At 39.7% G+C, this 57274-nt stretch overlaps 3 protein-coding genes across 10 annotated transcripts; all 3 read left to right on the plus strand.

Moving 5' to 3' along the window:
* The first annotated feature begins 1235 nt into the window (after window positions 1-1235).
* On the plus strand, window positions 1236-17461 carry bcl3 (BCL3 transcription coactivator). Its single transcript, XM_084944619.1, has 9 exons — window positions 1236-2222; window positions 3004-3124; window positions 10234-10342; window positions 14241-14442; window positions 15130-15218; window positions 15335-15412; window positions 15748-15915; window positions 16384-16483; window positions 16572-17461. The coding sequence occupies exons 1-9, from the start codon at window positions 1751-1753 to the stop codon at window positions 16802-16804; spliced, it is 1572 nt and encodes a 523-aa protein (XP_084800745.1). The 5' UTR covers window positions 1236-1750; the 3' UTR covers window positions 16805-17461.
* A 1253-nt stretch (window positions 17462-18714) lies between these two features.
* Window positions 18715-29283, plus strand: ddx61 (DEAD (Asp-Glu-Ala-Asp) box helicase 61). Of its 6 annotated transcripts, none has more exons than XM_084943590.1 (13): window positions 18715-18857; window positions 19656-20455; window positions 21630-21693; window positions 21832-21936; window positions 22386-22515; window positions 23010-23156; window positions 23996-24090; window positions 24208-24330; window positions 24428-24556; window positions 27502-27682; window positions 27768-27869; window positions 27963-28178; window positions 28843-29283. In XM_084943590.1, exons 2-12 carry the CDS (start codon window positions 20280-20282, stop codon window positions 28145-28147), a joined length of 1437 nt encoding a protein of 478 aa, XP_084799716.1. In that variant the 5' UTR covers window positions 18715-18857; window positions 19656-20279; the 3' UTR covers window positions 28148-28178; window positions 28843-29283. The 6 variants fall into 6 exon arrangements, with proteins under 6 accessions (XP_084799716.1, XP_084799719.1, XP_084799717.1 ...); XM_084943593.1 differs by having other exon boundaries at window positions 19712-20455; XM_084943591.1 differs by lacking the exon at window positions 18715-18857 and adding an exon at window positions 18864-18977.
* Window positions 29284-31143: 1860 nt separating this feature from the next.
* On the plus strand, window positions 31144-39925 carry tomm40 (translocase of outer mitochondrial membrane 40 homolog (yeast)). 3 transcript variants are annotated; one of them, XM_084943597.1, is made up of 9 exons: window positions 31144-31269; window positions 31970-32205; window positions 32334-32494; window positions 36940-37041; window positions 37160-37265; window positions 38208-38330; window positions 38458-38534; window positions 39218-39320; window positions 39423-39925. In XM_084943597.1, the coding sequence occupies exons 2-9, from the start codon at window positions 31989-31991 to the stop codon at window positions 39560-39562; spliced, it is 1029 nt and encodes a 342-aa protein (XP_084799723.1). In that variant the 5' UTR covers window positions 31144-31269; window positions 31970-31988; the 3' UTR covers window positions 39563-39925. The 3 variants fall into 3 exon arrangements, with proteins under 3 accessions (XP_084799723.1, XP_084799724.1, XP_084799722.1); XM_084943598.1 differs by having other exon boundaries at window positions 31158-31277; XM_084943596.1 differs by having other exon boundaries at window positions 31164-31273.
* The last annotated feature ends 17349 nt before the right edge of the window (window positions 39926-57274 follow it).

Raw genomic sequence — 57274 nt, forward strand, 5'->3', positions numbered from 1 at the left:
GACATTGAACTATAAAGGTATGGCCAGCGCGTTTGTCAGGCAGGGCAGCACCACAGACAGCATACAAAACGATGTCACACATTAATTTGTGGTCTGCTTTATAACTGTCACAATGTTGTTTTATTAGATGACACAAAATTTAGAAGAGTCAAAAAGCTTGCAAGCTTGATTTTCAAACTATATAGATGCCTGGCGCAGACATAGAGACCTACTTATTAGTGCTAACAAGAGGATGGATGGATAGATGGATGGATAGGACTACCCAAATTACTAGTCAGATAATTGCATTAAAAACGCTCCAAAAGCTATAGTAGGACCACAATTATGGACTTTAATTAAAATAAATTGTGCTGTTAAACTGGTTACTTTAATACTGGAGTCCATGTGGACTGACTTTCTTTAGGAGTCAGCCTGAAGTGGTCATTTGAGGAACTGCAGTTCCAATATTGCTTAATTTTCTTTAGCCCTGAAAGGTCTCATTTGGCCACCACCACATGGCTGTGCAGAGCATGCCCAGAAGAGCCCATAACTCACAGCATCAAGTAATCATGGATAGGCCTTCCAAATACACAGGTAAGTAACAAAATCTTAGGGAAGTTCATGCTTCTTTTAGAAGTTTCTGCACGACTGGATGAACCTGCGTGAGCCTTCACCTGTTCTGTTCTCTGAGAGGTTGGTGTCTGACTGATTGCTATGGTTTAAGGCTCCTTGGGGCAGTATTTGTTGTGATTTGAGGATATATAGCTGAACCTGAATTGAATTATAAAACAAAAAACAAAAAAGACAGAAAGCAAAGCAATATTCATGTAGTTCCCAGTTAATAGTGTGGCTATTCGTTTATTTACTCATGACCAGTCACTAGCAAAATAAAATATTTTGCTCTAAACTCGGCTGAGACAGCCTTAAAAAATTATTACGTTTGAATCTAGCATCAAGTCATCTTTTCCTTGACTTCGTCTTTGTAACAGAAAGGGGTTGTTTTTTTTTTTTCATGTTTTGATAGTAGTTAGTAGTAGTAGTTTCTGCAAGGTAATTTAATGAATACTTTGATTACCTTGCTAAACTGAAAGTTGCTCACAAATCAAAATTTGTATTGAATCCAAATTTAATGTTGAAATGAACTATTTTAAAAGAAAAAAGTTGTCACCTATTGATCATGTGCTGGACAGTCGATCGACAGTCGACTAGTGCCTCCGTGTTTGTTCTGCACATTGCTATGCACAGAGTCTCCGAACAAGCAACGAGCCATGAACTTCTTGCGAAATTCGGTGTTAAATGTTTTTAACTTGCATGCAAAACAGACAGATGTCAGAAGTCGGAAATGCAAGAATGCTATGAATTCGTCGCTGTTTTCCTGCCTTTCTTAGTATAAAGTTAAGTGGTAGAATCGCTTTGTTTCGGTTTAAAGGGAAAGCACCGTGTCGCTCTGACACTTCATTAAAAGCAGATGAAAGTCGCGCAGCTGCACTCTACCTTGTCATAGGTGCACTAGGACACACATAAGTACCTTATCTCTTAGCGTTTCTTCACATGTAGACTATTTTATTTTTAATTTTTGTGTTTTTCCCCCCACAGGTCATTGAATTCGAACGCTTATCTAAACCCCACTAGTGACTCAAAAGGAAACAGGGTGATGGTCTGATCGCTGTCCAGTTGATTTCATGGATATGGGAATTGCGCACGGTCGGTTCACTTTGCTTTGACTGATTCCAATAAACTTCTTCAGATCTCGAAGAATCTCTCCCAGTTGATGCCAAGGATCATGACCATGAACGGTACCCACAAGTCGGTTGCCCCAGTGCCGCTGGATTTGCGCACCAATGTCCGAGTGCGTGGGAACGCCGGGGGGACTCCAGCCTGTGGCTCCAGGGACGCTCGGGTAACAGGCGGTTCACCTGCACCTCCGGCGTTCACAGGGGCGGACAGTTTAGATGAAAACTGCCCCACGGTCAGAGGCGTATCGGTCTCACCAACCAGTGCTTCTCGCAAGCGTCCAGCGGATAGATCTGCCTCACAGCTTCCTTTTAGGAAACGCCCGATTCCTGTCGAACCGGAGACCAAGAGACTGTCACCGTCTAAAGCAGAAAGAGAAGACCGACTTTCTCCTCCGGAAGATAAGACTTTAGCCGATCCCGTGGAAAGACTCGGCATAGCACCAGTGACTCCCAGGCAGCTGGAAGGACAGATTCCAAATGGATACCCCATATGCTTTTTCCCTTACGGTAAGCCCTGCTGGCCAACATTAAGTCTAATACTGCAGTATGTTGTGCAACAGCTTTATTATTTTGTTTTGTTTTTAAATATTGTAAGTGTTTAAACCCCAAAGTAAGAATTGGACCATGAGACTATGAGACCATGAGATGTCTGTAAAATTACCATCTGAAGTTTTGATTTCACTGTTCTCCAAAGAAAAACGCATTGAATATTTGTTTGGTTTAACCAATAATACGTGAAATAGCAGCCTGTGGGTAAAATGATCAGACTAGCTGACAAAATGTAGGTTTGGAGGACAGAGCAAGGCACTACATGTTGGGGCACATCATTTTTTGTGGTATTACAGGGCATTACCTGCTAATGCTGTTTTGATTTTTAAAACTGTGGCAACAGACAGCTCCTCCTCCCCTTTCTTTAGTGGTTTTCTCTGCCAGTGTGACATTGTGGCAGAAAAGACAGTGAAGTCAGAGACCATAGAGAAGCTACTGCTGCTGAAAATGCCCACTAAGCTATTTTAAACCTACTGTACCCCTCATTAGTGTGTTCACTGCATGAATAAAAGTAGCTCACTGGGTCAGTTTATAACTGAATACAGCACACTCATGTTTACAGTATATGACTTGTAACTTATCCACTTCCTTATTACAGAAATCACTTGCTTGCCAGGAGCTTTTATAATTATTCATTTATATCTTCATCATTTCTCTTTTCTTTCTCTCTCCCTGCTAACTTCTTTTTATTTCTCTTTCTCATCGTTTCTATTTCTCATTCTGTGTCATCCCTGCTTAGGTCATTACCCAGTGTTCTGCCTGCCTCATCTCTCAGAGCCAAATAATGTTGTGGCCCACCAAACTGAAAACGTCCTGGCTGGTATCGCTCAAGCAACAAGACAAGATGAAGATGGAGATACGTATGTTGATTATTTTCTTTTTCATTCTGATATTTGGGTGTCACTTTATGATATACAATCAATCCATCCATCCATCCAAGTAACTGGTGTATATAGTAAACTTAAAAGATGATTCATCCACCTTGTGCATGATTGTGTTATTTGTCATTTTGAAAGTCATAACTTGGCACATTTTATGGATTTGAAAATTCAGAACAATCATTTCACTTCAAGAAATTTTCATTAGAGGGACTTCTAAGAGGATGATGGTTTGAAAATTGAGGTCTACTGTACAGTATGAGTCTGAGATTCAAGTCAATCCCAACTTCTCAGAAGTGGTGACTCATCAATTGCCAGATATGAAAGTCGCACTCGGCTTAAACTTTGTCAAAAAAAGTTTATTGTTACAAAAAAATGTAAAGTTTAAATCTGACTCATATTGTCATTTTTAAATCGTATAACATGGCCAGTGACAGTAAATAGAAGGACATATGCAACAAGTTCAGACTCATCCTCAACACCATGAACATTAAAACCACAAACTGTATGTAAAAGATGGCCATGGTATAATGATTGCAACTTTAGCTTCATGATGGTGGTCTTTTGGGAGCAAAAAGTTTCTATAGATATAAAAAGGACATGGAGAGTTAACTTTACAGTGCCACTTGGCTAGCTTGGTTAGGAAAGCGTGTGGGTATATCACATACATATGGGAGTCAATATGAGTTGACTTAACTTAAAATAGCTAAGTCAACTAACATGCATGTACATGTTGGGTTCATTTTTCAGCTCCTGACCACGCCTCTTGATTCAAACATGCAAATGATAGCAAGTGATTATGTTTAAGCTATAGGTTTCACACATATCCCATTATCTCAATGTGATTTCCAGTGTATATAGGTGTATGAGTATGCATCCTAATCCAGTTTCACAACAGACGTTTTGATTTTCACCGTAGGAAAACCATATGCAGTTAATGATGCTTTTGTTTGATTCAACTTTCCCAGTCACCCTTCGTAATGCGACGATACCCCTGAAACTAAAGCAGCTGCATGGAATTGTGCAGTCATATTATTCCTACTGTATTATATATCAAAGTGTTTTTTATTAGAAAGCTTTCCAACATTAATCATGTATCACAACTTCTTACCAAAAATCGAAAGGCCCTTGTGATGAAAACGTGCAGTCTGATCATTACTATTGCTTTCACATTTTTAAGTCTAAACTAAGTTCTCAAGGAAAACTGTTCACTTCAATAAGATGTCAGTGCAAGTGATTTACGAGGAACAACCCAAACAACATTAATGTCAATGTCCTGCTGTCGAAGACAAAACTTCTGCTGTTGCACAATCTGGACATGAGATATCAGTAGCATTCTTTGTTTATTTGATCTCCATGACTCACCTGACTGTGCATACTGAGTAGGTACAGTCAGTCAGTGTGCCCTCCCATTATTGACTGCATTTTCACTTCATGTAAGAAAAACTGGTTCACTGCTGATAAGGACTTATTGAGATTTAACATACCTAACATACTAACCTGGAAGCTATACTATAGATCTAGACTGAGAGTGATTTGTTGGTATTCACATGTTGAACAATCCAGAGTCAGCTGACTGGTCCCTCGAGGCGTGAGGTGGTGGTAGTGAGAATACACAGGGCACCAGAGGAGTTTTTGAGACCACATGAATGCAAATATTAAACTTTAACGCATGGTTACTTTACTTTGTCTAAAGCTACCACCCACACACTAATAAACTACAGAAATTCATACAAAGACACAAAGAATCATGTGACCGAAAGTAAAGCATGTCCAAGAATTTATTGGCACTTTGATCATGCAGTTTCAAAAAGTATCATCATCATTTGCATTCACTCAAAAAAAACCAAACCTCATGATGACCAATATTTAGCCGAGCCACAAGTTAAGTCCCGTGGTATCTTACAGCTGCTTATTATCTCATATTTGCTTTGTAACTGCAATGACATATCCATCTTTAACAGATGGTTCCACGGAAGTAGATGAATGCATGTCTCAGATCAAAAAAAGCTTTAAAAACAACAGTTTTTATTTTATATTCTATTAAAGTAAGTTTTGTTTTTTTTAAACCGCCTTTGACATCTTAGCTGTGCTCTGATTTTATTTTTTTTATCTCCACTTGTGCACCTCACAGTTGTACACTAAACTTGCTGTGTAGGCATAATGCAAATCAAAAGTCTGTCTCATTAGCAGAAACTCGGTGCAAGACAGATTAAGTGCAGAAACCTTACACAACACCTAGTCCCCTTGCTTTCGCAGGCATCGGTTACCTTCTTGTTGCTTTGTGGTTGTTTAAAATTTTGTGTGAATTCTTCAGAAAGAAACATTTACAGCACCCTCTCGTTTTTCACACTGTATGCATATGAGTGTGAGTGTGTGTTTGTGTGTGTGTGTATGTATGTGCGTGTATACATAATGTGTTTGATGGTGAGCATGCGCCTGCTTTTACGTCAATGGGATTTGTTCTCAGCGCCTCTGAGCCCCTTAGTTTCGGGAAAACCAGTGAGTGCTCAGTTTTAAAAAAACTGTTGTGGTTTTTCTCAGGTGTCTCTGTCTCTCTCTTTTCTTCTCTGTGTTTTTTAAATGAATGGGCTCAAAAAACCCAAACATCCGCTCTTGACTTCCTCATTTACCGCTTTCTTTCTATCAGGTTCATCTCTCTCTCTCTCTCTCTCTCTCTCTCTCTCTCTTTCTCACTCTCTCTCTCACTCCTCTTTTCTGTTCTGTTACCCTGTCATTTCAATGGAAGATGTGCAAAACTGTTGATTTACTTACAGCTCCTACATGCATACTTCCAGTCAGTCAGTTACATAGTTACATACCATGACATACATAGCTTAGCAATGCTCTTATTCAAACTGCATTTATTCAGCTTTATCAGCTTGCATCCATTCAGTGCATAGGTTTAAACTGACACATTTAAGTTTGATTAGATGAAAACTTGAAAATTATTAGGTTTGTCCTCTGGGAGCATGGATATTTGAGTTGTGTTTAGATGTAAGTTTATCAGTTGAAAAACTCTAAACTGGAATTTCTGTTTTCTTTCTCTTTTTTTGTAATGGTGAGATGGTCTTGAGAACACTAACTTGCACTTAATCTTGAAAGTCCACAAAAATGATAAGACTGAATCACTTATCACCTGCATGTGAAGGATCACTTTTGTTAATATAACCAGTCCATCCATCCAAGGCCTTTTCTGGTTGAGGACATATAGAAACATATAAAAACTTTGAAAGACCTTCAGAAAATCTGGAGAACTATTATTGAAGACTACTGTCTCTGGTGGCTCAAGACTTTTGGATAGTCCTGTAAAGCCATTTTACATTAGTTGGCACTGATGGTGCCTCCACATATATGAAAGTTCAAGATCTTATACAATTATGAGTGCTTTTGATTGAACTCTAACAGCTAGTATTTCTCCTCTTTAACTTGCATCCATCCACGATTAAAGGATTTAAAATGTGAGTCAGGCCAGAACTGCTTTTTCTTTGCATAGTAAAGTTTTTAACTTGCTCTAGTGGATGCAATGACAAACAGTATATTTTTAAATAATAAACTACTTGCTCATCAAAGTTCCCACGTAAATATATTTGCACCATCATAGACTGAAAGTAGTATAATTGTTAATGACGAGCACAGTAGGATGTGAAGTAAGTCGTCATTTCTTGTTAACTGGACTGTGGTGTGACTCTGCTTCTCTTTTGTTTACTACACGTTCAAACTGACACATCATCTCATTGCTCAGCTGGTCCACAGACCACAGGAAATGTTAGGCTTCAGTCTGATCATTCAGTCTGGCTGCACTCTCACCCTCCATACCAAACAGGATACCACATGCCTTCTCTCTCTCTCTCTCTCTCTCTCTCTCTCTCTCTCTCTCTCTCTCTCTCTCTCACATACACACAGTTACCATCTGTGTTAAGCTTGGGACTCCTGTGTGCGTCAGGGCTGCTGGGCCTGGGGTTATCTGGGGCTGTGGTCTGCCCCACTTCCAGGAACAAGAAACAGTGCAGTTTCATCTTAAGAGAAAAGAGACACATAGATGATGATATAAAAGGGCTGAGCAAGATAAACAGAATGATAATAGGCATACATGGAGGCAAAGGATCTGAATATTAAGTTTGTTAAGGGTTATTCATGAATGATCCAAAAATAAATCTAGTTTTCACACTTTTCTCAGGGCTCAGAATCACAAAACCCTGCTAAAGTCATATATGAATTGCCTGTCACTATGTTTGAGACCAGGTATACTGTGCCATGAATGATTATCTCCTTTACTGTAGTGTTTATTGTGGAGACACTGCAGGTGCTTTTTAAAGCTAGTTATGGGTAGCCAATAACATGTACAGTAAATATAACCAAACCTTTGTTGATGCAGATTTCTTCACTTTGCTGAGCTTAGTTACAGGAACAGGGATCTGCTGAGGGAAGAACCGCCCTGCACACTTGACATACAAAATTGTTTATTGCAGTCACACTTGAAAACTACTCTTGCACAGAGAACATTTGTTTTGTTTAACTTATGCTGTATAATCAAGAAGCCTTGCTTAAGCGTGGCTTTTAGAATTAAGCATGCATATACATATGCACAGATGGTTTATCTACTTTTTGCATTTATTTTGCATTCTTTTAGTGCACACACACACACACACACACACACACACACACACACACACAAATTTCCTGCAACTGCCAAGTGAATGTTGGTTACAGAACACACTTTGAAGGAATATTTATGACCCTTAAATGCCAGAACACAGATTTAAAAAATAATAATACTGGGGAAATCTTAATATGTAGTATGTAATGTAGAAAATTGTAATCAGTTTAAGCAGTTTTTTTCCAAGCGTGACTCTTCTTTAACTTAACTTTGTGTCACTGGGACACATCTCACGTAACTGAGAGTGTTGCAAAGTGTTGCAAGTGCTTTTGTCATTATATGAACTTATTTTTTTGACCTCATATTGCCTTCAAAGGTACTTTTGACTTATTCTAAAGAACTGTCTCTGTTTCCTGTTGCATAATTGCACTGTATGTCTGATTATGACTTATCTGTTGAAGCTGATTGAGCAAAACTAAAGAAAGCCCCTGTCAGAAACCATACGGCTTAATAACTAGATTTCAGTGCACATAGACCAAGATAGAGGAAAAAGAATGCTGTCTTTGTTAGTGACAACAGGAAGTGACATAAAACTTGTCTGGGTCTTACTGGAAGCTGCTTCTTCTGATAGAGCAAAAAAAGAAAAATGTGAAAACTGATAAACTGTTTTCTACAACATGCCTCTGCACCACCAATCAGTTTCCTGCCCTTCCCTGTCCCAAACCCTGCCCTGTGTTTGTTCGTTTGCTTCATGTATAGATCACAGACAGTGGTTTCTTGATAAGGTTGTGTGATAAAGGAACTGTGAGTCAGTGCTGTACATCTACTGAACTTGTCAGTGCAACTTTCAGTGTTATAACTTATATCAAGTGATCAAGCAGAATTGGCTGATTTTGATCAAAAAACAAACTTTAGTCCTCCACATGTTAAGTTTAAAGGCCACAAAATAATCGCCCCCTTCTTAGGTTATCGGAGGTTAGCTTAGTTTAGCATACATGCTAACGACAGGGAGAAAACAATTAAAAAGTACAATAATGAAGATGCTATGTCTCAGTCATTTAATCTATATGTAAATGTGCTGTACATGTTAAAATAAAACAAACAAAAAGTTTGTTGCCACAGTAAAGTTGCCGGGCAACCATCTAAGACGTTTTTCCAGGCACTGACTTAGTCTGGCACATCGCTTTAGCAAAACCACAGCTGTTGTTTTTCGTTTTTACATGCTACGTGTTAATTAAGGTGTTTTTACACTTGCACAGAAGTTATGAACTTTTACCTGAGGACGATGCATGGAGAATTCAGTTGTCATTTATAAGTGGATTGGACTTTAAAACTGCCAGCTTCCTGTCTAAAGTTCATGTGATATATATACTTGTGACAGTCTGACAATAGCACAAGTAATAGTCTGGTGACCTGGTTCTCCTACTTCTTCAATAGGCCATGTGTGAACAAAGCTTCATTGTGCTTTAGTGTGTAAGTTCTACTAGGTGGCTTCTAATAAAGACTCAGCCAGGCTCGCTATTGTTCCATTTCCACTTGTTGTTTTAAGTTGTTTATGATGGGGATGCATTAATTTTAAAGGTTAATTCTGTATATGATGTAAAGAACTGCCATTACTCATGCAAGCACATAATCACACAGTAGTTTTGCAGTTTAATCTTGTTAACCTATCCAAAAGGTATTGTTTTATATACTAGAGGACATACAGTGTTATAAACAAAGCAAGCATTCATGAACGTGGCTGAGCATTTTTGCTTTGGAGTCAATACTGAGAGCCCAGGTTTTACAGTAAGAAAATGAAATAAAAGAAAACAGTTCTGTCAGCTTGCAGAGCGAGACTAACTTGTCAGGCTTGGTAATTTGGAACAAGTCTTTGCTCATGTGTGTGTCTGTGTATCCCTATGCTCCATCTCTGGAAATGCTTCTGGAGTTGACTATAACTCATTACTTTACACATGTTGCATTATGCCCAACAGTATGTTTCCTAACAAGTAAATACCTTTGGTTTGACGAGAACTTTATCGTCTGCAACAACTTGTTATACGCTATCCAATACACTTCCTGCAATTTAAAAAAAATTAAATTATTTTCTTCTCCTGACTAATATTGTGGGTTGTGCGCATGTGCTGCCTTCTTTTATTTAGCACAATAATTTGTGAGTGAGTGAGTGAGTGAGTGAGACTCACAGATGCAGAGGGAGAGTGGTTGCAGGTTTCTGACAAGAGGTCAGGAATGAGGCACACACTAATTCCCATATATGTACATATATTGATTCATATTGGGGAAATAGTGAAGAGTTACATGTACCACTTTTTCAGCCATGAAGGGGTTTTGGGATTGGGATTTGGATTTGGTTGAAAAGAGATTAGCTTTTATGGGTTTGATCAATGATAATCAGGTTGAAAATGAGAAATAGGTTGTGTTAAATCCAATTTGAAAATGCAACACTTGTTGACTGTGTCAATTTTTTGTGTGCATGTGTCCTTCACAGAGCTCTCCACATAGCCGTGGTCCAGGGAGCATTGGCCATAGTCTACAATCTCATCCAGCTCTTGGTGTTGGGTCATAAAGACGTTGATATCTACAACAATCTCCGTCAGGTAAAACAGATGCATTGATAAAGCTACTGACAAATATACACATGCACACAGTTCTGACCATTAATTGCCAGGAGACAGAGCTTTTATAGTCATAGGGTTTTGCAAAGAAATTTAAATAGTTTAAAGCGAAGAATCTTTGCTGATTATGGAGCTGTTGGTATGTGTGGACATGTGCACACTTGCAGAAAAAGCTTAGCATGTAAAACAGCCTCAGCATGCACAATATATTTCCCCGTCTCACCCTTCTGATAACACTTACATGGAAAAGAAAGAAAGAGGAAGTGAACTGGTTTCCTCCTTGCCTTGCAGTGCATTATCACACACTTACGGTCATGGCAGCTGAGGGTTGTGCAGTGGAATTCACCCTTCCCGGTTTCTCCACCTGTACTTGCCACAAGCCAAAGCCATGCACATTCTGGGAAGGACTATGTGTGATTTCCAGTGTTCTGTATTTTGCACATGGTTTTCTAGTGGTCACTTTCTGTATATGTAGCAAGGGATTTTTCAGTGTTTACATATAGGATTTACCATGTTGTGAAATTCAGAAAGAAGAAAGCCAATATGATTAATTGGCACAAAAATGACTCACACTAACTCCCAGAAACCTTACACTGATACCTAGTGTGTTTACCTTAAGTAAAAAAAATGTTCATATGCAAAATTACACAGTAAAATTTTCAAAAGCGCCTTTTAAACTTGTATTTTGCACATGTTTTAATTTGTGCAGGGCAATTTTGGATTTTTAATGTGAAAAACTGACAAATAGATCCAATGCAGTTTCACTAGGGTGACTTTTCCCAAGAAAAATGATGGCGCAGTGCAACTCCCTACTTACTCTATCAACATGTTTTATTGGGATTGTGTATATGGAGTTGCTTTTAAGTGTTTCCCAATCCAGGGCTGTCCCAGGCACTGGTGCCAAGCCAACAGTTCAACATTCTTTTCTCCTTTGTTGTCTCCTGATTTCTGCTGGCTTTCTCTTTTCCATTCCTCAATAGAAAAGCAACCAAGCTTTTTCAGAGCTTCAGTTCTCAAGTCTGGAGTTTGTTCTCAAGTGTGGGGTTTCACACCACATAGAACGCCACAGGCAAGCTTACCAGAAATAATGCTTGTGCTATCATCAGTTGTTGTCTCTCCTCATCGCTGAGGCTTGACAGCATAGGTTTTATGATATCCTGTGTTTGCCCTATGTATGAAAATGCATGCACGCAATACACACACTCACACACACATACATGCACATACACACTCACATTTGAAGTCATACACAGTTATAACCAAAAAGGGAGATTTACAGGCATAGGTCCCGCCACAGTCATTTGCCTACCAGATTGTGTGGTTTTGACTGAAAACCAGGCACAATGAATAAACTTATCAACATGAAGGTAGGGAACTTTTTAAATTTTAAAAACACCGAGTTCACTTCGTAGTCCAGAAGACACAGGCCATTTTCTAATACAAAAAAAAAAACCAGGCACAATTAAAATACAACTTATCCAATGATGACAAATCCTGAGTTTCTGTGGTTTTGCATATGGAACATTTTGACAGAGTGTTACTATCAGTATTGTAACTGAAGAGCAGTGCAAGTGTCACGGCATGATTTGCCTTCCACTCCCAGAACTACAACAATAGTATAGAGACAGCTGTTTGATACTCCCACATGCTATCAGCTACACAAACACATACTACAATAGTAAACTTTTGCTTCTCTTATGACAGCGGATAATGTAGCGTGATGCTGACACTGTGGGGTTTGGGGACTAAATCCTTTGGGGCCACCCACACTAAAACGTGCACTGACTGACATGTGGATTAGAACAGAGACTAACATGTGGACGTGTTACCGTTACAGTGCAGTATGCAGTTGGCAGTTTAACAATTGAATAATTGTTTTCTTTTTGTTTATGGTACGTTGGTGGTATGCCATTTTATTTTTCAGTGTGAGCGTGTGTGCATGTGTGTGCACAAACAAGGCATCCGTGTGCGTTTGTGTGTACTTTAGTGTCCTCGTTCCGAGAAGTCACATGACCCCTCCCTCCCCCCCGCCTTGCTTTGGGCTGTTTCTCAACATACCTTGCAGTGAGGTTCAGAGGGTAGTTTACAGGGACTTTCCCTTCATGCGCGTGCCTCTCTCTCTCTGTCTCGCTTGTGTTGTTTCTCTATCTCCCTCAGTCTCTCGCTCTCTTTTTTTATATCTCTCACTGCATATATCTTTGGTTATAGAATTTGGTTTCTAACCATAGTTGATGAACTGACTGATCCTATCAGTGTAACTGTCAACAACACTGACGTAAGCATGTGATGTTTATTTGTGCAATAGGCCTGGCTTTACCCTCTTGTGCTCACAGCAGAAGACAAGTCTTTGGCGCTTTGTGCTGCCTTCCCCTTGTTTTGAACTGCCTGGGGTTGTTTTTCATGCCTCCAAACCTCTACTGCTGTCATCTTTTTACCTCATCCATGATGATCCACTCATCTTTCGGGAATGTAAGCCTATGAGGACAGACCCAAGGGAAAGAGAAGGGATTTTCCCTTGTTATCCTGTCTTTCCCCTGGACTCCCCTCTGCCACTTCCGTTTTTTTTTCCCTTGTTCTCTACCCCTTCATTCCCTTCCTACCTTTCCTCTTATCTTGGCTGAAATTTAGTTTAGTCACTGTGAAATCTATTACAGGAAGCCAAAGCCAGAGCCTGCCAGATCTAAGGGGGTCTATATTAAAGGCCATAAAAGGCCTTAGTGGTAAAGTAATATCGAAAGGGATTTAAGACATGTCCTTAATGGCGTTTGGGAAAAGTTAATAGTATGGTAGCATTTCATAATATTGTTCTATAGTAAATGTTTATAGCAGAAAGTTCAAATACTGGAAATCTTTCAGGGAACATGATTGTGTACATGACTGTGTACTTATGCATGTTTGTGAGTCATAGGATTCAGGGAAGTTGCATTGACACATTGGAGGAATTCCACAAAGATGTTCTCCCACTGCTACCCTACCTACTTTAATAGTCTTTACTGGAACGAACTCTCGGTGCACAGACACACACGCACACACACACACACGTTAGTAGTAACACAGCAAAAGTGAAACTTGGAGAAGCAGTCCGTTCCTACTTGCTGCATTTATTGTGTAACTAGAATAGCAGCTAAAAAAGTCCAGGTTTAAATACTTCCCTTTATGACTGAACTATAAACTAAGGATTGCTTAATGAACCCCAGGTTGCCTGCGCCCTCCCGAGCCGTAGTTGACATAATATAAACAGGATGATACATGGTGACCTCACCCACAGGAACATCCTAGATTGCTAAAAGGATTTTTGTCAGTGCTTACAATATTCATCCAGGCAAACACCTGGTGAACAGTGACTTTTGCTTTTCCCGGCATTGTCGACTGCGGTTCAGAACAGGTTCTTCCTCATTTTCTGTTAATCACAAAGTCTGATGCTTCTACTCTTGTTGACAGTGTTTGTTCTGTAAGATATATTAATTTAAGTGCTGAAAACTTTGCACTTTGTGTATTTAGTGAGTGTATTTGTGTAAATCTAGGAATACACAGCTCATGGCCATTGTGTGTTTCTTCTAGGTGTTGATGTGTTCTTGCAAGCACTGTTTCTTTTTTTTTTGTGTCTCTTTGACCTTTAACCTGTTGAACAGGTTATAAGTAAACAGAGGCCTTTACAAGAAAACACCGCATTCTTACTTAACTTCACTGACAATAATAGTTATCGTAAATTAGCCAAAGTAAACACTGTGCCTTTTTATGTCAAGTATGTATTTCCCTTGTTTGTGGGCTTTGTGAAAAAACCAAAAGCTTGAGAAACACTGCACTGCATCTTTATGGTTATCAGCCGTGATATATCTGGCTTGTTTAAACTATAATTTTTGTTGTTATTCCCCCTCAGACTCCCCTTCATCTGGCAGTGATAACTAAGCAGGCAAACATGGTGGAAGCTTTGTTGAAAGCAGGGGCTGACCCTGCAGCCTTGGACCGTAATGGGCAAACAGCGCTCCACCTCTGCTGTGAATATGACCAGCGGGATTGCCTGTCTGCAGTGCTTTCTATGCCATCATCTGCCACCTGCCTTGAGATCCGAAATTTTGATGGTGAGTTACTAAAGATACTTCTTGGCATGTATTACACTAAAAGGGTTGCTTACACCTCTTTAGCTCTCACTAAGTGTGATAAAGCCTGTAATTATTTGCAAGAATTTTTTATCTCAGATTATTATAATTTTTGATTTAGTTTAACTGATTCATAAAATATCAAATTAAACATGGTTGGCTAGCAATTAAATTATACTTCCTGATATATTTTCTGTTTATTTTTGTTGTTGTTGTTTTTGTCACATGCCCCCTGTATTTGTGACCCAGTTTACATTTACATCTATCAGTTGAAACATGTGCACAACCAGGTGAAGTGAATTAAAAACCGCTGACACAGTTTCCAGACTGAAAGCGCTATGAAAAGAAAATTGCATTACTACATTACTACAGTGAATACACCTATTCTTATAATCTCCTTAACTTCCTTAACAGTCTGTTGGTGGGTATGAAAAATGTAAAGCCACCCTCAGGTATGGGTTGGGTTGGTTGTTTTGGGTGTGTGGGTGGGAAGAGGACATTTCCTTCCTTTGTGGTCTGGTGTCAGTGTAGTGTCGCATTGCCAAATCTCCAAGCAGCTTTGAAGACATTTATTTGTACCTCTGTAACTGATATCTGTTTTTTCAATGTGTAAAAGATCTGAACATGAATATAAAATGCAGGCTTTTCCTTTTTTTAAATTATTCTTAGGTTTGAGCCCTCTCCATCTGGCTGTTCTGCAGGGCCGTAAGGATTTGGCAAGAATGTTACTGGATGCTGGAGCTGACATCAATGCTATGGTCAGTCCCTGTTGTACCGACTCAGCACTGTGGGTTTCACAGCATCATGGCTTTTTTACATTTCCGCTCTGCATTCTCTGACTTTTCCCATGGTGCTTTTTTTTCTCTCTAATCAGGACATCAAAAGTGGCCAGAGTCCTCTCATGCATGCTGTGGAGAGCAATAATGCAGACATGGTCCACTTCCTCATTGAGGTAATGAATTTGTGTGGGTAGAAGAGGGGAGAGAAGGGTTGTGACTCAGCAGAGTTAAATAATTCTGCATTTCTCTTTCCACCTCATTATCAGTGCATAGTTTTGTATTTCTTTTTCTTCTTAGGGTCCTTTTTAAAGTATTGTAATATAATTGTAGTTTTTCTTTTTTTTTTTAGAGTTTAGCAGCTATGCTGTATATGTGAATCTTTTCTCCTTTCTTCATCACAGACTGCACTCACCCTCTTTGGGACATTATCTCTTGTTTCATTTTCTAAGTTACCGACATCTACTCTGGCTTCCTTTATGAATCATTTTCTGGTGATTTTCTGTTGCAGAATAGATGTGATGTCAACAGCCAGTCATATAGTGGGAACACGGCCCTACACAGCGCTTGTGGCCGAGGTCAGGTGGAGACAGTGCGGCTGCTGCTGAAGAGTGGAGCTGACAGTAGCCTCAAGAACTACCACAATGACACCCCAGTGATGGTGGCCAAGAACAAAAAAGTGAGTGAGGCGATGACAAAGAGGAAAAACAATAAATATAATGGACATTGCTGAAATTCCATTGATACAGTGTTGTTCCTTTTATTCTGTTTTATGGTTGTATGTTCCTGCTTCTTGTGCAGGAAAACAATAAACCTCCTAAAGGTTACTGATCTAACAGTAAATCACTTCCTTATATTTGTACAAATTTTCAGTCTCTCTCTATGATTTTACTATGGGAATTCACAGCTATGTGCTACATAATTTATGTCAGAACAGATACAAACAGTTGCAAAACCTACTTGGCCTAGCTCTGGTTAGTGGGAAGAAAGAGTTGAAGCCAAAATGGGAAGTAAATGTGTGTATCGTTCCCTCTAGAGGCCAAACCTGAATAGTGCACCATTTCCCTCTAGTTATTTTAGTATATCACTATGAGACTTATTTTAAGTCACGTACAAAGTTTTTAATGAACTATAAATTGTTTTACAGATAGCAGATGTGTTACGAGGAAGAGGCTCCAGGCAAATAAGAGTCCAAGATCAGCACTGTATGTCAGTCTCACCAGTTGAGAGCAACCTAACAGAAAACGGTGAGGAGCATTCAAGCGTCTTTTTGTCTCACACACAGAAACAACAAAAGTTGCAGTATTTAATTTATACTCTGTGCTTCTCCTTTAGGGTCCCCATCTCCCAGCCATAGTCGTGGGTGCTCACCTTCAACTACGCCACACATTGTTCATCAGAACGCTTCCCACTCTCCAGAGACTTCCATTTTACGATCTCAGACTTATTGTCCAGTAAGACTTGCGTCTATGTCCACACAGTCGAGCATCAAGGAAGCAATCAGACGACATCATGCTGGAGAGGGCTTCACCCAATGGGATGGCGGGGCAGGAATGGACTGCACCTGAAATTAGGCCAAACCTCCCATTTTTCTTCCCTGGACAATCATAGTTTGTGTCCTTTCTCAGGCTTTCATGCCTTGACAGACTTGCCTGCAACCTCCCTGCTTAGCTTGCTGCTTCTAAGGAGACTCCGGTCCTGTACTGACTCTTTGAAAACTGGGGAGTGAAACACTGCTGGAAAACTATGCATCAGTAGAAATATTCCACTGCATGCATTCAAGACTGAACATAAAAAACATTTTTTAAAACTATGTACAGACATGAGTAAACGACTGCTACGGACCAAAGCTCGGTGAACTCAGAGTCCCATCTTAAAAGTATTTCTAGGCACTTTGTCTTAATTTCTGATTAGCAGATTAGAGGGGATGATGCTATGCAACAAATGTACCTGGCCTTACTTGAACTGTGGATATTGCATTAAGAGTGTCTTCATCATTATGCCACCAAGACTTCTTAAGTTTGCAGTCTCCTTGTAAGACTTATATATTGCACAGTCAAATACCTGGTTTCCTTTCTTTTGATAATCTGTGCACAGGCATTGTACCTCTTATGTCTGTTAGTGTGCGTGTTGATGTGTTTTTTAATGTTAAAAAAAGTAGATATTTTTATAAATAAAAACAATAAAACATAAAAATATAATAAAACAATATAATAAAAAATGTGATGTCTTGCTTTAGCTTTATTATTCACTTTAAACCTTTTTGTGATCAAGTATTTATGTAACACGAAGAAAAGATTAAAAAGGGGTATGATGACAGGCACACAGGTGACAGAACAGGATGTGAGACAAAACAGTTTCCATCCCCTCTTCACTTTCCTTTTTTTAACCAAGCCGCTCTACGCCCACCCACAAACCCCTAACACAATAAGCAAGGGTAGCACGAGGGAAATGAAACACCTCACTGCTGCCAAAGCATCATCTGAACATTACAGATAAATCACCAATGTTTAAACACAAAGCAAAATAGATGATTATACAAATCTCTTCAAAATAACTCAAGATAGCCAAGAACACAAAAAACAAAAAACAATTTGCCAACAGCATCTATAATAACACAGATTTTCTCTGTCAGCTTTGACAAAAACATAACACCTTTTTTGTTTGGACATAATATAACTGTGGTGCGGAAAGCTCCACCTGTGCAATATCCCAGTAATAATAGAGCCATTCCCATACTGACAGCATTTGTGAAACTCATAAGACCAGCTAACAACGGGTGCCTGTTATCTATAGTTAGCTCCAAAGAGGATGCGATATTGATTAATAGTAAAAATCATATTCTCTGTTTTAACAACCTCAATAAGAATTCACACTGGTATTTGTTATATGAGATATACGACTTGTGCATAAATTTAAGGCTATCAGATACTGGTTTGGATTTCTGGATGACATGAATATATTTGACCATATTAACGGGAAAAACTCATATTCTTCTTTACTTGGCTGCTCCCTTTAAAGGTTTCCACAGTGGCCACGTCCAGCTCTCATGTCTTTTTGTCAGAGCCAGTGTTTGCAAGGTGTTACTGTCGTCAGGCACACCTTCCCTGTCACTCTTGCTGCTATCCTTTTTTACACAAATCACCCCTGACACTCATTTCCACCCACTCTACCCTGCCAGCCCTCTCTTCTTCACCTCTCTGGTGCACTGTCATTACTTCACAGGGCTGACTGCATGTATTTAAGCTCACCCACCTTCACTACCTCAATAAGCAACATTTATATGAGATCATAATAATAAAAGTATTAAGGTTAATGTCAGCGTCATTATATTTACATATTGCCAGTATTTTGGGCTTCAGAGTCGGTGCCTCAGTGATGCCCTGAGCTGAGTAGCTAAAACTTTTGAGGCGTTTGAAAACAGGCCCGTGATTGGCCAATTGGCAGTTCCCTTGGTTCAAACAGCCAACCCCAAAACGAGCGCGGCCATGTTGAATTGTCAGTTCTCTCAAAGAAGAGACAAAAGGTTTAAAAAAAAAAAAACTTCTGTGCCTTTGTCAAAAGTAGTGCCTACCAAGCTTAAACGAAAAGCCGATATACAGTTGAATCACGACACAGGCGGTAAGTTTGTAAGGGAAAGGTAGCATCTTTCTCTGACTGGTAGAGTTAAGCGTCACCGTTAGCGTATACTGCCTAGGCTAGAATCAGCGTGCTCGGATGGTTGAATGAAAGTGCTGAAGGGTAAGACGTAAACGGATGCAGATGCGGTTTCTTTGTAAACGACAGATATTTTGAAACAGTTTCTCACAAACCGGAAAAAAAAGACGCAGTCTTAGCTTGTTAGCTCGATGGCAAAGCCCACGTAGCTGTACGTGAAGTTTTAACGGCGTGTACACTCGTGTAAGTTAAAGTATTCTAGCTAACTTTGTTATCGATAGCGGTAACTTTATGGATAAACTAAACACATGTCGGTCACTGTTGGCTTTACTTTGTTGTTTAACATGGCTAACAATTGCACTGGCTAGCTAAGTGACCATAACACTGGCTGCTAAAATTCAAAACTGCTTGCAGCTGTTATTAAGTTTACACTGGTTGTTAGCCTCGGCATCAAAACAAAGGCAAAGTTGTCCGAATTAAAATGTGAACTCCACGTTTTTCAACCTCCTCATTTTACTTATATTTCCATAAATACTTGATAGACTTTCTTGCCATCTACCACCAGTCTTGTGGTGGCAGCATTATTTGTCACAATATAGCAAAGGTGAGCTTTGCCTTTGGTACACATCTGAAATGTATTTCGTTGATGGTCAGGTGCCTTTGAGTAATACCACTTTGAAGCGCTCGTTATTTTTGTGCTCTTCTCTTTTGACTAGCCTGTTAATGCTTAAAAAAACAACCGCAATTGTTTATTTCTTGCAGGAAACCTGGACTACTTTTCTTGTGTATTGTTCATCATTTCCTTTAACATTTTGTAGGCTTCCATCTTGGCGTTTTGCTACAGGAGAATTGAAAACCGAAAAAATGACCCCCAAAATTTAATGTAGCCTGCCAGTGCTTTAAAAAAAATTGCAGGAATTGTAATTTTTTCAGACCACTATTAAGAACAATCCAGTATTAAACCCCAGCAGTACGCGTTATATACTTGAACATGAGAGCAGTTAGATATGTGATCAAGTTGTCCATATTTTAATACTGCCCATTTTCAGTCAATGTAACAGTCAAACTCATACTCACAAGTGCACACTAAAAACACACACAAGTTTATTCTTTGGTCATATTAGTCACGCTATTTATATTGATTTCTCCTTTTTGGAGAGTTGTATTGTAAATAGGCAGAATTTACACACAAACTTCTTTTTATGAAGAGGTCTGAATGTTAGATTGTGAACACATGGTTTAAAAAGGATAGACAGGAGAAAAGGGTTTTATTTTTCTCACGTTTTAGTTTTGTAATACATGTGCACATTAAAATAGAGCAGTGAAAAGGAACTAAGCTGAAATATTACAATACTGTGAGGAAAATCCAGTTAAGGTGTTGGACACATGGCGACAGCAAGAACCGCAAACCCAGCACCAATGGCTGGATTGAACAAACCAGCAAATGGGCAGCTCAGGGGACAGACCAAGACAGGTGGACAACAGTCTGAACTCCTGTCAAATGTCCAACATCCCAGTGCCCATAAAAGGACCAGCATACCTCAGAGCAGTGGAGGCATCAAGTAAGATACTGGTTTTCGTAATGTTTCTCTTCTACTTTGAAAACAGAAAAGTGTAGTTTTTTTTCCTCACATAATCATTTTTTACAGCTTGACAGCTTGTGCTTTAGAGAAAACCTGCATGAGAACCCCATGGGAAAGTTCAGGACTTCTCACCACATCTTCTAGCTGAACATTGCAAAATAAACAGTCAAAGCCTTTTTTTAATCCCCGCTATCAGCTTTATTTACCATTACACCTGTCCTGACATGACTTAATAATTTAAGGTTTAACAGTAAGATGTTTTTGCTGTTGTGAGCACTTAGTACTTTGTTTGGAAGTTCATGAATTACAGAATTGTTAATTTTGTGCAGATCATGTACTTCACATTTAGGTTGTGTGCATATGTGACAATTTTAGAACATCCTCAGCATTCACACCAGGGCTAGCTGGGTGTTAAAAGCAAGATCCAAAATAAATTAACAAAAAAAAGTAGATTTGCATTTAATGCTTATTTAGATGTTTGCCCACTTACCAAACAGTGACATGCGTACAGGTGGAGGGCAAGTATCTGCCTACCCAAAGGAATATAATTTGAAATTGTTTTTAGTTCTTCATAACCAGTGGGCATCAAAAATAACCCTGGTTTCCAGAGTGCAGTTTTAAAGGCGTCAGCATGCTCTCTGTGCTCTTCAATATTATGGCCAGCAGCAGAACTGCTTTAGAATACAATAGGTTATTGTCATTGTACATGTAAATAAAAATAAAAAATAAAAAAACTAGACTAGTAATACAGATATGGACAAGTAAAAGTTATTCTTTATATCTGGCTAATTTCTGCCATCTAGTTGAAACAATGAGTACTTCTAATAATTGGTTAGTCCATTGTGTGGGTCTTAGAAGTTATAATATTAGCCTTGCATACATTAGTTTTAGTATTGCTGTGCTGCTTTGAAGTTGTTTTCACCAATGCTCGCCATAGAAATTACTACATTAAGCTGTTGTGTATTTTTAGTATATTAGGTCTTCATCTTTCCAAGTTGAGCCAAATCACACTGCTTAAAGCCCTTTTCCCTCTCTGAAGATTATGAAATAAAGAACTAAATGTTGCAGTGCTTATTTTAACATTTTGTTTTCTTTTTTCACTTGATACGGTCTGGGTCTTCCCTACAAAAATTGTACTCCTGATTACGACTAGGTTTGGTGATGACTGGAAGAAATGCCTGGAGCTTCCTCCAAAAGATACCAGGGTGAAAACTTCGGTAGGTGACTGCCGTTAGACGCAAGTATAGTTATACATACTTACTTAGACTCAGTGCATGCTGCCATCTAGTGCTGTAATCCTCAACCTCTGGATCATTTTAAACAGTAAACTAAAATGATTGAGTTGTGTTCTCCAGGATGTGACATCCACCAAGGGAAATGAATTTGAAGACTACTGCTTAAAGCGAGAACTGCTTATGGGAATCTTTGAAATGGGATGGGAGAAACCTTCCCCTGTCCAGGTAAATAAAGTAGCCAGAACTCTGGTTCCTGTTTCTGGTGTTAATTTAGGTGTATAAATAGTTGCACCCTTTAACAGAATCCCGTTACCTCCACTTTGCCTTGATACAGCCCCATGCCTCAGCCATATGCTTTGCGGGGAAGTTGTCCACAAATGGAAAAAACAGCAGGAGAAACACTAATATGCATCTACCAAACAGAAGAGAAGCATTTTTGATTAATTTACTCTGGAACAAGTTTTAATTTCAGTGAGTAGGAGGCTAAATGAGTCCAATCTCTAGTCCTCCTGATTACATATAAGTATGAAGTGTTAAACATTGGTGTCACTTTGTGCGTTTTTGACTCTTAGAGGAAACAGTAGGGGTGATCCTTTAGTCCTGTCTATTTACATTGCTTCATGCCTAATGAACCATGCCCATTTTTCTGAATCGACTTGTCTGTCTGCCAACAGGAGGAGAGCATCCCTATTGCCTTATCAGGACGAGATATTTTGGCAAGGGCTAAAAATGGAACGGGAAAAAGTGGTGCCTACCTCATTCCTCTCCTGGAGAGGATAGACCTTAAGAAGGATCATATCCAGGGTGAGTTTCTTCTAGGGCTGGGCTGATGGCTTACAGTCATGACAGTGTTGAGACAACCAACTACAGTTTAAGATGATGCCTGGTGGCTAGACAACAGTGGAAGAAAGTAGCGACAGACTGTACATGATTAGTGGCTTCACAGCGTATGAGTAGTGCATGAAAGTACCGTGCAGAATCAGTGGTCTGCAGCACTACAGACTACTGAAAACTAAGTGAAGTGCAATAAAATAAACTGAGACATGAGCATGAATATATGACAACCATGACTGAAAAGTAGAGATAATTTCATGAACTGTAGGGATGTTGTGCTCAAGCTGCACACGTGCACACTTTGATCAGTGGTTCTTTTGTTGCTCTAAAACTAATGGAAAATATTGATAATATACTGATTATGATCGCTGCACTGCACTACTCCATCAATAGTTTTTCTGCTGCTGGAAACCTTAATTTTTTCTGCATTAATATCAGCCCTTATTGTATCCGTTTCCTTCCAGCCATGGTAATGGTGCCAACAAGAGAGCTGGCCCTGCAGATGAGCCAGATCAGCATTCAACTCAGCAAGCACCTGGGAGGAGTCAAGATCATGGCTACAACGGGTGGGACAAACTTGAGGGATGACATCATGCGTCTTGATGAGACTGGTATTTAACATTTTAAGACAATTTAAAAAAAGTTATTTTTATGGCTGCAACTGAATCTTTTTTTTTTTTTTTCTTTTTTTTTTTTAAATATTGTTAAAGATATTTACTATTTTTTTCCCCCCAACATATAGTTAAGTTTAAATTGCTTATCTGACTAATGGACTAGGTAGCAAATATGTTCATATTTGAGGTTCAAATTGTTCCTTTATCTTGACTCTTGTTTGTTGGCTCTTAAGTCTCCAATGAATGGGGCCAGGAAGAGAGAAAGTTTGTAAGCTGGACTTAAAGGGCAGAGAACACAATACAAATAACTTTGTTAGCTTTTACACTGAAATGTAGTCATATCTTAGACAAACTTATTTGGTGTGCACTTAATAATGGCTACTCTTCTCAGTATGTAAAACACAGGTGACATTCTTTCAAACTCACCTTTCTTTTATAAATGTGTATATTAGCATTTATATAGAATTGTAAATGTAGCTGAGTGACAGTAAATGGTAAAATGGCCATATAGCGCTTTACACTGAACCCATTGACACACACATTCAAACACTGGTGATGGTAAGCTACATTGTAGCCACAGCCACCCTGGGGCGCACTGACAGAGGCGAGGCTGCCGAACACTGGCGCCACTGGGCCCTCTGATCACCAGTAGGCAACGGGTGAAGTGTCTTGCCCAAGGACACAATAACCGAGACTGTCCAAGCCGGGGCTCAAACTGGCAACCTTCCGATTACAAGGCGAACTCCCAACTCTTGAGCCATGATGGCTCCCAGTAACCATGGCAGTAATACTTTTCTTGGTAAAAAAAATTTTTTTCATGCTTGCTTCTCCTGCAGTGCATGTAGTGATTGCCACACCAGGGAGGATACTGGACCTAATTAAGAAGGGTGTGGCAAAAGTGGACAAGACTCAAATGATGGTGATGGATGAAGTACGATTTGCTCTCTTTTTTTCTATATTGTTTATTGTTGACTTTTTTTTTTTTTTTTTTAAGTTTGTGGACATACTATTCCTTTTGATGTTTTACCTCCCCTCTCCCTTTATTCAGGCAGATAAGTTGCTCTCCCAGGACTTTGTGGTCCTGATCGAAAATATCATCAGTTTCATGCCAAAGGATCGTCAGATTTTGCTTTACTCTGCCACTTTTCCCATCAGTGTGCAAAAATTCATGGTAAGATGTCAAACATTAAATCTTCTGCATGAGTAAGAATTCACTTTGTTTGTACTCTCGTTTAACGGTTTAAGTTGTTGTAAACTGTTTTGTGTAGAGTAAGCACATGCAGAAGCCTTATGAGATCAACCTGATGGAGGAACTCACACTGAAGGGCATCACTCAGTACTATGCCTATGTGACTGAAAGACAGAAGGTACACTGTCTTAACACACTCTTCTCCAGGGTAAGTAATCAAAATTTCGATTAGTTTTGACTACGGGTGCAACAATATACAAAAATCACGGTTCAGTTCGGTACTTTGGTGTCATGGTTTGATATTTTTTCAATACAAAAAAAATGTTCATGCCTTTTTTAATCTGTAATGTATTAAAATTATAAATATTTCTTTTAATTCAAAAGTACAGTTTTCAAATTAGATGTTGCTGAAACAACAAAATAATAAAAGAAATCTATCTTATCAAGAAATCACTCATCTGTGGAAAAAAGTTTATTACAGAGAAATGTCTCTTTCCAAAATCAAAACTATAATATACCCTTCTTGTGGGCTATATTCTTACCCCCAGCCCAGCATTAACTATGTTCTTAGCATTGTCAGTAGTTACAGGTATTATAGCATTTGGTCGCACTAACTTCCAATCTTTCACAGCTTCTGACAGATCTTTGGCTAAGTCGTCAGTGGTGTGACTTTCGATGATGCGTGTCTGCAAAACACTGCTTTTCATCTGCCATTCCAGATCAATGTAATGTGCAATGACGGTCAAGTAGCTCTGTGTAGCTCTTGAAGTCCAGCCATCTGAGGTCAGAGCAACACCGGGTGTTGCTGACACTGCCGTCTCTAATTTGGCTTTTGTCTCCTTGCACAAAGCAGGAACTGCAGTATTGGTGAAATAGGTTCGTGAAGGAATATTGTAGCAGGGCTCAAGTACTCTCAGCATTTCCTGAAACCCGGTGTTTTTCTACAACAGAAAAGGGTCGCATGTCGACAGCATAAAAAAATAGCAATTGTTCTGTCTATTTCTTTTGCCCTCTTAGAATCATGTACTAACGGCTGTCTAAATGACTCGGGTAAAGTTTGTAGCATGTGTGCTTGTTGTTGTTTTTATCTGCTCCCACTTGTCTTTACACTAGGGTTCTGTCTCGCTAGCTTGAGTGAATGCATATGGGCGGCGTTCTGTGGATCTGCACTCGACAATGCATCCTAGGCAGAGTAGTCGAACGCAGATCCACTGAGCTCTCAACACAGACAGCATCATCAGAAGAAAAGTTGATAAAATAAATTAAAAAATGTTGTATTGTTCAATACATATGTGTACCGAACCGAAAGCACTGTATCGAATGGTTCAATACAAATACATGTATTGTTGCACCCCTAGTTTTGACCAACCATTTGTGCTATCCAGTCTTTAAGTCTGACGTCATTAACCATTTCTGGGTCCAAAGTCAAACAAACACTGGGGCGTCACTAAGAGTTACAAACTGTCTAAATTTCCTCTTTCATCTTTAATAAAATGATCAGTGTGGCTGCTCTAATAGGTGTAATAATTAAGTTTAACATCCAGGCATCCATAAAAACAGAATTTATGAAATGTAAGAGTTAGAAGTTGGCAGGGAGTTAGCTCACTAGTTTCCATCTAAACATGACATACCGTGTTCTGCATTAGGGATTTCTGAAAAAAACAAAACGTTTTTTCACTTCTGAGATAAATGAAGACAGGAAACTAAACAGCAGCAGTGACGTTTGCAGGGTTACTGAAGTTGGGCTAGCTGATATATAATGGTGTGCTACATGGTGGCTAGCTACGCAGCTATGGTTGGCATAATATAAACACAGTAAGCTGATGAACGCTAACTTTTTCCCTACTCGATAAAAGTTAATGCAAGGGTTCCCCATGGTTATGGACAAATTCAGTTCCATAGCAGGATCCTTTAAATGGACCATACTTCAGTCAGGAGAACAACTGAGACAATCCAGCCACAATACGAGGTTAGTCATTAATTTACCGCGTGGGCTGGGCTGTAGTTACATCATAAGGTTTTAAAAATTGAGCTTTAAAATGAATAGTTGTAATAAAAACCGAGAGGGGCTGACAGTGATCACTGCCTTTTTTTTTCCTTTTTTTTCTTTTTTTTTAGTGCTTGTTCAGATTAAATAGAACAAGATGCAAAGTATTAAAACATGTAAAAAAAAAACAAAAAAAAAAAACACAACAGCCTCAATAAATGAAGAGCAGTTTGGACCCAGAAGCACAGTTAATACATCATCACTTAAAGACTGGATTGCTGCACCATTAAGAAGAGAAACTCTGCCCCCTTGGGGTGATAGTGGGTTTTTTGTGTTGTATGACATGTGTTGTGGTCGAAGATATTAGTAGGAAAATATGCAAAAATAAATTGAAAAATCTAAGAAGACAGGTTTGGGCATCCCTTGTCAGAATACTGTGACCATCCAGGTGAGATGAAATTACAAATGAGGCATTTCATAAAAAATAAAAAGACACATTTTCATGTCTTTTATGAAAGTATTCATGAAATCAGTCTTTCACTGCCATCCAAAATATTGCTAGCTTGCCCAGTAACCAACATATTCATCATTCATATTCATTTTTTACACCTGGAGGCTGACTGAGAAGTCAGCAGTGGCATACAATGATTTAGCCTGTGGACCATTATGAGGTATAGAGTAAATATAATTGGCTCCTACATTGTGTTCACGCAGTACTGACCCTAGTAAAAAGACAATGGTTTGTTTGTTTGTTTGTTTTTTAGTTGAAGTTACACCAATGTTGCTTCACACATGATCATGTAATGCATTTACCTTTTGATTTTCTGTTGCTCTTCGTTTTCTCTGACCTGAGGACCACTGAACAAATCCTTCCTTTTTTTTGGGGGGGGGGGGGTCTGTCCTCCTTTCTTCCTTCCTTCCTTAACTATTCACAGTAATGGAAATTTTGACCCAGCCTTTGCGTGCCACTGTGCCTGTAACGTGTATTTGAATTCACATTTTTTTGTTAGATTAAGTAAAAAGGAAAATGTATTTATGATAAACATAAAATTTGCACTTAAAGCTAATAAAACAAAAATACAACACAATGTAAACACAGCTTCCAACAAAACAGTTTTGTTCATATTTTGTGAAATAACCCTTCATTCTGTATTTTTCTCTTCCAGCTCCAGATCAATCAGTCTATCATCTTCTGTAACTCCACTCAGAGAGTTGAACTTCTTGCAAAGAAAATCACTCAACTTGGTTATTCATGCTTCTACATTCATGCAAAGATGATGCAGGAGTACAGAAACCGTGTGTTCCATGACTTCAGAAATGGATTGTGCAGAAACCTAGTCTGCACAGGTAGGTGAAGAGTTTTTGCATTTGAAAAATGTGAAGTGGAAGAACGAATGTTCACTGGGTTGAGTAAGCACATGTTTTCTTGTAGACCTCTTCACTCGGGGAATTGACATCCAGGCTGTAAACGTGGTTATTAATTTTGACTTCCCCAAAAATGCAGAGACCTACCTCCACCGCATTGGCAGATCAGGTAACCTGTCGTGTTGTCAATAAGTTAGGTTTACAGCTACTGTTTGTAATACCACTACTAATACAAGCTTGACACCATGTTGTTTTTCCACAGGGCGTTTTGGTCACTTGGGTCTGGCTATCAACCTCATAACTTCAGATGATCGCTACAATTTGAAGAATATTGAGGACCAGCTGGTTACTGACATTAAGCCCATACCCAGCAGCATTGACAAGAGCCTGTATGTTGCAGAGTTTCACTCTGTTGACGCAGAAGATGGTGGTGAAGAGAAGGCATGAAACTATGAACTGGGAGCTGCACAAATCAATGGTCAGTTCTTTGAATGGCTCAAACTGAAGCATTACTGAAAAATAAATCTCTAAGAGTCAAAAGTTTGGTTTATAAATAAAACAAGATGGGCTGTTTGCTGCCCTTTGGTTGCTCAGGACTAGGTTGTTGCAACCGTGTAAACACAGATTTTAATTGCATTTGTCAGTTAATCTACATCAAAATGTTATTCGGGGTTCATGCTCGGCCTTGAACGCGGCTGCTAAAAAGCTGTTTGATCTGTGGCCAGTGAGTCTTCACTGCCCTATTCTGTGTTTCCAGTATTATGATTGTGAGGTGAATTCATCAGCAAGGAATAGCTTAAAAAGTATATCATGTACAGGTGAAACCAGAGAGAATATTCTTGCTCGCTGAGAAGAGTACATATATATAGGGGTATTTTAGGTTTAGAATGTAGTGCATCTGAACACTCTTCCTGAAGCAGCCTTTTTAATTGATTAGTTAATCTTCATGAAAGAGGATATAAAGCTTTACAAGATTTAAAGGTGAAGGGGTTACAGAGCAGTCAGCATAGATTTGGACAGAGCTGATCTGCACACAGGGCCAGCTATCTGATCTGTGGGTTTACTACAGTAGTGACACATTGACATGGTTGGAACTGGAGATTATAATTTTATTCCTGGCTTTTTTTTCTTTTGTTTTGCAGAACAAACATGGTGCCTGGCATTTGTCACACAATACTGGCTACACATCACACAAGATTCAAAGTGAAGATTTTCTTTCTGCTCCAAACTCCCTCAAAATAATATTTTTGTACATTTTTCATTTCCAGTTTGAGTTTACTTGTAAACTGTTGTCCCACAGAAAATTCCCAGTTGAGCTTGGACAGTGATTTCTATCAGTGTGGCAGACTACACTGCTAGAAATCACTGCCCATGTGATTTGAGCTAAGGTTGAAAGATCTCACCAAATTCAGCCACTATTGAAAGAAGATGGAAATGATCTGCTTTTGGTGCTTTGTTGTAAGAATAAAACCGTAACCAAAGGTGAACTCGGTGGATTGTGCCAACTGTGAACTACAATGTTTGTGTCCACATCCTGCTGAAATGCATTTGAGCCAGTGACATAAAGAAAAACTGCAACTTTGGTCACGTACGTTTGGTCATTTCTTATACTGTCTGTGATAATTATGACATGCTCAGTATTATGATGTATATTATCGGTTTAAAAAAAAAAGGGCTATTTGAAGATCACCAAACCCCAAATTAATTTGATGCATGGTCTGCAGTATTGAATTAAGTAATCTGGTATTTTATTACATTACTGCATTACTTTCACAGGCCTTGTGTGAAATCTGACCCTTCTTCTGTGGAGGTCTTTAAAATCTTAGCAGAAAGACTATTCAATATAAAATTTGCATATACTGCATTGGGTAAAGCCACAGTTTTGTCTGGACACATTTGCTACAACATTACACACATTAATTTTTTTTTTTCCTCTCCCCAACTTCCTTATTTCTGTCAGCTAGAACCGATGTGGGCATTCTTACTTGACCCTTCTCATTAGCACTTTTACCCTCACAAGCTGTCTCCCGGGGTTTATTTTTGTAACACTGTCTGAGACAAACTGTGTGGAAAATACAATGGAATCAGCACCAGTAATCCTTTCATTCTTGTCATCACCATTTCATTAACATTCAGATGATTGGGCAGAAAATCTGAATGGTGTGACCAGTTCTTGCCTTTACAGATGAAGTTTCTGCCCCTTGATTTACTAAAGATATTTACATTAATTGTGAGACGCACCTAATATTTTGGAATAGAGTACACAAAAAGACCAAAGAAGAGCACGAGTTGGAACAAACCTTCATAAACCAAAATGACTTCTTTCCTCTGACGAACCTTTAAAAAGGGCTGCTGTGCTGCTGCAGTGCACAAAACCTGACACCTGTTTCTTATGATAAACATTACACTTTTTTTTCACCAATAGTACAAACAGTTGTGAGTTCTAATAGCAAAGTTTCAATAAAGTTGCGCTTACTAATAAATGCTACATTTCTTGTAGCACATGTCACATATCAGTAGTCATAACTACATTAATGACTTTGAACTATTTGACATCAGGGATTGGTTTGTGTATATAGAACTTTTTTACTCTAGTGGCTCATTCAAAGTGTTTTAAACAGCATGCCTCATTCACCCATTCATACCGCAACTTTGTTTATATGTTTCTAAGTGCTTTGTAGCATTCACACACATTTACAGTCCAATAAATGTGTCATTGGGTCATCATCTATTTAAAATATGTATTTATGTTTGTTTCTCTGGCTGACTTTCACATTAGTGCTAAGCACCCAGGGAGGGGACTCATTTTTGTCATGCGCATCTATATTTTTCTTCCAGTGTGTCTGACCAATGTGGATTTGGTTACTGGATTAGAACAGCAATCCTTTGTTTTATTCTTAGAAGAAAATTATCTCTATGGCTTGATGAACCATGTTTTTCTTGACTATATTTATTTTTTAAAATCAGGTGTTGCAATGCTAATTCCAAGCAGATAAAAAGTTCAAGTGACTGCACTCCACAGCTGCACTTTCTATCTGTTTTTTTAAATTTCATGAATGATTGCATTTTGGTGTAAGTCTGATCCATGTAACCTAATATTTCTTGCTAAGACAGAATCCAAGTCAAACCATAAATCTGTCTTTTATTTGCCTAAAATGCAGTATAACATTTCATTATTCACATTTTAGTTAGGACCTGTTTGAATAACCCTGTCCACTGGGAGATGATCCCATTATTTTTGAAAAATACACAAAACCCGTGTTCTCATATTCGTATAATTAATATATTTTTGTTCCTCGCATATAATTGTGTAAACACTCCTGTTCGCTCCATACCCTTGGAATGTCTTTCAGTGAAAGGCCGAATTATGCGAATGTTCAGTAAATGAATCTAATGATACGTCACTACAAAAGGGTTGTCCTAGCTTCAGCCAATTGTTGCCGGCATGAGAGGCACATGAGCCAATGCACAGATGAGTCTGGTAATGGGCGGATCCTTGTCAACTACGGTCACTGACGTTGTCGTGAACTTTACCGGTGTTGAACTACCCCTGGACCCAAACCGTCACCGTAAGTAGGTAAACCGCAGAAAGGAAAGGGGGTGTTTTGTCGTTTGGGGGCAGGGGGGTATTTCATGGCGTTACTCTGTCTTGCGTCGTAAATCTAGTTACCGCTCTATTCACATATGGGCGAATAGATCTCGTGGTCAATTCCACATGGCTACCTAGCCAGCCAGTTAGCTAACCAACCTCTGCTAGCTCGCTTTAGCATTCATAGGTTAAATGCTGCTAGTGAATAGTTTTGTCAGCTGGTGGCTTAAATCCATATGTGGCTTAACTAACAAATAACCAACTGCAGTACAACATGTCTTACTATCAGGTTATACTGTTTTTATTGTATTTAACATCTAGAGAGTCTAACTAAATTGGGCCTTAGCTGAAACCAACATGCTGCACCAATGCTTCAGTGAGGGTAGCGGTGTTGATGGTCGCTGAAGTCTTGTGAGCAAATGCTTTAAGAGCTCCGTGTTACTAAAGGGCTTACAGATATACTGTATGAAGCATGAGTAACAGATCTCTGAGCAGAATATGCGCGTGTATGTATTTGTGTATTTACCTCACAGGATATGCAGGTCATATATGTTCAAATTTACTTTTTGACCATTTCTACAAGATCAGTTTAACAGTTAGTAATCTGAATGCAAATATGCAGCTTTTATTGCTGTTTTGAAACAATAATGTATTTATACACTGCCTGTCTCTCTCAATAGGCTGTTACCATCTAAAACTATGGGCAGTGTGTTGGCTGCCGCCTCCCCCAGTCCAGCCCCAGCTGTAGCTGGAAGTGGACAAGGGGTGCCAGGCTTGGTGTCGGTCCCTCCTGGGTTCACTATGCCCTCAGTGTCTTCCGTCCCTCCAGCAGCTGGATCTGACCAGCCGACGGCAGATGCACAAGCCTCTCTCCCAAATCCAGGATCATATGACGAATGCCACCGCAAATGTAAAGGTCTGGAAATGAGGCGCTCTCTCTGCATTTCTTCATTTGTTTTTCAACTTTTGCATCATAATTATGCTGTTGTATCATTGTATCAAGTGTCATTGTTAAGCCGTGTTGTTCTCCCTTCTTTGTTTCAGAGGTGTTTCCACTTCAGATGGAAGGGGTGCGGTTAGTGGTCAACAAAGGCTTGAGTAACCACTTCCAGGTCAGCCATACTGTTACCCTCAGCACCCTGGGTGATTCTGGTTATCGATTTGGTGCTACCTATGTAGGCAGTAAACAGACTGGGCCAGCAGAGGTAATGCTCTTTGTTTTCTTTTTTTGCCTTTGCCTTAACATACTACTGATGTGATTCTGACCATTGTGTGTAAATCTTTGTAATGTTCAGAGAATAGAATGTTAATTCCATAAATATATCAACATTTCATTTAAAATGCATGAATATTATTGAGGTCGCGGTTATTTGTCACGAATAATCATTAGAACAAAATTGTCTTTTTTTTTTTTTTGCACTGTCATGTAAATGTAGCATAGCTTTTATATTCATGTTGCCTTACATTCCTTATGTACAATGCTTTGCAAAAAATAAGTCACCTAGATTCAGTGCATCTTTTAGAAGAAAAATAGAAAACTTACCAAAGTGTAAGATAAAATCAAAACAAACAGGACACTCTTTGCATTTGTATATTGTGCTAAATTCCTGTTAATTAAATCTTTTTAAAGTGTTTATTCACCTCTTTGAGGTGAAATATATTGTCTTGTGTCATTCAAACATTTGAATTTGAACTAAATAAAGTTGTGTCCAAACTACAGGATAAAAAACAAAAACAAAAAAACAAACTAAAGTGGCCATCCCTGAGTGTAGCCAAATGAAAATAAAAGGTAGGATTATGCAGGAAACGACCTACTGTTTTATTATTATTTTAGTATTGCTTAATGCTTAAGGGTTAACACATTTTTGTCCAGTATTTTGACTATTTTCCTAAAGCCTTCATTAGTCACTGTGTTTACTGGATGAATATATCTTTGGTAAAACGTGTTGGCAATTTCACTATGTCTTCATGAGCTGGGTGGATAAACTGTACATGCTGGATTTTCTGGACACCTGACCTGCTATTGGATGATTTCAATAAGAAACAATTGCATTGTTTACGTTGCCTTTATGCAATCATCTTACTACAGTTAGCTGTGTTACTTTGCCACACAGACGTGAGTCTGCTATACTTTTTGCACATTGTTTGTTCTTGGTTAACGTCACTTGTTTTAAATGCACAGTATTTTATAAACCAACGGATGATGATCTGCTTTGAGAAACCAGTTCCACATCTTCTGTTGTACCAGATGTTTGACTTTTTAATGTAGTGATACTTGTCCAGATGACATCCAATACATTTTATGGTGCAGGTAACAGCTGTTATTTGGCATATGCAGGGACTTCATCAGGGGGTAATTTTAGAGAGCGATTTATTTGCTTTTGTTTTGTGTTTGATTGGCAGAACACATATTTTTAATATCACTTGATCATGTTCATTTTTTTGGTTGAAGTCAAACTCGTGATCACCATTAATGGTGTATCTCTACTTCAGTGTGAATCTTCACATAAATGTCTAATAAGCCATAATGGATGACTAGTGATATTTTGTATCCATCCATCCATCTTCTTCTGTTTATCCGGGGGCTGGTTTACGGGGACAGCAGCTCCCACAGGGAAGCCCAGAAATCAATCTCTCCAGCTACGTCGTCCTGCTTGTCCAGGGGAACACCAAGGCGTTCCCAGGCCAGCTGACAGATATAATCACTCCAGTGTGTCCTGGGTCTGCCCAGGGGCCTCCTCCCGGTGGGACATGCCCAGAACACCTTGCCCAGGAGGCATCCTTGTCAGATGCTTGAACCACCTCTACTGGCTCCTATCAATGCGGAGGAGTAGCGGCTCTACTCTGAGCCCCTCCTGGATGGCTGAGCTTCTCACCCTATCTGTAAGGGAGAGGCTAGCCACACTTAAGAGGAAGCTCATTTCTGCCACTTGTATCCGCGATCTTGCTCTTTCGGTCACTACCCAGAGCTTGTGACCATAGGTAAAGGTAGGGACGTAGATCGACTTCGCTTTTATCCTCGGCTCGCTCTTCACCACGTCTTACCGGTACAGTGTCCGCATCACTGCAGCCGTAGCACCAATCCGTCTGTCGATCTCCTGCTTTCTTCTCCTGTCACTCGTGAACAAGACCCTGAGATACTCAGGGTATCCCAGGGTCTTGTTCACGGTTCTCAGGTATACTCCTCCGCTTCGGGCAGGAACTTGTCCCTGACTCAGAGTGGTCACTCCATCCTTTTCCGGCTCAGGACCATTGCCTCAGATTTGGCAGTGCTGATTCTTATTCCCACCGCTTCACACTAGGCTGCAAACCGTTCCAGTGTGAGCTAGAGGCCATCACCCGATGAAGCATGATCCATGAAAAGCAGAGATAAGATTCTGACACCACCCAAGTGAAAGCCTTCTGCCACTTGGCTATGCCTAAAAATTCTATCCATAAAAATTACGAACAGAATCTGCAACAAAGGGCAGCCCTGGCGGAGCCTATCATCCAGCTGGAATGAGCCCGACTTATTGCCGGCTATGCGGACCAATCTCTTGCAACGCAACGCATGTATAAGGATCGAATGGCCTGTAGGAATGGGCCAGACACCCCATACACCCGAAACACCTCCAACAGGACATTCTGAGAGATATGGTTTAAATGCCTTCCCCAAGTCCACAAAACACATGTAGACTGGTTGGGCAAACTTCCATGCACGCTCAAGTATCCTTGAGCGGCTAAAGAGCTGGTCCTTTGTTCCACGATCAGGATGAAAACCGCATTGTTCCTCCTGTAGACTTTCTCAGGGAGGCTGACAAGTGTGATCCCCCTATGGATGGAACACACCCTCCCACCCCCCTTCTTAAAGATGGAAACCACCACCCCGGTTAGCCAGTCCAGAAGTACCACCCCTGACCCCTGCAGATGCGTGTCAACTAAGACAACCCTACAACTGAACCTTCGGCCCGCTGTCCCACCGTAACCCTATCCCAGGGTTAACTGTTCCCTTGATATTCTACTCATAGGGGTCTTGTGAATCGCTCTTTGTCCGGTGTCTCACCCAGGACTAATTTTCCATGGGAGACCCTACCAGGGGGTAAAAGCCCCTGGACAACACAGCTCCTGGGATCCCTGGGATTGCATTTTATATGCAAACAGTAAAAGATCTTGTCTGTCACTGTGACTTGAGTGATCTGTGCATAATAATTTTTTTTTATCAATTTATTTGAAAAAATTACAATACATGTTGAATGCATGTGGAAACTAACTGTAGAAGTTCATATACAGTAGAGCAATAGCAATATTATATGCATCAGAAATTCATCTAGAGCACCAAAATGTGGCCACCTAACCTGAAAACTAACTTGTTGATTTGGATTATTGAGCCAAAGTAGTGTCACCTTAAATGCCTGTCTCAAAAATTTAGGGGACCTCATGATAGTTCACTAATTTAGTGGGATGCTGAGATACGCTACAATGAGACTTACAGTGACATTCATAAATATCTTGAGTATGGTTGTGGATAATGACATCAAAAACAACCGGGTATAATACACTGAATGTTTCAAGACCATTAGGAAATGTTGGTCTGTGAACGTGATAGGTCTTTTTATGGAATTTAGGGTCCTGTGTAATTGTAAAGCATCAGCCACTTATGTGAAATCTGTGTTTTTGTCGTGCAAAACAATTGGACAAAACAAAAACTGAAAAACATAATTTTGGAGCATTATGGAAGCTGTTTAAACACCAGATGTATTCCAGACCATTAAAGTCTGACCTGTGGTGGACTAAAACAATTGAATATAGTGATGACAAAAATCATTATTGTGTGTGCTATATTATATTACTAATAACCAATGCCACTCCTGAAACATACAAAGTGTGCTTAACCCTGGAGAACCCATGGGGTCAAATTTGACCCCATGGTTTCCCTAGAAAACCAATGGGGTCGGTTCTGACCCCATGGGTTCTCCAAGGTTAAATCAAAGATAACTCAACTTTATTATGGTGTTAATTTTCCCTCATTTAGTGTTTGTCTCTAAAGCCCCTTTTCCATTAACTTCGACTAACTTCAACGTGGATCGACTGGGTTTTCATTACAATTCAGTACTACCTAACGCACATGGTTGTCGTCATAGCAACGCGTCCAAGCGTCCCGCAGAGTAATTAACGTGACACGAACACTACGAAAAAGGTGGGCGTTGTACCTTTTGCTCAGTCTGTGCCTTTTCTTCGGACTCAGGGATCACCGCATTGTCTTTTGTAGCCATTTTCCTCATTGGTGGGTTTCAAAAATGGTGTTAATGATATGCCTTCATGACTCATCGAGTGACGCTACTGACCAGCCAATCAGTGGCATGCAGTCTGACGACGTCACATTTTAGTACCTGATCGAAAAGTACCTGATACCAAGTACTTTTACTAAATGGAAAAACCGATTGAAGTTGATCCGAGTAGGTACTAATGGAAAAGGGGCTTGAATGACATATTATTAGTGTGTTTGACATTTAGTGTATTATTAGAGTTCAAAACTTCAAAAACACCTGGTTGGATTGTTTTTCTTCACATTTTCACAGCCCCAAATTCTGTATTATTGATGCTGACTGCCATTTTATACAGCCGTTGACATAGTTTTCAAAAGCTGACAGTGAAGTGGTATTCTCTCTAGTCATTCCCAGTGATGGTTGGAGATATGGACAACACCGGCAGTCTGAATGCGCAGGTCATCCACCATCTTACAACAGCTGTACGCTCCAAAATAGCCATACAGGTATGTAGACATGCGATAGCATTTAGATGTGATCCTTTAGAATTTTTATTAAGCATTTCAGTGAATGTTTTGTTGTCCTTTCAGTATTTTATATTTTCTGTTTATTATTTATTGGCAGACTCAGCAGCATAAGTTTGTGAACTGGCAGTGTGACATGGAGTATCGAGGAGAGGACTTCACATCTGCTGTGACGCTTGGAAATCCAGATGTACTTGTTGGATCTGGTATGATAAAGATTGGTTTGATCAGTTATCCTTTATTTATTGAAGAAAAAGTCACATTGAAATTAAAATCTCTTTTCCAAGAGAGACCTAGACAAAACTGTAGCAGAAGTTGCAAGAAAAACAAAGTAAAAAATGTGCTGCAAAATGAAATACAAAAATATTATTCTTAATAATGAATATGAAACCTGATGCATTTAGTTCAATAAACAAAGGTCCAAAAGGAAGATTATTATTATTTTTTATAGCAAAATAATAAATTGAGCGTCATTGGGCCTTTCATGCTTTCGTGTGTCAGTAAAACACTTTCCAGATGTTCTTTCAGAACCACAGCTGATGTGACTGAATTTCAACTTGCTGCTGAGTTGAATTGTGTGATGTCTGAGAAGCAAAGCATCAACCTAATAATCTAATAAACATTAATGGAAACCAGGGGGCGCCTGAGGTCCATGAATGAGTGCTGCCTCACCTACAGAAAGTAATACATTGGTAGTTCAGTCTGTGTGTCCAAACTGTGACTCCTGGAAGAAGTTCTCATTTCTTAGAATACTACTACTATACTCTGTCACGTATTCACAACCATCTGTAAACAGAAGTACTATGTTTAGTTCAAACGTTTTTTTTTATAGCTTACTATGAGAGGAATCAAAGGACTAAAATGCACACACGGATAGGTACTGGCAAAAAAACATGGGCACTGCTGCTTTTTTCTTTTTAGTACAATACTCGGTGCTACTTATACATTTTTACTTTTCTCAACAAAATAATTGTGGGAAATATTAGACAATGAATGCACTTCTTCTGACTTAAACATGAAAAAAGTAATATTAAAGTATACATTTGAATGAAAGAGGAATTAGAAAATATAAAAAAAGTGTACAATGGAAATGTGTCTCAAAAGAAAATATAATCTGTATTTGTAATAGATGCTTTTTACTGCTGCAGGCATTTTGGTGGCCCACTATCTTCAGTCTATTACTCCAGCACTGACTCTCGGTGGAGAGCTTGTGTATCACAGGAGACCAGGGGAGGAAGGAGCGGTCACCTCTCTCTTGGGCAGGTACACAGGTAAAATCGCTCTTTAAGATGCACTGCAAGACTACTTTGTGCTAAAATTTATATATTTTATCATAAAGCTTTAAGGGCATTGTAAAATGTGAGCTATCTAAGAGATGCATTTTTTAAAACTCCACAGGTGAAAACTATGTTGCTACGTTGACTTTGGGAGGAGCAGGAGCTCATGCTACATACTATCACAAAGCCAATGATCAGGTATCTAACTTCAGTTAAATTGTGTTGCTATACTACTTAGGTCACACTACACTTGCATAAAGCCTCACAGTGGATCTGAGGATTTCATCTTGGGCATGTGGAAGTTTGGCCTCCTGAGGCCATCACTGACACAATGCCAAACCTGTCATGATTTTGCGGGCAACATAACCACCTGTAACTGTCTTTAACAGTAATGGTTAAAATATTTTGTAGCTTAAACGAAAAAAACACAACAAAAAGATTCTCTTCTTTCATCCAATGCATAGCCAAAGTCTAGAGAATCATGAGGGACGTTTACAAGAAAATCCCTGTAACTTGCAAATGTACTTTAGATAAGCAATGGCTTCTTTCTCCTGAGCACATAATACATTTTTACAATAAAAACAATAAGTCAAAAACACATGCAGCCAGAGAGATTGAGCAATTCACAACCATATTTTAACATCAGAGACAATTTGCTTCTGATGGTCAAAGATTATGAATGTTGGTAAAATTTTGCAAAGAGTGTTGATGAGACTTGATTGTGGGTTTGACTGCTGCACATTGGAGTCTGGATAAAGGAACAAATAAACTGAGGGTTTGTTTGCAAAAATCACAGGTGAAGTAAATCCTGTGTTGTTCTGTGTTGTCCACAAAATGACACATTTGGTGTGAACAGTTTAGAGTGTTGGAATCTTTTACAGTTGCAGGTAGGAGTTGAATTTGAAGCCAACACGAGGATGCAAGACACAACAACATCCTTTGGTTACCAGTTGGACCTCCCCAAAGCAAACTTGCTTTTTAAAGGTAAATACCGTACACAAGTTGTAACTATCAGTAAGAAGATTACCAAAAAAAGGAAGCAAACATTTTCTTTTCAAAATTCTTCACTTCTATTCTCCTCTGCAGGAACAGTTGACAGTAATTGGGTGGTTGGAGCAACTCTTGAGAAAAAGCTCTTGCCGCTGCCTCTCACACTGGCCCTCGGGGCTTTCCTCAACCACCGTAAGAACAAATTCCAGTGTGGCTTTGGTGTCACTATTGGCTAGAGGTTCGGGGGCTGCTTGGAACCAGCCCACAGGCCACAGTTTGGACCGGCACAGAGACACACAGGAAACCTGGACTAAGTTTTAAAAATTGGATTGAGAGACTCTCTTATAACTGTGATTTCTGAGGCAGACAGAGAGACAAAAATGACTCAAGGAGCCAGGACTGGCCAAGCCATGCCTACATACTGTAGCACAAATGTCTTTCCTTTATGGTGTGTTGGATGTACCCAGAGTCTAGAGAGATGTATATCAGAGGGGATCATGTGACGCATGACAACATGTGATGTGAAAATCAAAGTAAGTGGTGAGACATAATATATGGTGGTTATGTATAAATTGAAATAAATGTGATTACTTTTTGTACATTTGCCTTTGTCATTGTTTATAAAATACAACATGTATACCTGGATTATGTGTATCACATGAGCTGCAATACATTCATGAAAGGGATTCTTTGAGTCTGTGAGTGATATGCTGGGTTTATGGTACTTTAGTGAGTTGTCTTCATCCAGCTTAAAATAAATTTAGCAAAGCTATGGTTACATTTTTAGGCTGAAATCATATTTTTCTTGCTTGCTTTAGACTTTAATTTTGGAATAATTTTTATGGAAATAAGAATATTCAGTGATGAAACTACAGAGGATCCTACAGTTTTGTGGGGAAAAAAATGTTACTATTTGTGTATATTGCTGTATGATAAAATAGGCAAGAATTTCTAGTAGACTCACCATAAGTTAAGCATATAACTGATTTTACATCATTGCTTTATGAAGTAAGGCATGTTTATTTTTTTTAATACTTGAAAAATACAGTCTTCAAATCTACAACTAATATAAGTTGTTTTCTAGAATTCTTCACTTATGCTAAAAAACAAAACAAAAAAACATTGGTATTACCTGCATTCTTTAGTCATAGTCTGCTCCTTTACCAGACTAAAACTTGACCTGGAACAACTTTAATGCCATTTAGTGGAATCTGGTTAAGCATGCAGTGGGATGTTCTTGTACCTGGAGAGAAAACTGTTAGATCATCGGTCCCCAACCTTTTTTGCGCCACGGACTGGTTTATGCCCGACATTATTTTCACGGACCGGCCTTTAAGGTGTCGCGGATAAATACAAGAAAATAAAACTAGTACCGGTACCAAAAAAAGATTTATTCATAACACACGTGAAAAGACCCAGGAAAACCGAGTTAACGATAAAAACGATAACAAAATAACGCTAAAAACCCTGAAAACCATACATTTCACACCTGAGCCTCAACTATCGCGGCCCGGTACCAAACGACTCACGGGTTGGGGGCCGCTGTGTTAGATGACTACATGTATGAGTTCATTAATAATAGGCACATTAAAAGAGAAAGTGTACTTTAAGTAATGGAAGTAAAATGTCAAACCTTAATAGTTCATGTTCCTTAATAAACTAATCAATTGAACTACAGTGGGTAAAATAAGTATTAAACACGTCGCCAATTTTCTAAGTAAATGTATTTCTATAAGTGGTATTGATATAAAAAATTTTCCAACAACAACCCATCCAATCCATACATGCAAAGAAATCAAGCCATGGATGCCCATATGTTATGTGTAATAATGTGAAATGTCACAGAGAAAAAGGATTGCACACATAAAGTCAAGTCAAGTGGCTTTATTGTCATTTCAACCATGTTCAGTGGTACAGTACACAGTGAAGCAAGACAACGTTCCTCCAAAACCAAGTGCAAGTGTGCAAAAAAATTACAAAAACAGTGGAACACCAGACAGAACAGAACCATCCAGACACAAGACCGTGCAGACACAAAAGTGCAACAATGACAGTGGGTTATGCAAAAAAACCTGAGCATTGTGCAAAAAGTAAGTTGATGTATGAAGGTATGGGTGTGTGTCAGTCCAGTCACTGAGTGTTCAGGAGTCTCACGGCTTGGGGGAAGAAAGTGTTTCGCAGTGATGGCTGGAATACCAGAAGGCAGCAGGGTGAAGAGTGTGTGAGGGGCAGTGTTAGTCAAGTTACTTGAAAAAAGTAATCTGTTACTAATTACTGATTACTTCCCCCAAAAAGTAATCCCGTTACTTTACTGATTACTTGTTTTCAAAAGTAATTAATTACTTAGTTACTTAGTTACTTTTTAAAAACACGATTTACAACCTGAATAGGTAATAAAGCAAAAGATCTTTCAGCCCAGTTCTACTTTTTCAGCATAATCCATCATACAAAATGTAATCAAATGGAAAAGTCTCTTTTTAAAACTTGTTTTATTAGTTTTAATCTTTTAACTTTATGCATCAAGCAAAAATTTAATTACATGCAACATTCACTGACTGGAAGAAATTAGTTTAACATTTAAACTTATTTTCTGCACATTCCAGCACATAAAACATATATTTTTTTGTGTTTACACTCAGTCTTTCAAATAGATGCAAGTAAAACAGAGCAGAAAATAAATAAAATCAAAGACTCAGCGGTCCTGTTGCTCTATTTTCACCTGTATAGCAGGAGTGGGGCAGGCGGAGGTTTGCCCTGGTGCAGGTGTGCCGCAGCGGTCAGTGGAAGAATCTGCGAGTTTGTGAATTTCCCATTCCATGGTAGCGCACTCGGTGCTTGCTCGGAAGTTAAGGGTTTTTTTCGCTGTAAAAATAAGTTTTCTTCCCACGCAGTGAACAGCGGATGCTAATGTTTTCGTCACTTTTTACGGAATCAATCTCAAAGTAAGGTCAGCACTTCCATGCTTTAAACGCTGTACCTCATACTCTCTCCCGCACTCGATATATTATGCATTGTTGATCTGCACACAGCTGTTGCCATGAACGTGGCACTCGGTTACATCACTGTCATGAGACACTCGCGCAAAATAATCACGGTTTTAGTAACGCAGTGTGCTTACGGGAAAGTAACAGTAATCTAATTACCTTTTTTGCAATAGTAATCCCTTACTTTACTCGTTACTTTAAAAAGTAATCAGATTACAGTAACGCGTTACTGCCCATCTCTGGTCATGATATCGTTTTGGATATGTGGTGAGAGGGAAACATGAAGATGAAACCAAGAGATGTCCTTACTGAATCATCAGAGCTGAACAGGTGATGGAGAAACAGGTTTACCTTTTAGGTGACATGAATGAGTTGAAGGGAAGTTATGAACTGTTTCTGAGAAATAACGACAGGATCCTTTTCTAAGTACCTGACAGCTGCTAACTGTGCAGGGGCGGGTCTAGCAAAGTTTTGCCAGGGGGCCAGGTAGGGCATTAACAGGGAGAGGGGGGGGGGGGGGGGATACTTTTCCGTCTTATTCTCATTAAAAATGTCTAGTTTTTAACAAATAATTATCTGAATCTTACAACCAAAGTTTTTATCTGACATAAAATGTATAGAAATCATACATATACAAACAAGACAGTGTACATCAGCGGTCCCCAACCCCCGGGCCTCGGACCGGTACCGGTCCGTGAGTCGTTTGGTACCGGGCCGCGAGAGTTGAGGCTCAGGTGTGAAATGTATGGGTTTCAGGGTTTTTATCGGTTTTCAGCGTTATTTTGTTATCGTTTTGATTGTTAACTCGGTTTTCCTGGGTCTTTTCAGGTGTGTTATGAATAAATCTTCTTTTTTTCGGTACCGGTACTAGTTTTATTTTGTTGTATAAATTGTATTTATCCGCGACACATTAAAGGCCGGTCCGTGAAAATATTGTCGGGCATAAACCGGTCCGTGGCGCAAAGAAGGTTGGAGACCGCTGGTGTACATCACTGTCACAACAGCATCTGTTTTCATTCAAAGGCTTTATGGCTTTTCCCATAATACCTGGTCTCTAGTCAAAATACCTGGGATGATTTTTTGTCCCAGTCCAGCGCTGTTCCATACTATCTTCCATCTTATACTTATGTGAAAAGAAAGTAATTTTTCTTCTAAGGTTTAATGTATAGAATAGAATAGAATAGAATAGAATAGAATTCAACTTTATTGTCATTGCACATGTCACAGGTACAAGGCAACAAAATGCAGTTTGCATCCATCCAGAAGTGCTTTAGTCATGATATAGATATATTACAATATATATTAGCAATAATATAGATATGTAAGTATATTACAGAAATGGGTCTATTATGGTATGTTATAATGTACACGGTATGAAGGTATGTTATGAATATGCTATAACTATAAGTATGTACAGGCTGTAGTGAGTACAAGCTATGTACAGGCTATGAACAGGATATAAATATGAAAAACTATACAGAAATATGAGATATACAGCTATACAGAAATGTGAACTATGCAAGTTATAAACAGCTGTAGAATTAAAAATTATCGTATTGTACAGAATGATTATTTACACAGAATTAAACAGTAGTGCAGTTAAGATAAGTGAGACGTGGATAATTTCTACAGAGGCTATATAAAGTTCTAGTGGTTGTGAGTGGTGGTTCAGTCCATGTTATTATTGTGTGTATGAGGGTACAGTTGTCCATTGTGTGTGTGTATGTGGTTGTGGGTGTGTGTATGTCCAGTCCATGTGTTTAACGTGGGTCAGATGTCAGGAGGCAGAGTTCAGGAGTCTGACAGCTGTGGGGAAGAAGCTGTTCCGGTACCTGGTGGTCTTAGTCTGGCGGCTCCTGTAACGCCTCCCAGAGGGCAGGAGGGTGAAGAGTCCATGTGATGGGTGGCTGGGGTCTTTGATGATTTTCCCAGCCCTTTTCAGACACCGCTTCCTGTAGATGTCCTTTATTAAGTGGTGCTCCGGCGATGTGCTGGGCAGTTTTCACAACCCTCTGCAACGCCTTCCGGTCCGAGGCAGAACAGTTCCCGTACAAGACTGTTATACAGTTGGTCAGGGTGCTCTCGATGGTACAGCGATAGAAGTTCACCAGGATGTCTGAGGACAGGTGGTTCTTCCTCAGAGTCCTCAAGAAGAAGAGGTGCTGGTGAGCCTTCTTGACCAGCTTGGAGCAGTTGGTCGTCCAGATGAGAGCCTCAGAGATGTGAACACACAGGAACTTGAAGCTGCTCACACGCTCCACAGCCGTCCCCTTAAAATAGTAAACTATTAAAAGAGCACAATCGGTAAGGGTATGTGATACTAGCTGGTACTGGAGGAGAACAGGAGCAAAGTAAGGAAAGCAAATCTATTTTGGTTAGCTTTGATAAAGTCAAAATTAAAAGAAGTACCATGACACTCAGAGGATCGATGTGAAATTAAAAAATATGCAAATTTTGTATGAAGCACATCAGTGATAACTGTTCTGTTTTAAGTTTTGTTTGTTATAGCACAGATTGGATCACAGAGGGGAAAATCTGAGTTTCAAATGTGAAGTTGATGTTAACATACAGGTTTGTTTCTAGGCAGTTCCGAGGATGCAGGCTCTGGGTGGAGCCAGGAGTTCAAAAGATTTAATATGATACTTAAACTGATTTTATTCCTTTAACACAGGTTTGCAGGCCCGGAGCAAATATACTCGAGAGGAGAATTGCTGAGGTGTTCTGAGAAATAATATGATTAACCTTTTTCTTCTCTTTTAATTTCCTAATTGTGGTTTTGTTTGACACATGGAAAAATTGTCAAAAAGGGTGAGTTTTAGGTCTAATGTGGAACAATGGATTATATGATCATTTTGTGACTTTTCGGGTGTTTGATAATTTAGGTACGGTAAATGATTTGTAGAATAAGCGTTTATAATCATTTTTCATACACACATTGCAATTGCACTGATAGGAGTTGCCACTCAGTCTTGTGAAGGTCATAAGCTTCGTTCAGCATGACTGTCTGGATTGAAATATATCGTAGGAAAAGGACTTAGAGTGCTTGGGGGTGAATGCAAACACGCTTACAGACATAAATACTAATTAGGCTAATCCTTTTGATTAGATAGCCCAGAACATGATAGTTTGAACTAACTTAGGATAATTTAGAGAACAATTGATGAACATATTAGAGTATTAAGGCATAGCAGAGAGAGGTGTTTTTGTTTTCTGTCCTTTACAGAAGAAGGAGCAGATTCCAAAACCACAGCAAAACTACGAAGGGGTTGGCGAGAATCCAGGAAGGATCAGACCGAATGGATCGGGCCAAGAGAGAGGGACACGGATGTGACCCAAAAGAAGCACAGGGCACAGAGAAACCTATCAGAGGAGTTGCTGTTTAGATTGCAGGAAACGGGTTAACTCTGTAGAGGCTGTTTCCAAAGAGTGACAAAAGTAATGTAGGACCTTTTACCAGAAAAGCTAATTATATCTGTTTTTAGTTCACAGTAGTTATTGAGGGAGTCAGTTAATTAGGTTAACTAATAAAATTAGTTAAAAAGGGTGTATGTTGCGAAATAAATATATATTCTTAGTGCTTATTTTCTGATTATATTGTTTTATGTATTTTAATAATAAAGGCTTGTAAAGCAAGGCCAGTTTTGACTCACAAACTAAGTGCTTAGCCAAAATGAAAAACAGGAAGTTCAGTGCAGAGACATATTAATAAATACAGGAAACCAGACAGAAAGAGGAACTAGTAACATATAAGAAGTTGTTTGTATCGAGGCTGTGTGTGAAATTTAAAGTACCAAAATAACACCTATATGAGACACATTTTTAGCTTGTTAGAGATTCTGCAACTGGCTTTGGGCTGTGCAGGGCTCTTTCTTCCGGAAGATGATTGAATAAAGAATTAAAAGGAAACTTTTGGGGAGAAAAAGCGCGACTTGTAAGTGAGCTTGACTTTCAAAATAAAAGTATCATAACTTTAACTACATAAAATAACATAACATAAATAATGTACAGCTTAAACAATTTACAACGATGACATGGACCTTGACAAAATAAATAAATCCAAATTATATAAACAATGTCATCCCAACAGCTACAAAAAGCAAAACACAAACTCAATGCATGACAGTCTGATTTGCAAAGTACATACCTTTATTTGTATAAAAACATTGGTAAGCATATGAGGGACTGGCAATGTGTGTCAAAGCAAAACTAAATATACTTCCTTTAGTTGTATGAAACCAGTCACGCCACTCTGGAAATGATCTATTCACTGACTGAGGAATGTGGGAATGTATGTGAATGTTTGCTCATACTGTTCTTATTAGCACGTTAAGTATTTTATTTATTGATTTTGTTAAAATTTACTGTTTTTTAAAAATATTTTTATGGATGATGCACTGACTGGAGACCACTTTTAATTTCGCTGAACCTGCGACAATGACAATAAAGACATCTTGATTCTGATTCTGTTCATGACTCCACCATAAGAAAGAGACTGGCCAAAAATAGCCTGCATGGCAGAGGTCCAAGACAAAAACTACTTCTGAGCCAAAGGAACATAAAGGCTCGTCACAGTTTTGCCAGAAAAAAATATTGATGATTCCAAATGCTTTTGAGCAAATATTACCTGAACTGATGAGACAAAAGCTGAACTTTGTGGAAGGTGTGTGTCCCATTAAATTTGGTGTAAAAGTTAAACAGCCTTTCAGAAAAGAAAGTCATACCAATACTAAATTATAGTGGTGTGATTGGGGGTTGTTTTGCTGGACCAAGAAGACTTGCTGTCATTTTTTCACACAGAGGCATATAGGTTTGGATGTTTTTTGTTTTTTTTACCTCAATAATGATATTGGAAAATAACAAATATTAGAACTTACCTAGTATTTCTGGTCCATTCTATAAAATATCAAGCAATATCAAAATAAATGGTCATTTAAGAAACTGTATGCAAAAACATGAATACCTTTATATGTGTTGGGTTTTTTTGTGTGTGTTTTTTCAGTTTAAAAAAATATACACACTATACTTTCTGGTCTTTTATGTTTTTTGTTTTTTTATGTTTCATGTTTATGTTTTTTAATCACTCTTGGCATACAGCTTGATGTCATCCATGCACAGGAGATGGCTGACAACTGCTCCATTCCATAGTCGGTATCCGTAACCAGTCTTGTCAATGATCTCGCTGAGGGGGTTCAGGCCTATGCAAAACAGCAGTGGGGACAGAGTATCTCCTTGGTAGATCCCGCACTTGATGGTGACTTGTGCTATGGGCTTGAAGTTGGCCTCTAGTGTTGTACGCCACATCCCCATGGAGTTCCTGATTAAGGCTCTTAAGGTCCTGTTGATCTTGTATAGTTCTAGGCATTCCAGGATCCAGGTGTGGGGCACTGAGTCATAGGCCTTCTTGTAATCAATCCAGGCAGTGCACAGGTTGGTTAGCCCAGTCTTGCAGTCTCTGGCGACTGCTTGTGTTGTTGTGCCTCTGGTATTCTTGCCTATCCCTTTCTGTGCCCCACTCATGTATTGAGCCATATGCCTGTTCTTCTTAGCCACCATAATGAGCTTCCATGTGGTGCTGAGGAAGGTTATTGGCCAATAGTTGGATGGGACAGCCCCCTTCTGGGGTTTCTTGGGGATCAGGACTGTCCGCCCTTCAGTTAACTATTCCGGGTGTCTCTCATCAACTAGTAGCTGGTTCATTTGTGCAGCCAGACGCTCATGGAGTGCAGTCAGCTTCTTCAGACAGTAGGCGTGAACCATGTCAGGGCCTGGTGCTGTCCATCTCTTCATACTGGGGACCCTTTCTTGGATATCTGCCACTGTGATGGTTACTGGATCCTGTTCAGGGAGGTAGCTGTGATCTGCTCTTAGCCACTGAGCATTGCTAGCCACTGAGCATTGCTGTTATGGGTTGTGTCCTTCTCCCATATGCTCTTCCAGTATTTCTCAGTTTCCAGCCTTAGTGGTACTGTTCCCCTGCCACTGACAGTAGACCTTGGCTGGTACCGTGGAGAACAGCTGGTTTATTTTTTTGCCTTCTATCTCTCTGGTGTACCTCTTCAAGCGGCTGGCCAAGGCTGTGAGTATTTGCTTGGCAGTTTCCAATGCCTCAGTACAGCTTGCTGTACTTCTTAGGTACCTTCTTTGTCACCCCTTTCTGCAATTCCATATAGTTGGCTTACCTCCATCCATGCTACTTTGATCTTGCCCTCTAGTCTCCTTCTCCATGGAGGGTATTGCTTCTTGTCACTGTTCAACTTGTAGCCAAGCATCTCACTGATCATTGCTGCCGTGGTGTTGATCGGCTTGTTAGTTTCATTTATGTATTGGTCACCTTGTTTATTAGTAATGCTTTTAGGTCACTGTTTTAGCATGTCTGACTCATACCCTATTCAAGCAATTAGACAGATGTTGGGGGTCTGGTAAGGAAATGAGGACATTCACAAAGGCAGCATGGCACCACAGGTAGTGGAGCCTTTTGTCTTTTCTCCACTGTAAGAGGTAGCAAGGGAGTGTGAACTTTTCTTTGGGGGAAGACCAAAGGTGTGAAACAGCTGTGTACTGGCTTTTGTTTGTTTCTGTAAGAGGTATTTAAAGCCAGGACTGTGCTGGGTTCAGCAGGCCAGTAGACACTCTTTCAATGAGGAGGGCGTACACATGCTGGACAGGGAGCAACATTGGTTTGAGCGGGGAGTCAAGGAGGCCATTCATGACAGTCTGATATGAAAAATACATACGTTTATTTGTATAAAAACATGGTAAACATTTGATAATAGGAACTGATAATGTGTGCCAAAGCAAAAGTATAATTCAAAGCACACGCAGACGCAAGTGGTTTTCAATCACTGGTTTATTTGAATACTTCTCTCCAAAGGCACTGTGAAAACTACACAGAATTAATAAAATAAAACTCGACATAAGACACAGCACCTAAAATAACACTGTACAACAAAACAAAGATAAATCAACAAATGCCTCAGTGGCTGCATGATTCAAAAAGGGAATTAGTTCTTCTGAGGTTTCCTTATAAATGTGCAGTTAAAGTTCATTCCACTTAACATGAACAAGAACATTATGGGCTCATTCTTGCTGCGTGCTTACAGTTGTTTTTCTCCTTTTTCTCCCCAAAAGGAAACTTTTGGGGAGAAAAAGCGCAACTTGTAAGTGAGCTTGACTTTCAAAAGAAAAGCACCATAACTTTAACTACATAAAATAACATAACATAAATAATGTACAGCTTAAACAATTTACAACGATGACATGGACCTTGACAAAAATAAAGACATCATCCAAATTATATAAACAATGTCATGCCAACAGCTACAAAAAGCAAAACACCAACTCAATGCATGACAGTCTGATTTGCAAAGTACATAACGTTTTGTATAAACACTTTGGTAAGCATATGAGGGACTGGCAATGTGTGTCAAAGCAAAACTAAAGATACTTCCTTTAGTTGTATGAAAACAGTTGCATCAGTTATGCAGATGAACTGTTTATGAGATTGGGGAAACCTGCAGTCAGATGAGACAGAAGAAGCCACTTGGATGAGTGACGAAACGTTTCTCCCACTGAAAACGCTACGTCCAGATGAACAGAATCAACTTTTGGAGACAGTTGCATCAATCCTGTCACAGCCAAAGCTTCTCAAATGCACGTGAACATAAGATAAGAAAAAGGAGATGTGTGAGAAGATAAACACAACGTAAACAAAAAAACTTTCATATTTCTGTAAGAACAAATTAAAATTAAAGATTAGCTGAAAAAGTCTTTCAGCTGAGATGAGTAGATTTAGCTTTTATATTTTTTTTTTTTACATTTTGTGATTGTGTTTCATGATTCTTCCCAAGCTCTGTATTGATTTATGTTTCATCAAAGACCCACCATGAGGATGAAATAATATGTTTTTCTTATTGTGAGCACAGAAAATGCAGAAGCATTTTACTTAAACACAGTAAGTGATAAATTGTTTCCCTTCCTATCTACCCAAAGAAAGAATTATTAAATTGTATGCAAAATTTCAATAGTTAAAAAATGTTATTAAGACAAAAAATAATACAGAATATAAAAAAATATGCTGCAAATGGTTAAAATTTTTAAAAAGAGAAAACATCAAATCTGAATTTTACATGCTGACCAATAAGGGTTTCCTAACAGAATAAGAAAGAAAAGGAAAAAAAACACAGTTATTTACATTATCACATATATATGAAGTGATAGAACATTTATTTCAATATTACTTTGATATTGTTGCAGACTGGACCAGGAATAGTGGGTAAGGTCTAATATTTATTATGTTTTTATTTTATTTTATTATAATAATAATAATAATAATAATAATAATAATAATAATAATAATAATAATAATGGATTGCATTTATATAGCGCTTTTCGGGACCCCTCAAAGCGCTTTACAATTCCACTATTCATTCACTCTCACATTCATACACTGGTGAGCAACGGAGCAGAAGCCAGAGGAGGCTGCAGTGGTGTGCCCGCCGGCTCTGCCGACAGCCAGCTGTGCCAGAGTGAACCGAGCCGCAGGCCCAGAGTCTGGAGGCCCGAGGGCCCCCTTTGCCCCGGAAGAGGCCTGACCAGGCAACAGGCACCAGGCCCCGCCAAGTAGTCACCGGGAGTGAGCTGGTACATACCTGAGCGCCCAGCCCCGGACACCAAGAACCACCAACGCACCGACCCCTGAGGGCATCAGTTACCGGCAGGGAGTGTGGTGAGGGGAGATAGGCCTTTGGAGGGCCTGAGAGTTCCTAGAGAGGTGGAGTGTAAGACCCGACCTGACATATAAACACAGACAAACAGGCGCACACAGACACAAACATGCATTCCCACCCGCACAGGTGGCCAGAAGGGGACGGGGGGGGCAATGCCTCCCCTGCACCCTGGTGACACACCCGCACCCCAAGGCCCAACTTGTGTGGGTGGGTGTGTTGGAGCGGGAAGAGGGAGGCAGCCGGGGATGGAGAGGAAAAGAAGGGAGGAGCAAGATGCCCCTCCCTGGGGCCAGCTCCCCCACTGACCCCAGTAGGCACCCCCGTCCTTCGGCACCCACCAAGGCAAGGGAGCACAGGCCCATCCAGATCGGGGCCTACGGCAGCAGGACCGCCCAGCCCCACAGGACCTGGGGCAGCCCACCCGACCCCACCGCAGAGGAAACTGTACCCACCCTAACATTGAATCATCTCCCAGACTGCACAAGACAATAGACACCCAGGTTAAGTTTATTCTCCACCTCTCCTATGACTCTCCCCCACCTGCAGAGTGGACTCATGCAAGGATGGAACAAACTCCCTGTCAGTTGAAGAGCCCCCTAGTTAGGCCGATGTGCCAGAGGCCCCCTGCACCAGGGCTGAGCCCCCATGCACCCACCCGCCCACAACCTCGGCAACACACCAACAAGGACCTAAGCCCCCAAGGCCCAGCCAGAGCCCTAGCACGGAGGCGAAGCACCCCCGAACCCCAAGCCCCCACGCCTGACCCGGATCCACTGAGGGGCAGCCAGGCTACCAGGCCAGTAACCTACGTCCGCCAGCACAGACCCTCCCCCAGCCCTGCTGCACGCAGCCACAAGGAGAATATCCTCTAAGAGTAACCAGAGCCACTAACCAGGATATGACCACAACCCCTGGGTTAGGCCCTCCAGGGATAACGTCCCTAGGGATTCTCCAGACACCCTAAGCCTGTCCCTACCTCCACATCAACCACAATGGCGAAGGCGGGACCAAACCACGAACCCCGATCAAAGGAGCCCAGAGGGATTGATCTAATGTGGCAGAGGCTGTCTCGAGACTAATGCGATCTATTAGATGGTTTATATTGGCTAGAATTAAGATTATTTTTATTTTTCCAGTTCATGAGGAACGTTTTCTTGGCAATGCAAAGGGCAGTAAAAACCATGTGGACTGTACTAGTTTCTGTAGTGAGATCATCCAATTTGCCCAACAAGCACACTAAAGGGGAGGTTGGAATTTTACATTTCAGACACTTTGATAAGTCTTCACATATCCCGCGCCAAAACTTCTGCACTGGTGGACAGAACCAAAGAGCGTGGATGTAATTGTCTGGTGTATTGCCTTGACAGTGTGAGCAGTTGTTGGAAGATGTAAAGCCCATCTGGAACATCCGATGACCTGTATAGTGCACTCTATGTAGTATTTTGTATTGTATTAATTGCAGACTGGGATTTCTAATCAATTTAAAGGTTTTTAAGCATATCTGAGACCAGAAGTTTTGGTCTAAGCCAACTGATAAATCTGCTTCCCACTTTGCAATAGATATTGATTCATCTGTTTTAGAAAGTGTTCTGTTTCCGTGGAATACTGGTGCCAAAATTGTCCAGAATTCTTTGTAGAATTCTGCAGGAAAGCCGTCTGGACCTGGAGCCTTATTATTGGGCATACTTATCAGGGCTTCCTGGAGTTCACCTGGCGTCAGTGGCAAATCCAGTGCCATTGCTTGACTGTCTAGTCATTTTGGAAGAGTTACGTTGTCAAGAAACTGATCAATTTCATTTTTAGATGGGTTTATTTGTGGTGAATATAGAGTTTCATAGAAATGCCTAAAAATGTTGTTTATTCCTCCAGGGTCATATATTGTGTTTCCAGATAAATCTTTAACAGCACATATAGTTGTTTTTTCTTTATTTATTTTTGACTGGTTAGCTAGAAATCGACCTGATTTGTTACTGTGTTCAAAATTTTGTAAGGAAAATCTTTGTACTAGGAATTGTGTTTTTTTTATTAATAATTTCATTTAATTCTAGCTTTGTTTTGTGTATTTTGTTCATTATTTCCTGATCTTGTCGTGACACGTAGGCTTCTTCTAAGGATTTGATGGTTTTTTCTAGTTCCTGAATATTTTTGTTTTCTTCTTTCTTTTTGTGTGATGAGAAAGAAATTATTTTACCTCTCATCACAGCTTTCCTGCTTACCATAGAACAGAAGCTGATGTTCCGGGAGTGTCATTAAAGTCTAAATATGAAGTCCACTCTTTTTTAAAATATTTAATAAAGTCTTCATCTTTGAGCAGCGATGTATTGAATCTCCAGTTTTTACTTGGTGTAGCGTTCTTCTTATGTATTAGTGTTAAAGATACAGGAGCATGATCGCTGACAGCTATAGGGTGAATCTCAGTGTCTGAAATATCACTTAGCAGTGAGCTGCTAACTAGGAAATAATCCAGACGAGAGTAGGAGTGATTGACATGTGAGAAGAAAGAATATTCCTTACTGTTGGGGTGAAGGGAGCACCATGCATCGCAAAGACCAAAGTCGCTCATATACTGTTTGATTATATTTGTGGACTGCCAATTGCGCTTAGTTCCTGTTGTGTTGAGCCTATCCATTTCTTCATTTAGTCCAAGGTTGAGGTCGCCTCCAAAAATAAGAGTGCAATCAAGGTGTTCACAGAGTGCACTAAAAAATCCGTGGAAGAATGAGGGTTCATCAACATTTGGACCATATATACTTACAATACATAGCTTTTGTTAAATATTGATAATTTAATAATAAGGAATCTACCCTCTGGATCTATAACTGTATCGAGTACTGTAAAATGAACATTTTTATGTATTAAAATTGCTACTCCCCTTTGTCTAGAATTATAACAGGCTGCAAACATATTAGGAAACTCAGGTGTTTTAAGTTCGTTTAAACCTGTGACAGGCCTGTGAGTTTCTTGTAATAAAACAACATCTGCCTGTAGTTTTTTAAGCTGGTTAAATATCTTTAACCTTTTTTCTCTGGTGCCAGCTCCATTTACATTCCATGTGACAAACCTTAGTGTGCCCATAATTGTGTGTGTATGTCTAATGATGTACGCTGGGTGTTTCGTTTAGACGGGTGAAGAAAATGTGGAAACATCACTTGTTTGTAAATATAAAGAGAAAAAAAATGTGTGGTGAGAGGCTCCATAAGTCTGACTATGTGTGTGTATATTCACTAATATGAACAAGCGTGGCTTGCGTGTGTGTCCTATAAGTCTGTGTGCGCTGTGAGGCTGTTGCAAATGTGCTGCCGTTGAGTGCATGTGTTTGCGTGATCGTGGTGTGTGAATATGCAGAAATAGAGGGTGTTGTTTGTAGGTGAGTGGGGAAGTAGGTGATCACAGCAGTGAAAGAAAAGAGAAAGAAAAAAAACCGCGAGAACGGTGAGCAACAACAAAAAAAAGAAAAGAAACGGAAACATTCCAATTAAAGCAATGATGGAGGGTGACGGTGTTATATCTGCTATGACATCATACTGATATTACAAGGTTAAACACATGTTAAAGGAGAGAGTGTGAATGAATAAGAAAAGAGTGTAGCGGGTTCTTATCTGGAGTGCAGTCAATATAACCACGAAGTGGTGCCGGGGTTGCGGTAGAGCTGTCCGTCCACATAGAGCCGGTCCACGGCGATGACAGCGCGGGAGCCTCTCTGGATGAAGCTAAGTCGAACTGGGAACAGGACCTTGAGTCGTTCCAGGATCTCTTTGGGGAACTGGTCGTTCACGCTGAAGTCCGTTCCTTTCAGCTCCCTGCTGCGACTTTTCACCTGTTCCTTCTGTTTGAATTGGCCGAATTTGGCCACAATTGGACGGTCTCCCAGTCGGCGACCTCAAGGCCCCCAAGCGATGCACTCTTTTGAAGGCGATATTCTTTACGGTGTCCTCTGGCAGCTTCAGGTGGGTTTTAATGAAGCTTTTCACCGTTGCTTCCGCGTCCTCTCCAGCAGATTCTGGAATACCAGAAAACACAAGGTTGTCTCGCATGTAGATCGATAACGGATTCTTTTATTTTTTTTATTTTCTATGTTTAACTGGGTCACGTTATCGGTGAGAGATTTGACCGACTCCCGTAGCGTGGCATTTTCAGCGGCAAGCGTTTCCACCTGCTGCTGGCTGAATTCCAGGGATTCTCTCAGAGATTTAAATTCCTGGTGTAAAATCTCCACCAGGGACAGCCTCGCATCGAAACTGGACAATCGCTTGTCGATTGACTCCAGGATGTCTGCAATGTCTTTGCCGGCAGGCGATGTTGTGCCGGGGGAGTCTGCCGGGCGACATCTCTTCGATAGTAACTGTACGAAATAGGTGATCTTTGCCCCATCACTCTCATAGGTCCTGCGCTGTGCACACTTATCTAACTCAGCCAAAAAAGGGTCTGGGGTGGGAAGAGACCGTCCCAGGGACTCCAAAGGGGCTGGTAGTGGTGAAATGAAGAGCTAAGGTGCTGGGGGCACCAAGGCTTATGCCCACGCCAGTACTCCAGCGCGGGCTATGCTTACCGGGTAACGTTATATCTCCGCCAGACAGATTTTGGAGTATATGTGCAACTTGTCTCTGATGTCTATGATGACCAACTGCAATGGCCTTGCCCACAAAGGCAATTTACTGTCCAAATGGTGGATCAGAACCCCAACATCCAGCTACAGATGTCAAGGCAAATGAGTCTCACCACTGACCCAAATCTGCTAAACTCCACTGGTATGTTTGCAGAAAAATGTAATGCTTAAAAAGTCTGCTTAAAAAAATTTACTAACTAGGCATACCCTTTTCGAGCAGACCTCGGGATGTTGGAAATCAAATTGTTGATGAGAACAATGAAACCATCTATGCTAATAACCTGTATGGCAGATATTATTTTGCATCTTTGGAAGACATCCAATCCAGAGATTACCTCAAGGGAGGGAGCACCATTTTCATCTTCGGTGTACAAGGCAAATGAAAATATTTTCATTGCTAAACTTAAATAATGTACTTGAAACTTCTACAACAGAAATGCACGAAGTCCATTCAAGTTTCTGCATACATATTTTAAATGTCTTCTTTCAATAGATCTCACTCCGCTAGTCCATAGAAGTTCACTGCCATGTCCTCAAATGAGAACAGTGAAGATCATACATCCTCCTGGAGACCAGGATAAAGGACCTTGCTCACCACAGTAGGAAATGTTAATTCAATTATATTCAGTTCAGTTTTATTTATACAGTGCCAAATCACAACAACAGTTGCCTCAAGGTGATTCATATTATGAGTGAACATAAAGAAAATAATATATGAGAATTACTTCAATGTTGTGTTATTGCTAGAATGAAAATCTTGTGTGTGTGTGTGTGTGTGTGTGTGTGTGTGTGTGTGTGTGTGTGTGTAATGTACTCCAGTATTCTCAAACATTTTCTGTATGTAAAAAAAACAGTAAATGTTTATTAGTAACAGAAACATCAAAACTCTTACTCCTGTAAGAGTTTTAACATACCTGTCAAAAATGATCAACATATTATGTCCTGTTTCTGGATAGTAGAAACACAACTGTAGTGAAGGAGCACATGCAGAGGGTTGGTGTGACAGTGGAGGGTGGCATGAATTGGGTGAGATTGAGAAAGTTGGTATGCAGTAATGAATACTTAAGGAGGAAACCATCCTGAGCTGCTAGCTGTCCAGTTTAAAATCTATAGTGAAGCACTTTCTGATGTCTTCTTATTCCTTTTCAGTATTGTGGATGTTTTGTTCAATATTTCCTGTTTGATGTTTGTTTACCAGCCGTATTGGTATCAATACTTCCTGTTATTTAGCCGTAAATAGCCATTGTAGTGTCTTTGATTGAGATATGACTTATCGATCGTATTGATAGTTTACGGAGAGCTTAGAGATGGATATCTGTGCAAGTAATGGCACAGCTTTTTTCCCCTTTTTTGTTTTTAGAATTAGGATTTTAAGAAAACAAAAACAATTAAACTGTAGCTGAATCTGATCAGAGGAAAAGAGGTATCCGTCAGCCGTGACGCTGCGTTCTCGTTGATCTCCTTGAGATCTGAATGACATCAAACTTATTTTTGAAGTTTGCATTTACCCTGTTGTATTAAAAGAATAACTAAAGTTTCTTTTCCATTCCAGAATTTTTTGTTAACCTGTTTACTGGTCTTGATTATGCATCAAGTCAGAATCTGAAATTCATTTTTTTTAAAAAAGGACGT

This window comes from Perissodus microlepis, chromosome 11, assembly GCF_051167445.1.
Source record: "Perissodus microlepis isolate ML-2025 ecotype Zambia chromosome 11, ASM5116744v1, whole genome shotgun sequence".
Taxonomy (NCBI): domain Eukaryota; kingdom Metazoa; phylum Chordata; class Actinopteri; order Cichliformes; family Cichlidae; genus Perissodus; species Perissodus microlepis.

What these genes read in the sequence shown, in the direction of transcription:
- bcl3 (XM_084944619.1), top strand. Translation starts at nt 1,751, where the DNA reads ATGCCAAGGATCATGACCATGAACGGTACCCACAAGTCGGTTGCCCCA. An exon ending in TGGTCCACTTCCTCATTGAG is followed by an intron (nt 15,413 to 15,747) that starts GTAATGAATTTG and finishes TTTCTGTTGCAG; the next exon opens with AATAGATGTGATGTCAACAG. An exon ending in GAGCAACCTAACAGAAAACG is followed by an intron (nt 16,484 to 16,571) that starts GTGAGGAGCATT and finishes CTTCTCCTTTAG; the next exon opens with GGTCCCCATCTCCCAGCCAT.
- ddx61 (XM_084943590.1), top strand. Translation starts at nt 20,280, where the DNA reads ATGGCGACAGCAAGAACCGCAAACCCAGCACCAATGGCTGGATTGAAC. An exon ending in TAAGAAGGATCATATCCAGG is followed by an intron (nt 22,516 to 23,009) that starts GTGAGTTTCTTC and finishes GTTTCCTTCCAG; the next exon opens with CCATGGTAATGGTGCCAACA. An exon ending in TTAACACACTCTTCTCCAGG is followed by an intron (nt 24,557 to 27,501) that starts GTAAGTAATCAA and finishes TTTCTCTTCCAG; the next exon opens with CTCCAGATCAATCAGTCTAT.
- tomm40 (XM_084943596.1), top strand. Translation starts at nt 31,173, where the DNA reads ATGAGTCTGGTAATGGGCGGATCCTTGTCAACTACGGTCACTGACGTT. An exon ending in GACCCAAACCGTCACCGTAA is followed by an intron (nt 31,274 to 31,969) that starts GTAGGTAAACCG and finishes CTCTCTCAATAG; the next exon opens with GCTGTTACCATCTAAAACTA. An exon ending in AGCAAACTTGCTTTTTAAAG is followed by an intron (nt 39,321 to 39,422) that starts GTAAATACCGTA and finishes TCTCCTCTGCAG; the next exon opens with GAACAGTTGACAGTAATTGG.